General features: G+C 32.8%; 3 protein-coding genes and 1 long non-coding RNA gene across 4 annotated transcripts; all 4 read right to left on the minus strand.

Annotated features, from left to right (window-relative positions):
* Positions 1-8,094: 8,094 nt before the first annotated feature.
* Positions 8,095-12,691, minus strand: LOC132757628 (uncharacterized). Its single transcript, XM_060748993.1, has 6 exons — positions 12,628-12,691; positions 10,931-11,122; positions 10,174-10,351; positions 9,829-9,978; positions 9,389-9,475; positions 8,095-8,322 (listed from the first exon to the last, which is right to left on the minus strand). Exons 1-6 carry the CDS (start codon positions 12,687-12,689, stop codon positions 8,110-8,112), a joined length of 882 nt encoding a protein of 293 aa, XP_060604976.1. The 5' UTR covers positions 12,690-12,691; the 3' UTR covers positions 8,095-8,109.
* A 12,663-nt stretch (positions 12,692-25,354) lies between these two features.
* On the minus strand, positions 25,355-29,307 carry LOC132757536 (uncharacterized). The gene is made up of 5 exons (XM_060748883.1): positions 29,184-29,307; positions 28,652-28,819; positions 26,361-26,462; positions 25,754-26,044; positions 25,355-25,378 (listed from the first exon to the last, which is right to left on the minus strand). Exons 1-5 carry the CDS (start codon positions 29,199-29,201, stop codon positions 25,355-25,357), a joined length of 603 nt encoding a protein of 200 aa, XP_060604866.1. The 5' UTR covers positions 29,202-29,307.
* A 3-nt stretch (positions 29,308-29,310) lies between these two features.
* Positions 29,311-36,472, minus strand: LOC132757709 (uncharacterized). Its single transcript, XR_009629495.1, has 3 exons — positions 36,383-36,472; positions 29,540-29,691; positions 29,311-29,364 (listed from the first exon to the last, which is right to left on the minus strand). It is a non-coding gene; the product is annotated as an uncharacterized LOC132757709 (long non-coding RNA).
* Positions 36,473-41,622: 5,150 nt separating this feature from the next.
* On the minus strand, positions 41,623-52,690 carry LOC132757759 (uncharacterized). Its single transcript, XM_060749179.1, has 4 exons — positions 52,511-52,690; positions 51,880-51,952; positions 44,938-45,066; positions 41,623-41,707 (listed from the first exon to the last, which is right to left on the minus strand). Exons 1-4 carry the CDS (start codon positions 52,566-52,568, stop codon positions 41,623-41,625), a joined length of 345 nt encoding a protein of 114 aa, XP_060605162.1. The 5' UTR covers positions 52,569-52,690.
* Between the last annotated feature and the right edge of the window lie 8,323 nt (positions 52,691-61,013).

A 61,013-nucleotide genomic window follows, 5' to 3' on the forward strand; every position in this document is an offset into this window, starting at 1 on the left:
TATATATATATATATATATATATATATTTATATATATATATATATATATATATATATATATATATATATATATATTATACTTTTATGCATGTCATCAAGCAGCTCGACCACTGCCTCAGCATTCTGGGCCATATCAATCTACAGTTGCAGACAGTTAATGGCAAATATCTTTTATTGAATAACATGAAAATGCGAATATGTCTGTTTTTAACGAGATGGTAAAATTTATACCATTGAAAAAGTACATAGTAGGCAGTACACAGTTTCGGTCATTTAGTTTCGAATTAGCCAGGGTCAAATTTACAAACAAGAGTCAGTTTTGAAATTGAAGTGGATATTTGAGATTCTAAATGTTTAGAGTTACTATATTGCAAGTTTCAATGACTAGTATTGTGTTTCAGTTATTTAGTAAATTGAATTTAGTGGCGTTGACCCTTGCGTTTGGAGTGAGTACCTGTCGGATGCGAATGTGTGGTTTTTGGAGCTAGCCGGTGAATCAGCTCTTCAATTTAAAGGGTATGCAGAAGACTTAGAATAATGAAAAAAGTAGGTGGATGGCACCCTGTTTGGATGTTATTTTCAGATTGTGCATTGTTTAAGAAGGAAGAAACACTATATAGCTTGTGATTTAATTTTTTTTTGACGTTAATATATTGTTGTATTTTGCGAATAGGGATAATCCGCTCTATCTGACGTCGATTTTTGCCACCAAAACAATGAAAAACACAGGATTATTTGCCAGAAAACTAGAAAGTGGACATGAATTTTTAATTGTTTGCTGTGAGATACATGTATATGTTAAATATGAAATTCATTTATTTCAGGTGTGGGATTACAGACTTGTGTGTGATGTTTTGATTGTGGCATCAGTTGTGTGCAGAGAAGCCTTGAAAACTGTGTATTGCCCCCTTAATGAATCCGAACTAAACTGTGGTGGACCGTACTAGTCCGTGCCGTTTTGTGTCGCAACTCAAATAAACCGTATAATCTCTGTCTTTCCGTAGTACAACGTATTACGACCCTGACTTTCCGTAACAATGCCGTATTAATCCGTATTAAAACTTAAAAACTTATACGTAGGATAACCGTACAAAAACGTAGTTCTATGTATAAAACCGTGGAAATCCTTGACAAGTTGAGGCCTTTGAATCAGTACGGACTTGTACGGTTTTCGTACGGACCATTACGTAGCAGTACGGTTTAATAAGGACTTGTAGGGATACACGCTACGATTGGTTTTTTCGTAGCAAATTTTGTTTGCATGTTCAAAATTGTCAAGGATCGCTACAGATATACAAGGACTACTTTGATTGATTACATTTACAATATGGAGAGCTACTGACCAGTGCGGGTAGCTACAGACAATGCCAGTATTAATCCGTGGCTCTTACGTGGTCGTATTCCGTGAATATGTGACCGGTGTATGAAGTCGTACATATTGATATTAATGAAATGGAAAAAAATGTCTTAATGAAAATTGTGAAATATTAAAAATATGCTACAAATGAAAAATCATGTTTCGAATCATTAAAAGAAAAAAAAGTATCAGTACATGAAAACTACAAAAAAAGGTTTGTCCTAGATTATGAACTTTTAAACTATGTGGGCGCAAAACCGTCGTACCTACCACAAGGCCATAGAGCACTATTTTTTATTTAATATCGAGATATATACTATAATTAAATTCCTAAGCGTAAGTCATAAAATCGATTACGAAACTAACGAAAAATCCCCCGAAAATTAAGGAGTCTCGTGAAAGTATTGCCAAACAACTAGCATATTTATGTTTTATAACTATTCATTATTGAAGTTATAACATCATTTGAATTGATTAATAAACTAGCACCTGTCTTTTTGTCCTCTGCAGGTTCAATTATTAATTATATCAATAATAATAATGATTTCATTACTCAATTAGCGGAAAAAGAAACTTACATTACAAGGGGCATATTTTTATAAGTGGCAACAACTCCATTTTACCACGATTTGCATGTGAAAGTAAATAAATAATATACTATTTTCGCATACGATTTTAGCAGGTCGTTGTTTTGTAAACTGGTTGTAAACATGGCTGAGTAGCATTGTGATTTGAGAGAGGAGCAAAGAGCTTATTGCAAGTTCAGAAATAAAAATGCATCAAGATTAAGTTTATGGAGCAAATGCACTTCCATATCATACATTTGTCAGTTGGGTGTCAATGTTTAAGGAAGGCAAAACTAATGTTAAGGATAATCCCAGCCCTGGGTGGCCAATTTCTGCTGCGTTTGAAAAAGACATCTGCACTGTCAACGTCATAGTGGATGAAAATGCGAGATTGAGATTTCAATATATTTCTGTATTTTTTATTAAAATATTTTATTCAAGGATGAGCATAGTATATCTTTATACAATATGAGGTACCACATCACCATTTCTTATTTAAAAATCTATTAAGTAAGATTTGTTACTTATTTTGATATCCTTATTTGATTATGGAACTAAATCTTAGAGATAAAATATTTACAAGTAGATGAAGTAAATGATATGAACAATCTGAACAATCTTCTCAACGAAAGTAACAATTAAGAACACAGCGTTTCTATATTAGCTCGCCCCTAAGCTGCAGTGACAGCTTTCTAAAAGAAAAGGGGCTATTTTTCCTACACAAACACAATATTTCTTGACCGCAATTTGGCTGATTTTTTTCTTGTTGTCCTATACAGAAACCTATAGTTTGTAAGATCATTCGACCGGATATGTTTTACATGTGCGTCAATTTACCACCATTTACACGGGCATGGAAATAACATAACATAAAACTCTTAATGGAAACAAGTGGAATATGAAACAGGATGAAAAAAAACAAAGAAAAATGAACTTTAAAACGAATATGTTAACATTTCTGTTTTATTCATTCTGTTTACAATGTTTTGTTCACATTATCAATTAGACAATTTCGATTTGATTGTTCTGTAACCAATGGATATTGCCTAAGCTGCTGTAGAATTATGTAGCAACGACTGCTTATCTAATCGCGGAAATTAGTCATTAAAGGGAAAGTGTTTGTGTTATTTAATGTTATAATTAAAACATTTGGACGTCTTAAAACTCTCTTGTTTTATGTCAGACACTTGTAGGGTTTAGAATATTGCCCATACAAAGCTAATACTGTAACAATATTTAGACTTGGAGTTCAGTTACTTGGGAACGCTGTCTATAGAACTTGCCATTGTTACAAACACTTTTGTGGGTTTTATTTGTACTGCATGGTCTAATAATAAAATTTGGAATTGAAAGATAAATAATAGATCAAAGTATAAACACAGTTGGGCTTGTACGAACATCCGTCCGTCTGTCAGTAGCATTTCCGTGTTATTTCCATAACATCCCTAGTCATTCAAATACAAAATGAACATTAAATTATTTTACACAGTGAAACATTCGCCAAATGTTTGATAAAAGTGCCAGATCATTGCATTTGTTTTATTGGAACGTACGATATTATCTCCTTGTATCTCAGCTCCATACATCTTTATAATTATGTTTGGATTAACGTAGAAATCATATGTCGATTTTTCAGCTTTACTGGGGGAGAAAAACTTCAAGTTCTCATTCGTGCATTATTAAATGCACAAACGGAAACCTGGGTAGAACCAGCGACGATCCGTTGACTAGCAACAGAGGTTCCTTATAGAGATATACATTATATTCTGTTTAAATGATTGTCGTGATATTTGTATAACGAATAACACATGAAGACAATGTGAAGAACACATAAGATATTCAAATCGTTTGAAAGTGAAATGATATACACTTTAATTTTGACGCACAATTTGAGGTTTATAAGCAAGAACTCATAATTAAATCTATAACGCTTTTGTGAATATTCATACCATCGTATGATTGTAATTACCATTATAGTTCATATACAGGCTAGATCAAGTTGTTATTTAACCATTCTGTTTCTTTTTTTTTCTTCTTTTTTTTAACCTTTTGTATGATTCGAGTAAATAAATAAGATTGCTGAAAATAATTTTCAGTAGCACGGCTACGCAAACAAGGCATTTAGGGCATATAACAACCAATATTTAGATAAACCATCAAATGTGAATGTTTGTTAACTAAATGTTCATTTATTATTAGTTTCCACAAAAGTGTATCATAAAATATTATTTACAATAGAATCCTCGTATTTTTTTCAGATAAATGCCCTGTAAAACTTTATGATTTTTGAAAGATGAATTTAGAATTTTTATAGAAAGAAAATGATCGCGTAATCAATTATTTTTTGGGGGTTTGGTGTTTTGTCGCACCAACACAGTCATTGTGATATTGCGACTTTCTAGCTTTACTGATGCCCTTGCGTTTATAATTTCAGGCAACCGAACGGAACCACTAACGTTGCTGGACAGCTTCCTCACATGAAACAATTTAATGTTCCTGGCGGAACTCGAACCTATAGAGGTGAAAGTGGCAGTTTTTGGTTTTTTAAATTTATCGGAAACCCCAACCATTCGGCAAAAGGACTTATTTTTTTATGGTTTTTTACAATCGGGTTTTACTTCAATGACCCTTTGATTTTGCTACCCTTTTGAATTTGGGTTTCACAAACTTTAAAATTTTTTTAAATAATTTTAAATTTTTTTGATGTTTATTACTAAAGGCCTTTTTGGGAGGAGTTCGCACGGTGCCTTTGATTGTTCAAGCTTTTTATTTAAACGTACACATTATTTATACATTTGTTCATACTTTAAGTTAATGAATTGTTAATAACTACTTTTCATTCTAAAAATAAAACTCTTTTAAAAGAACCCTTTTAACAGGCAAATACATATACTTGGGGTGGTTTTGTTTAGTTTTTAGAAAATAAAAAACCAAAAAACGGTTTTTATTAAAATTTTTAAATGCTTATGTGTTTGTTGGGAAAATTTTTTGTTAGCTTTTAAAAAAGTAACGTACGTTTAGTTCTTTACAAAACTGCACTGTTTTCACTACAAAAACATGATCATTTTATACATTCATGCACATTATCAAACAGATAACACAAAAAATTTATTACTCAATTTTTATTTGTTTTCTACAGTTCTCTTGACTTCAATACTTGATTAATAATTCAAGAATATATAGAAATTAATACATTAGATATTATCGTAATACAAATTATCAGCCAATAAACTACTGATCAACAAAAAAAATTCGGTGCTAAACATATATCCCTTGAAATGTATATTTTTAAAAATTTTCCCACCTGTAGCAGTATCCTCAATGCATGCAATTTTTCTATCTTTGAAATATATTGGGTAGTTTAAGTATTACTGTAAATGAATACTATTTCGGAAAACACTCGTTTTTCATTTTCATTCGCCCTTGGGCAACACCCTTTTCCAGCCAGAAGGACACCCCTGTAAAGATTTATAAATGCTTTGGGCCCAAGCGGATAAAATCTATGTAAATATATTCCAATTTTGTGTACATTTATGAACACACACAATAGTCAAGGACGTCTCCCGCAAACGTCTCCTTGGAGTCAAAAATAACTGGGGGCTCATGCTTGGCCACAATTGAACCCAACAAATGTCCCACCACATTTTTCAAATGTATTTGAATGGTGGCGTCTTGGTCTGTCTCCTTTGACATTATTTTTATTGCCACTATAATATTTGTATTTAGTACCTTAAATCAAACATAGAATAACATTGTGTTATGAAAATTTAATGACAGTCCTTTTGAAATCAAGAAATTATTTTCATTTAAAACACTTATTTTGGTTTATTTTTAATTTAATTTAAAGCTTACCCCTTCAGAGAATAGCCAAACCGGGGCCCATCCCAATCTCCTTTTGAGGAAATTGATTTAAGAATAGAAATTATATTTTAAAATTTTTTGGGTTTCCCCTTTAAACCAAATGGGGGAACCGGTTTCCCCGAATTGGCCCCGTTTTAATTTAACGAAAATCAACCTTTTCAAACCCATTTTAACTTTTGAACGAGTGAATGAATTTTCCAAATGAGTATTTATTATTTTGAAATTTGGGTTTGAAATAAATTTTTAAAAACAAAAACCCTTTTAATTTCTCATTTTTCCGCAAAAAAATTTGAGAAAAAAAGCTTTGAAAATTAATTGGAATAAATTCACCTCCTTTGGGGCCCCCAAACGTGGAAAAGACACAAATTTAGTTTTTGACCATATAAACCCCAAAAAGGAAAAACTTGAATTTTGAAAATGAAAGTTTAAAGATGATAATGTTTATGTTGTCAAAATGTTCAATCAACTATAGAACCTCAGATGACCGTGCATTTTGAGAAATAAATACAGATGTCCGTGTACCGAGTATTGCGTTGGAGTTGCCCGCCGGTGTCACGAGTATTGCTTTTTAGTGTAACGAGTATTGGTTATCAATATAGAGTAAATGCAAGTAGCAAACACAGAGTATTTCCTACATTTAATTTTAAATCTTATTGTGTATACTTAATTACACTATATGTGCATTGACTGAAAACATATGCGAATAATCCAGATTTTCATTCCTGCTCATGAAAAATCTCAGCAATTTTTTGTGTTTAAAAAAGTTCTCGTTGCTATCGAAGGATCAACCTTTCCAGAATTTGTTAATAATAATTGCATATCTTACTTTAAATAAGTAAAAAATTGCAATCCAAAAGTGCATTAATGCTGCCTCAAGAATGTCAATAGTATAACGGTATTGAGCAAGTCTGTCAATACAATGTATCTAATATCAACCGACTTCCTACTAAGCCAACAATCCATATATAGGTAACTTTCGGTCATTTTGCACCTGCACCCTAGCAACGGCAGACCGTCTGCACGTGAAATTTGTTACGTCATTAAGCAATGAGTTATCGTATGACTACGTGGGTACAGCTAAAAAACGAAATAATGGATTTTGATAAAATTATGATAAAAGGGCAGCAGAGTGCAATGAAAAAGTTATGTTCCTTATAACCTTTTTATCTCATAAAGGTGTGTTAAAAGGCTTTACACCCCCACCCTGTTCCCCCCTTCTGTTTTGGGGTAATTAGCCCTCTAATTCGCCGAGAGGATTTGGGACTTTGGGGGTGGGGGCTAAAATGGTTTCTCAGGTTGATTTAAAAAAAGTACCGTGTATAATCAAAGCCCAAAACCTTTTGACTTTTTAAAAATTTAAAAAATTTTCTGGAATTAAAACAGTTTTGATTTTGGGAAAAAAAACGCAAAAAAAAAATTTTTTGGCAAATTTTTTTGACGTCCCCCAGTTGCCATTTAAAAATTGGTAAGCTAAATTTCCCTTTGGTTTATGGCCCAGCCAAAAATTTTTTACCCCGTTTGAAAGGGATTTAAGCATTTTTTTAGGGTTTTTTAAAACAGTTTTTTAACTTGTAAGAAAATGCTTAATTAATGATCGCAAAAAACTCATCAGAAAAGGGTTTAAAACTATACCGGCATGCTTTGGGCGGCATGCCTCGGGCCCCAAAATTTTAAAATAATGTTCGAATTAAACCCTTTCCCCCGTTAAAAAAACCATTATTAAAGTCATCTAAAAAATGTTTTGTTATCCTTCTTCTTTTCAGAGATGGGTCTCCTTGATCACAGTTTCTTGAGACATGTATTTAAAGATTTTTATCGTCAATTTCGATGGTTCTACCCTGCTCCCGAGCCTGCTTCCGACCCTGCACACACTTTATTTCATATATAGTGTGATTTTCAATCAAATGGGAGCAGCGGATCGTTTAGGGGTAGTTTAATCAATTTTACAAATACCTGTAATATTTTTACGTCTTTAAGAGCTGAGCTACAAAAATACCTCTAGATATATAAAACCCGTTGAGACAAATGAAATAGCCATTAATTTGGAAAATATCGTTGCTGAACTTACCTTCTTACCTCGTTCAAAGTCGCGAAATGGGATGAAAGTCCTCATAATATCGAGCAATATCCGGGGTACGATATACCGCAGTGTTAACGAAGACGTAAAATGTAAATTGTGTTATAGAATTATTTAGCTAAAAGAACATTTTTAAGGGTCGCTAATCTCCTTTGCGAATGCTAAGTCCGATGGCAGATAACACAAAACCGAGTTGGAGGACTCTCATTTGTTCTGTTTCTGTTATTATAAGTTAAGATCATGAAACGTTAAAATAATTCTGTTCTGCAAGTTTTTGTTTTGCAAGTTTCTGTTCTGCAAACCTCTTTAAGGAAAAAAGACACAGCTACAGTGAATAGATGTAAACAGCCTACCTTCTGGAGTTGTTTGGACAGGCGTACTTCCACATTCCTTTTTATTTCTAAGATAGCTTGTTTTTGAGCAGCGCTAAAAGTGCTGACATCATCGGCTATAACATGCATCTGAGATTATAAATAATAAATTATATTAGTTATAATAAGAATTATAGTGATAAAATAATGTGTTTAATATGTTTTTCTGAGTTCCCTAGCTCTTACCTTAGAAAAGTCAGGTTTGTTTTTATAAAAACGTCAACATCTTCTATTTATACAGAACAAATATTTAATATGTTGTTTTCCCCAGATATATGTAGATATGTGTAAAACTGTTTAAATAAACATAATATAACATATCTTTTTAATCTAAATGTTTTTGTTTTGTTTGTTACAAGTAGGAAATGAAATCCATTAGTGTGTTGTTTGTGTTAAACATATTTATTTCAGCGCAGTTGCAAAACAAGTTCTTTCAACTTATATTAATAATTTTTGAGTCTGCGTCTTGGAACCAACCAGTACTGGTGTCATATGAAGAAACATGGTCGTGACATAATTAGGGCCTGAACCCATGATCCAAAGGGTTGAAAGGCACATCTTAACCACTAGGCCAACGCTCCCCTGTTGTCTTGGTGGATACTTGGCTGAACTTGAAATTTCCGTTTATATGTTAGAGGTAAGCAAACTCTAAATAGTTCTAACCAAAATCAATACTGGTAATAGGTCTGTAAAGATGTAATTTACATTTTATATTGTAAATGTGCTAATTCTATAGTTTTATCCATAGGTAAAATGTATCAATATATTGATAATGCGCATAAATGTATTTTAGGCTTCAATCCATATGTAAAAGATTTCTCTCTTATAATTCCAATACAGAATAAAGAAATAAGTGCGAACCTGAGAGAGATATACTATAAAGATTCCCTGGTCTAAAGTTTTGATTCCTTTTAAGGGTATGGAAATGTTTGCTTATCTTGCACTATAATCTGTTTATTTCTTCATTCAAGGAAATAGGGGTGCTTCATTCCAAAGAATCAGACAAAAAAGTTTGTTTAAACTAAACAGATGCTTTGACTTAACACTCGCATTCCATTTATTGAGTAAGTACAATATGACTAAATAAATGGTTTGGAGCCAAATAGCATCGTTAATGTTCATGGTACATTGCGTCACATATCTAACGTGCACATACTTCATATTCCTCTAAAGGGACAGAGTCAAACGCATCCACTATCAGCCTTTTCCGTTTGTCCTCTGATTCGTGGCATTCGCATTCAGCCTGTAATGAAATCGCTACATATGCTTGTCAAAGTAAACAATGGTTTTACATGTATAAGATACAATGGTTATATTGTCAAATTGTCAATCGTCAAATAGCACTCTACAAACAGTATGCTTTTCTTAATGACCTTTATTCATAAAATGTTCAAACATTAATTTGAAAAGGCTTTCTTAACATTTACCTATAAAACAAAAATATTTCTTATTTTATTTCTAATCCATTAGAAGCACGTTCAATCCGTATTTGAAATAATGGAACAAATCGATTGAAATCCTATTTTTGCCATTGTTTTAATCCGAATATCTAGTTTATAATGTTATTCTTACGTATGTTGAAAGTAAATTACATACCTTTTCACTTTTATCACAGGATCTAATGGCATTTTGTTCAGAGGATAATTTCTCGGACGATGTCTTAGTGTCGACAGTAAGGGTAAATATACCTTTCTTCATATCCTCTATATGTCTTCTTGAAACATCGTTACATATCTGTCTGGCACTCTGAATTGAAGAAATATTTTCACAGCAACCATTCCCAGCACTATGTGGTTCTTTATCGGGCTTGCATTAAACAAAAGGGTCAATTGTGTGTTCTTATGTATCTGTATTTAGATGCAAACATTAGTCTTAAGGAAAATATGCAATGACTAGTTTGAGTAATTTTAGTGTTAAAACAAAATAAGTATAAGTATTGACCTGTAACAATCTAAGCATGAATGCTATTTTCTCTTGTTCAGACTCAAGATGAATGTTTTCAAAAGCATCTGTCCATTCATTGTCATACAGCTCGGCGAATTCCTCGGCAAGTTTTGTTGGGCGTTTACTGTCACTTAGATCAGCGATATTTGAGTTATCAACTGTAAGTTTGCTTAACCTGATAAAGATATCGTTACATCATAGAAAAAAATCAACAACATTCATTACTTGCAACACTTAAGTTTTGAATTCAATTTAATGAAAACGAAGACTGTGACATATATTCTCATATTATTAACCAAATTAAAGGTAATTGATTGTCATGTAGATTTTTTAACAAATATTAATTAAAAAATCAAAATTAAAAAAATCAATATCAAACTTATAATTACGCCTGACAAAAACCGATTCGAATCAAATTTAAATACTGTAAATAAATATACATATGATACATACTATATATGTTATACTTTTTTATTTTTCCGAACATTATATTAATGTCAACAAATACATAACTATATATGCTTTACTTTTAGGATATGAATTTTCATTCAGTCCGCCAACATAAATTTAGTTAAATGGTTGAATAATTACAAGAAACATTTTACATGTTTAACCTTTAATAACGTAGGTTAAACAAAATTTCATATCCGGCCATTATCTTTCTACCATTTTCGTCGAGGGATCTTCATCAAGCAATTTACGAACATTTGGCCTTCAAGTTATGAGTCAGCAAATTTTACAACTAAAGGTTTACCTTAAAATTAAATCATCCTTTTGTTCTGTAAGTGACTGGTTGTTTCTATTCAGGACTTGCACTTGTTCTTGAAGAGACTGATTGATAATTTCTGCCTCCTGTAACTTGCTCATTAGATTGTGATTCTCGCATTTGATAGATTTCTGCTGGCTTTTAAGGGAATTTATCTCCTCTTGTAATTCCCTCTTCTCGCTATATATTGGGATTAGAAATAAATATTAAATACGAATACAATTAAAAAATAAGAAATGAAACAAAAACTCGACAATACTTATGCGGAAAATTAGAAACCATTTCTAGGTAAATGTTCAATTCTGCATTAGCCGCGATAGCTAGAATTTGTCATTACGGTCCAAGAATAGACTCAATCTACCGGGCGCGCAACTTTTTTGTCATTTTGGGCGTTCTCTAGGGATTCTGTTTTTCACTATTTTCTTCTTTCTTTTGTAATTCCTTTTAAAAATACATCAATCAAAAAGTACTTAATAACGAACATATTTACTCATATAAGTTTCTGAACAATGAAAACATGTTTTGTACTGCATATATTCAAAAATGGATTATTGAAATGCGTACAAATTAAATTACTTATCGAATTTTTGCTTTAGCTTCTCGTTTTTTCGTTGCAAGGTGTTTGCATGTTTACCCTTTCGTCCGTTCGTTTGTTCATCTGGCAAAGTGCTAAAATAATATAAGAAGTGGTTAAAAGGCTTTCCTTTGTCTCAGTTTTCTCTCTACTGTCATTTATTGTGATACATGATCGCCCTCTTTAATCAAGTTGATTAAATGTAAATGCAATAATGCAATGTAATTCGGAATTATATCATTTTCATAAAGTAATGTTGAATTGGAATATAAACAGTTCATAGAGTGCATACATACTAGTACCTTGCATTCAATACACAAATTAAGGCTTATATTTGCAATCTGGCTGATTTAGGCAAAAGTGTGAACGTTGTATAACGTGTAAGCTACATGCGGTATTTTCAATCAATTAAAACACGTCGATAGTTTTAAATTTGCCACCCGCTTTTCATCATATCTTGGCAAAGTTTTTAGATATAATAGCTTTAAATAACAAAACATCTTTTAAAATAATCTATTACCCATATGTTAAACTTTTTTTTAAAACAAAAACTGTAAATTAAATTGGCTTCGTTCAGTACACCTATATCCACCAACTGTGACAATTACAACAAGTATATGTCGCCATTGGTAAAATGTATCTGTGCACACATTGGTGTCGTATAGCCGCCAAAATCTGATGACAGGGGCTCAAACCTGGATCCATCCGAATATCGTTCAGCAGTTCATCCGGCAAACATATCGGCCGATCAAGTATTTTGTCTTTTTAAATTGATTTGATAAACAATTCTACTTGTGACAGACATATACATATTGACACTGTATTTACTGAGACGCCGGTACAAACAATTCCGACGGGTTGAGAGCACTTTGTAATGCTTATTCTTTTGTTTAAACAGGGAAAGATGGACCTGTCACATATAACTAAAATAACCATTATTTAGATCTGAAGAATTTACATCAATTATAGTCGCCAATTAGAAATCTATTGAAGAGTATCAAAGTAAGTTAAAAGGTATTAAACGTGATTTATCAAGGTATCAGAAAGTGGGCGCACTTATTCCAAACAATGTATTATCATTTACTTTACTACTTTCTACCACTAGTCTTACTCTTTGTCGTTATCACAGCTGCTACCAGGACTAGCCCCAGTGTCCTGTTCAGGTTCTTCCATACTTTGGACTGCAAGTATAAAATCAAACAATCTCCCTACAGCATTGAATCGAAAAAATATTACAATGATTAAAATTTTTGTTAAGCAATTGAAAATATCATTCTAACTGTTAAGTAACTTATTTAATTTATAGCTTACTCATATTATTTTAAGGAAATTTTTGCTCAAATTTAATATTTGAAAATAATGAAAATTGCTAAAGAGTCTTTCTTTTAAAGGCACATTATGTCTCTGAAATCCATATTTATCTAGAAATGTCATACACGTGTTTAATAATGTTTAAAAATTGATTTAGGATATGTTAAACGTTAATTAGCTGATGAAAGTGTCGCTGAATGTGCATTTATGTGTTGTCAAGGTAGAAAAAAGTGAACAATGTAGTATTTTGACTTCCATACAAAATACTAATTCACTGTAATTATACCAATCAAAGCAAACGGGGCAAATATAATTCATCTATATAGCAAAGGAGTATTGTTTTTGGAAACTAACAAGATACAAAAAAAAAGTTTTTGAGAAATAAAAATTATAGCATTTCTGAGGCATCATGGGCCTTTAAACGTACAATCAACATCTTTGTACTACATGGTAAGTTTTAACCTTTACTCACTTATATAGGTAAACACAGTATGAATACATTCTGTCATTAAAAAACTTACAGTTTTTAAAAGAAAAGACCACATGAACTGGCCAGTTATAGGAAATGCAGCCTCAAACATTGTTTGTGCTTTGTTATCCAAATTAGACATATTCAGTAAGGATTTCATTGATTTAATAAATTTCTGCAAAAAAATACATTTACCCAAATATGAGCATAGCATATATTTAATACTACAGTACACATAATGCAAAGAAAACTTGCCAGTTTTCATTGGCTTGCATGCGCTGCAATGTTCTCAATGAACCTCCCATTGAATATTAACAGTTGAAAACAAAATGGTGGACACTAAACTAGTCATATCGTATTTCATAAACATTGAATCTTTATTTTTTAGTGTTTTATCATCCATTAAACGCTACAATAATTGTTTTGATATTATGACGGTTTAAACCTGTTAGAAGGTCACCAAATTTTGTCTAGCGATTTATACACGCCCGACAAAATGTCGCTCCACTTCAAAACTGTGGTGTACGGTAAAACGAGCGAACGGCATTTCCGAGATAGAACGGAAGGCCGATTTTAACGGCTAATTGTAAGTATTGTTCATGTTTTTTTCTTGTTATTCATTAAAGTTGTATGTTTTCGAAAAACGGAAAATGTAGTTCCGTGTAGGATTGATTTAGGCTTCCAATTATCTAAGCTGTTACAAAAACAAAATTATATTAAGCCCGGGAGAACTTTTTTCCCTGACGAAGCGAACGACGATTTGTAGGATATTGAACTTCACAACCATAGAAATGCCATACCTTTCAGATCTCTTGAAAAAGTGTATAAGTAAAATATCAACCCGTAATAAGAACTTGTCCTTCGTGCAACATAAATTACTCCAGAAGGATTTCTTAAATTTGTAAATCGATATTTTTCGAAAGTAGTGGAGCCAAAGGGCAGGAGATGGAGCAAAAAGTTCGATGTTGAGCGCAAGGCGATATCAATTTGACGTATAAGGAGGAGCGTAGTCTATGATTTTTATATATAAAAGCTATAGAAGTTAAAATAGACATGCTCAAGTGTTGAGACCGAGATATATATACTTTTCCTTTTAAAGACATTCAATAAAGTGTGATATCCTTTCAACGACTATAGCGTAATAAATATAATCGCGAAGGTGTCACCTATGGCTGCCGTGTAGATTCCATTATTTATGTTTCAAATTTGGATCAGGCCAGACCATTGAATCATACACATGTATGCATGGCGTAATACAGGATGCCACTTTTTCGAGATCAATCATGATTTTGACACGGTTATATTGATATTTTACTAATACACTTTTTCCAGAAATCTGAAGGGTATGGCGTTTCTATGGTAGGGAAGTTCAATATTCTACAAATCGTCGTTCGCTTCGTCAGGGAGAAAAATTCTCCCGGGCTTAATATAATTTTGTTTTTGTAACAGCTTAGATAATTGGAAGCCTAAATCAATCCTACACGGAACTACATTTTCCGTTTTTCGAAAAAATACAACTTAAATGAATAACAAGATAAAAACATAAACAATACTTACAATTAGCTGTTTAAATCGGCCTTCCGCTCTATCTCGGAAATGCCGTTCGCTCGTTTTACCGTACACCACAATTTTGAAGTGGCGCGACAGTTTGCCAGGCGTGTTATAACTATTTGGGGAAGGGTCCGATTATAAAACTCAGTTTATGAAAATAGCTGAAAACCAGACTGTAACTGTATTACAATTACAAGTAAAAAAAAGAATAATAAACCCCTATAATAATGACAATGTAAATTATTCTAGTTTAGATGTCATAGTAAAGCAGACAAACACAACAAATATAGTGCAAATGAATACTAGATATAGGGTTATTTGAATCAGATTAGAAATATCTATTTACTAAATTTGATTGATAAAGTTCAGACAAACCAATTTCGTCAACTAAATTATCTGCAAGAAGTACGTTCTACATGGAAACGTTATTGTTGATAAATCGTTGACAATATAAAGTTAAAGACGCAAAATATTAAAACTTACGGAAATTGATCACCATTCAACAATAATCTCCTCACTGTCTATTTACTTCCTCTTTCGTTTTCAAATTTTTGTAAACTATTATAGGTTTAACTATTTAAGTTTTATCGGTCGAGGTTTAACACACAAATAGTCAATGTAAATATTTCATTTGGTATTGAAATTTATATTGCCATGCTTTGATAAGGAAATAAATTTAAACTACAAATCTTCTTACAATTTACCATATAAACAATATTATCTGTTAGAGTTAATTTGTTCATGTACAATGAGTCTAATTTTTGAAGAATAAAAAAATGCGTACGGTGGAGTATGTACAGTCATGTTAGAAATGTTAGGTGGACGTGGAATCTTATGAATAGGTACATTATTCCTTTGAAACGAATGAATTGTGTCTTCTTTAGAAAGGGCACACGTGAATGCTATAACATTTAAATAATGTTTTAGAGCATCTGTGATGCTTATCTTACAGGCGGTGCTGAAAGCGTTCTTGTCATAAGATTAGCATAATGTAAATAAGAGAGTATATTTGTCTTCCATTCAGTACAACTGTACTAATTGCTCAAAAGTAACAGAAGCATATTACCGACAGCAATATTAAAACTATTCCTTGGAGAATTACTTCCAATTATAAGAAAACTGGTAAACTTATCACTACAGCAAGGAGTATTTCCAAATAAATGGAAATAAGCTATAGTGAGACCATTTTTGATGACAATTGGACTTAAACTTGTATTCTCAAAATATAGACCTGTGAGTAATATATCGTTTTTATCAAAACTGATTGAAAAAGCAGCTCTGAAAATACAAAATAAACATGCTGATCAGTATGACTTACTACCTACAAACCAATCCGCCTATAGAAAATACCACTCCTGTGAATCTGCTCTACTGCGATTAGTTAATGATCTGTTGGCAGCCATGGAAAAACAAGAAGTTACAGCGCTAATCGCGATTGATCTCACTGCCGCGTTCGACTCTGTGGATCATTATATACTCGTCGACGTGCTACAGAAGCAGTACGGCGTGAGCGATTCAGTGCTCTGTTGGCTTGACTCATACCTTCGTCTCAGCTCCACGGCAACTAGAGTGCAGTGTCCCCCAGGGTAGTTGTTTAGGGCATTGGCTCTACCTGACGTATGCGGGAACCTTGTTTGACGTGATTTCATCTGGATTTTCGGTGTATGGATTCGCTGATGACCATACTGCAACCAAATGTTTTAAACCGTCTGAAGAAAATAGTGAAATGTCTGGAATCGCTGAATTAGAAAATGGTACGATTGATATCAACAACTGGATGAACGTTAATAAACTCAAGATGAACTCATCGAAAACAGAATTCATAACATTTAGAAGTGCTCAACAACTCAAAAAGTGTCACCTAAAATCCATTTGTATTAACGGAGATAAGATAAGATCAACCTTGAGGAGTCCATTAGATTTTTAGGCGCATTTCTAGACCAAACACTAAATTTCATGTCGGAACATGTCAAACGAAAGTGCCGTACTGCAATATTAAACTATCTAAGAATAAAACGTATCCGAAAATACCTCACCAAAGAAGCAACTGAAATACTAGTTATAGCACTCGTAATGTGTATCCGATTTTGAATTGAAAACAATGCAACGTATTCAAAACATGTGCGCTAAGTTACTGCTGCAACGAAAGAATTTTGACAGTTCAAGGCAAGCATTGTTCGACCTTCACTGGTTGCCCATCAAATCTAGAATCGAATTTAAAATTTTGACTTTTGTATACAATTGTTCAATCGGTCATGCTCCAAAATACCTTTCTGAACTCCTAACCAAACAAGTACCAAATACCAGACTATATTCAGCTAAAACCTTTGAGAACTGCTACGTTATTCAATTCAATTAAAGAAAAACATTCAGTGACAGAAGTTTCGGAACTATTGGTCCAAAATTGTGGTATCCGCTGCCATTAGAGTTGAAAAAATCTCAGAATATTGATGTATTTAAGAAAAATCTTAAAACACATTATTTCAGAAAGTTTGAATCACTATTTAAAGATCTGAAATGAGATAAACATGAGTAACATATAACTGATGACTGACAGTGTGATGAATGTGCAATGTAAATAAATGTTTTATTCTTTTTTAATCTATTTGTAATAAAGTTACATGTATGTAAATAATCTTTTCTCATGCTACATGTATATCAATCAGTTTTATCATTTTATGGTCTCTGCAATTTAAAAAAAAATATGTTAATTTGAATTGTATGTAAAAGCTTTTATTTCATTTGATGTTGATCTACATATTCTTATGCATTCACAATTTTATTCTTATTATTTATATGTACTGTACAACGCTGTTGAATATTGTTAAATGGAAACAGGCGTTTAATTAAATAAAAAGTTTCAAGTTTCAAGAAGCAAAAGATGATAAGGAACTAGTCAATGAGTTACCTTTAGAAAACTTTAAAAGAAAACCAGAAAATAATAAGCTACTGAGAGAAAACAAATTATGTGGGCATAATGGGTTCTTTAAATAGTAAAACTAATAGCATGAAATAAATTTTGATATATCAACCTTATTTTTTTGCCCCATCCCTTATTCCAATCTCACAAAGGTTATTCGTTTCACTTTCACTTGAGACGTGTCTCAAACTTTCATGTAGGGAAATATCAACACCGCATCGTGTTACAGAACAGTTAAAACCACTGGCCTCCAGATGGTAAAATGAAAAAAAAATGAAATAGAATTTCAAATAAACGGTAAATAATGATTTAGTAAGGTATAATGTGTAAATCTATTATTACTGACATCTTATTTCTAAAAAAGATGTTGACAAAAGAGTCAATTTATCATGTTTCTTCTTTTCAAAATCTACTACGTTACTTACCCGGTAGCCAATATAAGTAGGAGAAGATAATTTCGTTTAGGAGTGAACGAAGGAAGAAATTCCATAGTATAAAAAAGAAGGTATATTCCGTTGGCGGAAAAGCGAATTGTTTGTTTTCAGAGCAAGAATGTTAAAAAGTATGAACATTTTGAAAAATCGTTTCGATTTCTTTAAACTAAATGATGTTTTTAAGGTGGGATTTTGAAATATTAGTTAGACAGTAGTTTTTCTGTTATCTTCTGGAGGCCTGCTGCTTTAAAGCCAGTAGCGAATTCATCACAGACAAAAATATTATTTATAATTACTGTAAACACTTGATAGCCGATTGTCTGAAATTGCTAAAACGTCTATTTGTTGTTGTTGTTTGTTTTTTTTGTTTGTTTATTTTTTGCAAAAAGAAATCACAGAGATACGAGCAACTTGACATTAGACCCATAATATTCCAAACGCCTATGTTTAGGTCTACATGTATTCACGGCATCGTAAATGCGTGACTAACGCATTCAGTAAACATCACCATGTGATTTTATATATATTGTCTGAGGCATGAGTATCAGTATTCCAACCACTATCTGAAGGATGTAGAATCGACTAACCTTGTGGATTCTTGCAATTTATATCAGAAGCATTGCCTTGATTCAAAGGTCTTCATTTAATATCGAGCGCTTTACGTGATAGCCTTTGCTTGCAGATTACTCCTTGATGCCGAAATCATGCGCATCAAATCTACGTACATTATCATCTGCGTTGGATGTTAACGTTTTTACATGTCTTTTTCAAGGAAATAGTTAAATTGTTCCGGCTGGAAATGGAATATAAACTGATGAAGTAAGTTAACAGTAAATGTATTTATCCTTGTTTCTACACATTGTTATTTGCATGAAATTTACGTGCTTTGTTGATATATAGCGGACCGCTATAGTTATTCATTCGAGGTCTTCACATTGCATTGCATAGTCAATAACGTTTAATTGAATTGTTTAAGCCACCTATTTAATAACGTTTCGGTCGCTTTCTAACGTGAGAACCAAACTTACTTTCATGTAACGCGCCATTATGGAAGTCATTTCCCACTTGACCCATACGGTGATTACTTACTCGCACTGAGATATTTGAGACACGTGCATTAGCCTCATCACAATTAGATCTGCTTGGATACGCTCTGCTTTTGTTCACCATAGTTTTTTTCTTTTAGTAAAATTCTGGAAACAAAGTGATCCATAAGAAGCATTAATCACAACAAAATTACATAAGAATTGCAGACTCGGTTTGATTGAGTCTGTACATGGGAGATAATGAATTAGTGCAACATCCTTCACGCCCCCTAGCACCGGCTTGAGCGGTACTCAATTCTCAACACTTAATAGTGCTGGCATCAATGATCCCGAAGGACAAGAAAATATAACAACACTGAAGTACGGGGCATCTTTTTACAGCTGCCACACGGCACTTGATACCTGCTGTTGTGAAGTACAAACTTCTGGAAACAAAGTGATCCCTCGGAAGCATTAATAACAACAAAATTCTATACGCAACAAAAGTCTATATCGTCTCTTGATATACGAGTTATGCCTACGTCACATTACAAGCGGGGACCGGCCGATATAGAGGGATCGATGAGACATCGTTGATAATTTGAGATCGGAGAGAAACATTTTAATCATGTCCGGGAAGAATTGGGCGGTCATTCTCCCTCTGCCGTTCATTAGATATTCGGACTGTTTCCGCAGGGTACTCGCCCGGTCACCCGGTGAAAACCCTTGGCATTTTCTTTCTGGACACCGGTCGATATTCTAAAGGTAACCGGCAGACTACCGTACGATAAATGTCTAATTGCCTTCCGTTATCTGGCCTGTTTGAAACAATCGTATGGTGACGGTAAAGTATACGTGCGATATCTGATCGGCTGTCGGACTGTATTCGTATGGCATGCTATCCCATTTTCCGGCCGTTATTCACATCCCCTCTTTTGTTGTCATTTTCCCTTGCTTTCTTCCCCTCTGATTTCTCCCCCCCCCCTCCTTCTTGGCCTTCTGTTTTGAATGGTATTTTTCACTCTGAAATCAAATTTTTCCATAAAAGATTGTAAATGAAACTTGAAAACTTTAAGAAACCTCTGACGTGTGTGAAAACTGAGAGAATATGTGTGTGTTATTGAGTTTCTTAATACTCGCCAACGGTTGCCCGTACAGGCGAGTCCTCCAGAAGAGTATTACATGTAGTCGTTTTAGATTTAGGAGGACAGTGCAATATACAGATAGCAAGATGCCACAAATTCAGAAAATATGAAAAACAAGATCAATAAGGAAGACGGCGTTCAATGAACGCAACCACGACACTATCCAGCAACACAGGATGACGACCGTCAAGGAGCCAAGCAGCACACCAAACAATTTTTTCCTTCTTCTTTACCTATCCAAGTATTTAAGCACTCATTCACAAGTCTCGTCCAAAAAGATGAAAGATTCCGAGTAATTTCAGTTGGTCATCCCGGGAATCGAACCCACAATGTCCAGATTACAAGTCTAGCGACTTAACCGATTCAGCTCTGCACGCTGGCTAATGAGAGAATGATGATGGTATCTATGATTTATGGTGGTTTTTTAAGTGATTAACCTGCACGTGCTCTGCCTTTTGTCCTGTCCTGTTTTTGTTTGGGGTCCTCATTGGCTCCTCCTGGGCTCCTTGCCACTTGCTCTTGTTGCTGGATCGTGTGGGGGTTGCATTCATTGAACGCCGCCTTTCCCTGTTGATCTTGTTTATCATATTTTACCCTGATGACTATGGCAGTAAGCCAACGTGAATATACATACAGTTCAGCCACCGTATTGTTCGTCAAGCAGTTAAACAGTAATAATCTCTTTCACTTTCTCAAGGTACTGATAACTTCTGTACAACGAAAGTGACCTTCACAAGTGTACGGTTCGCCTAATTTACTGTCCAATGTTTTACCTGCCATAAGGTCTGTTTGATAACCCTAACGCTATCCTTACGGACACCTTAGGACCATACGTGAAACGTACTGCGTCCATCCGGGCCCTGGTCAGTAACCTGTCGAGACGCCTTCGGTGACCGCTCATATATGAGTTATATATTTATTTCCCATGTTATATAATATAAATACATCATTTTAACAGAGCACACACCAACATGTCATCAATAGGATTTTACCATTGTCATATTTAAAAAAAAATGAATTAAATAAAATCAATTGTTGAAGATAAAGTAAGTGGCAAAATTCTCATGTTATCCTATTCTATGCGTGATGGCACTAATCGATATTAGCAAATAATTCTTCTTGCACCAACATGCCTCCTGATTATTTTCATTTTTATATAAAACTTGGATTTAAAAGAAATTTATTGTAAAGTGAAAAAATTCCACACTGCATATGCACTTAAAAATTTACGTAAACTACCAAAACAAGGTCAAAATATGCAAAAATAGACCTCACTGCGTTAGTCACACATTTGAAATATTTGGATAAAGACTGGAAAATCAGTCATTAAATGTAGTACTACACAAAACGTCAATAATAATTTCAATTACTTTAATTCTTTTCGTTAACTCTTAGTATATTTTCTAAAGTTTAAAACAAAAAAAATGGCTCACCTAGACATATGAAGCTTTTAGAATTTTAGCCGGGTCATTTTTAACAATGGACTTAAAAATCAAAGACTTTAATTGAAAACATTTGTCAGGAAGTTAGAAATATGTGTTAGTTGCTGTATGCGCTAAGTTAGATAAGTGATGTTATGAAAAATAGCAGGCTGTTTACAAAATGCAGTGGTTATTTTCCTTTAAAGATGCACATTTCGGCGCTTTTTTGCACATTTTTTTATCCGTTAATAAATATAATAATATTAGCAATTCTGCGTTACTGGATATATATTCAGCGATTATTTCATAATGCTAAATCTTATGTGCACGAGTTTCTCGATTTTCCTTTTGTATAGAAAGCAATAGAACAAAAACAAGACGATAAATAATTACTGGTCTGTCATTGGGTCGGAAAGTGATTTACCTGATCAGTTTTAACAAAGGAGCCAAAAGATAAAGATCTGTTTTTCCCGTTAGCATTCTGTGATATTTTGACTATCCCAGGTATTGCATCGTAGCTAAAATAATATAAATATTTACAACAAGCAAGTCCGGTATAAAAACAAGATAGGCCAGATTTAAATTTTGTACACTCACTAGTATATCTATATTCAGCTACGTTAGAGGCTGATCTGTCAAACATGCCTAAATCTAACTTTTCTGGATTAGAGGGAAACTATTTCAGATAAAAGTTCAGTCAGCAATGAAATGCACAAAGGAGGTTTAATTTATAAAACGTATTTTGTCTTTGAGTAGTTCATATAGTTTTTTTTACTGATTTTTACTGCATATTTGCGAGAAGTTGAAATAGAAGTGAAAAAATCACAAGTGCTGTTTATTCTTGATCACACATTTGTTTTTTAAGGATATAAATAAATTCATGTTGCTAAAAATAACAAAAATACAAATGATATAAGTACACATAAATTGCAAGTAGGACGTGCGCATAATAATCAAGACTCAAATAATTTAAGCAGTTATGACATTAAATCAATGCGGCTTTTTTGAAATATATAATTCAATAGATACATAAAAACAAGAGCCATGTCAACATGGCCATCCCCCGCCGAATGGGTATGCTCATTGAAAGAATGTATATGTAGTAGAGCAGAAAAATTCAATTTTAAGAGGTCTTTTGGTAATGAAAACTAATGGCTGAAGTGATTACAGATTTGAAACCTATGTGAATACTGATGGCTGAAAATAACAAAGGGCAATAACTGAAAAAAATGCAGGGTAGGTTATCATTCTTGTGTGCTGAACCCCTCCTCAGTAAAATCTATCCACCTATGAAGTTTCAAGTTTATACCTCAATTATTTTTTGAGATAAGCTCCGGACAAAATAGTATGAAAAAGAACAAAGGGCAATTACTCAAAAATTATATAGGGAAGAGTTATCATTCTTGCGCACAGCATTCCGCCTCAATAAGATCTATCCACCTATGACATTTCATGTTGACATCTCAAACACTTTTGAATTATGCTCCACTAAGGTGAAAAATTAAGTATGAAAAATAACAAAGGGCAAAAACTTGAAAATAATGAAAGGTAGAGTTATCATTCTTGTGCACTGCACACCTCCTGAGTGAGATCTATGCACCTATGAAGTTACATGTTGATATCTCAAAGGCCTTTTGAGTTATGCTCTGGACAAAAATTAATTTTGAAAAATAACAAAGGCAATAACTCAAAAATTATGCAGGGAAGAGTTATCATTCTTGTGCACTGCACTCCCCCTCAATGAGATCAATCCACCTATGAAGTTTCAAGTTGATATCTCAAATATTTTGTTGAGATAAGCTCCGGACAAAATAGTGTGAAAAAAACCAAAGAGCAATAACTCAAAAATTGTATAGGTAAGAGTTTCATTCTTGTGCACAGCATTCCTCCTTAATAAGATCTATCCACCTATAACATTTCATGTTGACATCTCAAACACTTTCGAGTTATGCTCAACTCAGGTGAAAAATTAAGTATGAAAAATAACAAAGGGCAATAACTCAAAAAATATGAAAGGTAGAGTTATCATTCTTGTGCACTGCACACCTCCTGAGTGCGATCTATGACGTTTCATGCTGATATCTCAAAGGCCTCTTGAGTTATGCTCTGGACAAAATTAATTTTCAAAAATAACAAAGGGCAATAACTTAAAATTAAAATTATGCAGGGTAGAGTTATCATTCTTGTGCACTGCACTCCTCCTCATTGAGATCCATCCACCTATTTAGTTTCAAGTTGATACCTCAAATATTTTTTGAGATAAGATCTGGACAAAAAAGTATGAAAGGTAGAGTTATCATTCTTGTGCACTGCACACCTCTTGAGTGAGATCTATGCACCTATGAAGTTTCATGATGATATCTCAAAGGCTTTTTGAGTTATGCTGTGGACAAAAATTAATTTTGAAAAATAACAAAGGGCAATAACTCAAAAATTATAAAGGGTAGAGTTATTATTCTTGTGCACAGCATTCCTCCTCAATAAGATCTATCCATCTATGAAGTTTCATGTTGACGTCTCAAAGACTTTTTGAGATATGCTCTGGACAAAAATATCAGATGGAAGGTCGGATGGACGGACAGAGACTATTTCTATATCCCCCGCCGCCTTTTCGGCGGGGGATAATAAACACACTTTGACATAGTGATATAACAAACCTATTGTTTCCTGTAAAATAATAAAATTTAACATGTCTGTGGTAATCGTATGCCATATATATATGGAAATAATAAGGGATCGCCATCCTTATTTTTAATTTATAAAAATTGAAATATATTTTTGGGTTATATGCCCTCAAAGTGAGTTTCGTGTCATTTTCAAGACTATGACTAGCTCAAAATCAGGCATTTTATATAATTTTTGTTTCAATTTATTTTTCGTTATTACATTTTCAGTCAATATAGTAGGTTTTAGGTATAAAACAATATAACATGCACTTGACTACGCTTAAATGAGGGAACTTTTCTTCAAAAATGGCAAAACTGAAATAACATTTTTTATCATTTCGCATAATCATCTACAAAGTAAAATATAAGTGACATAAAATTACAGCAACATTTGTACCATAAAGGGGATAAAATAAAAAAACATGAACTGGAAATCAAATAAGACGTTACTAGCCGCGGTTTTTAGCTATCTGTTCTTGAAAATTACCAAAATGAGCTTTACACATACTTTTCTGAGCGGATAACACAACAAAATTTGTTTAAACTATAATATTTCTTTAATCATGCAAAGTATTGTTAATTTTTTTTTATACTGGTTTGAATTGTTCTTCTTTACCTACGTAACTCATTGTAAAACTCATGACTTTGGAAATTCCTATTAGCTGTCTTTCTTTGTAATGTTTTAACGATGACATTTTGAAATCTTTCATAAATTGTGTACAGTGCATTGCCTTTGATGATGTTTTGTCTTTATAATTATATTTCTTTATTTATCTAATTAATTGTTTAAAAAATATAAAAAGATGTCGGTCACTTAGTATAAGTTTTATAACATCATGTTAAACGCTGTATCTAACGTTCTTGATATGACGCTGTGATTATGTGATATGATTCTATCAATTGGTTGACAGTGAATATTCCTGAAACAAGAAAGTGCAAAGAGGTGTTTGATTATGAATTGTTTGATAGTAGTTTATTACTTTAGCCGAGACGATGGATGATTCTCTTAAAACTTTGGTATACATTTGTGCACACTTAAGCTCAGTTTAAAAATCAACATGGAATTTATCTTTATAAACTAGTAATGCTTGTAACTCTGTAAGCTTAGTTTGTATATGTATTTAAATGATGATGATTATCATAGAGACTCCAAACGACAAAATCAAGATTATTTCCTTATCAATTTAAACATTAGAAAAAATTGATGATTATTTACTCTGAGTTTATACATGGTTTCAAAATGGTAAAAGAAATTAAATATATTTGATGAATAAAAAACAAGAAACAGTACTTACATGCCAATTGTACCCTTGTGCAACCCCTTTGCAAAGCATTGGACCATCCTTGTAAAGGTACAGTGCAGGCCATACAATGAAATCTAGATATTTGCCAGACTTTGTGTACGGTTTGAAAACATTAGTATCAAATTTATGATTGACTTGTAGATCAGGGAAGTCAACGTGTACGGGTGACTCGTGTTGACACATTGTCCAGCATATGTTAACACATTTCATTATATATTTTACAACCGTATCATCTTCTTTTAAATTGATATCATTTTCAGAAGCTATAACATTTGCGACTTCCTGAAAATACATGTGTCACATACAGCTTTTGCAGTTGCGTAACATGACATGAAAGCGATATTAAACCTTTTTTATTGCATTTCTTTGTATGTTCAATGTATATTCACCTGATATAACTTACCCTATAACCTTTTTCACAATCAATGAAAGATATGAATGTAGTGTATGGCAATGAATTTTATTAGATAAAAAACAAAAAAAAAAATAACACAAAAACACACAAAAATAATGGGCTAGCTGGTTGTTGAACATAATTGAAACTATTACCAACAAAATAAATAAATATGTACAGAGGTCAACGCTATATAAAACATACCATTTGAAGCTGATTAGAAAGCTGTTTTTCAACAAACTTTCGCAAATTCATCACAACCTTCCTTTGATCAGTTTCCAAAGAGTCAAACGGCATTGTAATCACCTGGTAGATAAAAACGTACATTTTTATTCGTAATAATCTTATAGAAAAAAACGTGCAATTTTATTTTAGGATGAATATGCTTGGGTGTCTAGAAATTAAAATACTGTTTAAAATTGACTATCAAGTATGTCATTTATATTATACTCATAGTGGTAATCTGTCTAACCTATCCTAATCTTACATGCAAAATACCATTCAGCGTGTAAAACATACGTCAATTCTCAAACTTATATACGGGAATGTTCGCGGAGTCCCTGATAAAGTGGAATAATATTGCATTGAAAGCAATTTTTCTAATGCCTTTTGTTTAAGGTATAGTGTCGACTGATTTAAACCGATCACCAAAGCTTTATTTGATTTCTAGTTTGAATGTTAGCACAAACCGTGTCCATAGTAACGCGGGTAACGTCGGTCGGGGCAACCAATATTTTAAAGCTTTGCCTGACTTTCAAGTGTCCATAATTTTGCGAATATTACGCGATTGGAGTAAGAGGGTGATACGTTTTAAGACCGCATTGTTTCAATTGATGAAACTTGGTTGTGGAACTATGACCCTGAAGTCCACGTGGAGGACCCTACAGAAACCAATACCTAAAACCAAATCAGAATCGGCGGCAAGCACATGTTCCTATTCTTCATGGACAAGAAGCATGATTCTGCAACACCAGATTCCGGAAGGGTTAACAATGAACCACAGGATTATTCAAAGGTAAATTTTAAAGATCCTGTATGTTGTTATTAAGATTTTAACCATCGACTTAAGTGTAAAATATGTACTGCAAATATTTGCCCACATTATATGCAATCATTAAAATAAATGCATTCATTTCTTATTTAAAAATTTTTGATTTGAAGTTTATGGAAAATAGTTTTCTAATTTCCTCTCTTTATTAAGTTAAACGTAAAATGTAAATTCGGTAATATATTTACAAATAATGCTTTTTGAAACTTACAATATTGATAAATATAAATCTTCATTTGAACATTATTTTTATGACATAAAACGATAAAAAAATGAGTGACAGGATCTCTAACATTAGCATTGTTTGTTGAAAACTTAAATCTTTAGATAGAATGATAGAATATCATTCAAATAAATAATATTACACAAAGATCTATGGACAAATCATAATTATTGCAACAACTCAGTATGCTTGCATTTGCGTATTTTAGTTTCTGAGGAGGGATCTCGCACGTGCATTAAGAAGGAAACGTTCCGATTTACCATTCGCGAGAGTAATTCTGCATCAAGATATCCTCCGTGCCAAATGGCAAGAGGAATGAAACCGACTTTCTTGATTTTGAATTGTTACCACACACCCCTTGCAGTCTGGACCTCGCTACCATGGACTTCAGACATGTTCCTGAACTAAACGTACAGCTACGAGGAATTCGTTTCCAGATTTCTGAAGACTCAGAACATTCTTGTGACGTTTGACCAAGAGTGGTATTCAGAAGTCTTTCAGAAATGGATCAAACCGGCATCAAAAGCGCGTGCGCGTAGACGGTGACTACATAGAAAAACTGTGACTTTTGATGTTGAACGCGACGTCACTGCCACGGGTTCACTTACATGCATTGTGTTTTCTGTAATTTATAGTGTTTTCATGTTTTGTAAAATGCATGTGTAGTATATCACTAGTTTTGTAATGAAATAAATTTTCTAGTGATGCATTTTTTTATCTCAATATACTTTATTGATTTTCTATAATCAATTTTGTACACGGACTTCGCGAACAACCCTCGCGAACAACCCTCGTATATGCTTCATCAGGTTTTTTTGTCGAGTGGAACAAAACCGGATTCAAATATCAGAATAGTCAGAATATAGCTAACCTGGTTTAATTTTATTTAATAATTTCTGCTTTAAGATTTTCAATGTATTATGTAAATAGCTTAGTTAATATTTATGAATATATAGGAAAGTAATTGCTGTAAATCTTCTTTTATTCTTAAGCAACTAGAAATCCATATGACGCTTTTACGATTCTTCATTACTAACAAGATGAAATAAAAAAGATAATTTATCAAAAGCATTTATTCACGCTATAGGACATCGGAACTGGATTAATACTAGTTGATAGGCACATATATGATATAATTTCTTAAAATATTTGTTAACTTTACTTGATTATCTGAAACCTAAATAAGCTAAATGTAATAATATTAAGTACACACAGCTTTGATACCTCATTCCTTAAAACTTGATTCTTGTCATTTTTTAGGATTCCGAACATTTCATTTGTGCCAACATCAATCCTTTTCGGCAGTTGAGTTCGGAGAGTCAGAGAACACAAACTTTCCTTGATACTCTGCATATGATCGTTTGATATTTGCTGACAAATAGTGCTTGCTCTCTAAATAAGAAATGTAGAGAAGATTAAATAAACCCAATTCACAGCTATAACTTATCATAACAGAAACACTCTTGAAAAAGAAGAAATATTTATTTTGAAGTTCTTGCTACAATTATATTGTTAACTGATACTACTACTTATTAGTCTTTTGATATAAAAACTCTTCAAATTCATAAAGACATTGGTTAATATTTTATCATGACAATCTACTTAAAGATTCAAAACAAAGCATCAAAACAAAAACAGATAAATAAAGTCATTTTCACATATTCTTTCTCAAAAAAGAACACACACAAAAACACAAAAAAGAAATTCTAAGCTAATCCTAAACATGTAAATGATTTACAACACTCATAAGTTTCACCTGTAATAAATGGAGCATGAAGGTCGTTCTATCCTTTTCATCAGTTTTAAGAACTTCAAATGTATCCGTCCATTCATTGTCATAAAGTTCAGAAAATTCCTCTGCAAGTTTGGTGGGACGTTTTTCGTCAGCAATATTCGGATTTCCTAACGTTAGGTTTCCTCCTGTAACTTTACTCAACCTATTGAATGAACAACAAACATTTTACTTACTGGACACTATAATGTTGTATGTTGAATTTGAGTCAAAGAAATGCAAAAAACCATTGATAATCACGAATTAAGGACATACATACCCGTAGATAATATTTTCGTTAATTTAAAACATGCTAAAGTAGATAATATAACAGATGAAACCTTAACAACACGTCCTTTATTTCTGAATCGTGTTTTTTCTTTTCTTCAGCCAGCGTCTTTGTCAATTCCTCTTTCAACCTAACCATGTCAGCTTCTCTTTGTTTACTTCACATTCCATTTTCTTTTCATATTCTTTAAACTTCTCTTGATTACTGAAATCAAGTAGTACATTTTTCTTATTTAAGTCCATCTTTTAAGCTAGTATGTAACATACACAATAAACATCCAGTTCTAAATAAGCATGATGAGTATGGGAATTTCGACATTTTCACATTAAAAATACTGTTTTAAAAAAAGTCATGGATTTAAAAGAGCATGTGTATGAATTATTTAACAAATTAAACACTATTGATGAAATACCACATGCTATGCCACATTGTTTGTTGACAATAAAAATACAGGACTGGTGATTGTGTTTGTAAAAAATGTGAACACTACTATACGAATTTAACTAATTTCGCCTAATTCGAAATACTTCTTAAATACTTTTGTCGTACAAAATATATCCCCGTCTGCTTTATATAAAAGAATTTACAAGTACTAGATATTTCACCACGTAAACAAACAATATTGAGTGTTGGTAATAAAAACAAAAGCTTTTAAAGCTACATTAAATAAATTTCATGAAAAAAGAAATGGCTACATTTCGTTATCAAAGTATGTTTCATATCGACTCCCGTTCTTTTTTTTTGCAACCTCATTTTTGCGAAATCGGAAGTACGATTTCTTGAGAAACCCACAAAAATATCTCATATTTCCTGTGATCCACATGGTACAATTGATTTTACCATTGTGACGTATCGCATACACGAGCTGATTATACAAGGTTAAAATTCGTATACGAACTTTAGTGTTACCGCGGGGGTTTCCTTATAAATTCATAAAATTTACAACAATACTGTTGAAACTATAGAATGCTTGGTTTTTAAGCCGACATAAAAATATGATTACATATTCTGTTTAATGTAGCTTTAAACTCGACTGCTCTGGTAAAAGTGATTACCGATTTAACAAAAATCTTAAAACAGTTAAATAACTGCTTTTAACTCGATATTTAATGTCTTTGCATGTTTTTGATAAAATGCTTTCAAGAACTCGTCCGCCATTTTGAACGTGCAATGAAAAGTAAGGCATAGAAGACATGCCGAACATGCCATTTAAGATTGTTTCAAAAGACACACTTTTTGTTTATTTTCGTTCGATATGAAAGAAAACAAATTCTAACACTATCGGAGATACTCATAGGGCGTGATAATAACTGTCTTTATTATCAACCGGATAAAGACTTGCCGGATAAACTTATCTATCTCCAGTCATTACGTCATATGTTGGCGTCTTATAGTTAGCGGCAAAGAAAAAAACAATATGTAGACGCTATTTTATCGGGAGGAAAGTAAGTATGACATTAAATAGAATAGTTAATCAAATAACCTAAAACATGAAAAAAGTAGACAAAATAACGTGGTTGATGTCGGGATAGGAGAGTTTGAACTAAAACTGTGCATTGATTATTCTACAACAGTGCACTCAGAATTGATGTCTATCCCCTAAGTAGATACACTAGCCGTTCTTATTTCCTCCCGCAGTATTTGCAAACCGACGCAATGACGACGCTAGTTTGTTTAGGTGATGTCACAATGCAGCGCCAAACCGTGCGTACAAAAAAAACGTCAAAGAGAGCCCTATTTCAAAGTTTCTAAAAAGTAATATATTTATTTTATTTCACTATAATTAATCAGTTTTTCGCTTGATAAAAAAATAAGATAAATACACAAAAACGTTATGAGCGTATTCAAATGTTTTTATTCTCATAATATTTGTGCAAACAGTAAATGTAACGACAGTTTTGGTTTTCAACCGACTGGAAAACCCTTTAAAGAATGTTGTTATAACAAACTTTAAGGCGAACAAATATAAACACCAAAAAATTAGTTCAACTTTATTTTTTTCTTGACGTGCAAGAATTGAAATAGATCTTGATTTTGAGTGCTCTGTGTTATAATATAGCACGGTATGTTGTTTAGATGTTTAAGAAATTATATCAGTCTTAGCAACACCCAGACCGATATTATTTCAATTCTAACAAGACAATTTAAGGAGGAACACTAATACTACTTTTTAAGCAGAGATTACTTAGGCTGCCGATTTACTCACGCTGTGCGATATGCGATGTCCCACACTAAAGTCACTATAAAAACTACAAATGTGTCGTCACGCCACTAATACCCACGTAAGCAGGCAAAATTTCATATGTTATAAAATTTAGTTCCAAATTTGTGTGGACTATATTTTTTCATTTTAAGTTCAAAGCCCATAAACTTATTCAATGTTAACACAAACCATTTTTATACAAAGTTCAAGGCACTGAAATTATTCAGTGTTAACCTTTTGTAAATTGCATATTGCATGTTTGTAGCCAAAAAATGGCTACATAGTTTTACATTCCACAAAAGTAAACAACTGAAACTGAAAATTCAAAATTTTTCCAACATTCTAGAGAGATAACTTTGTCAAAAATCATTGATCCACGACCAAACTCAATCTTTAATTCCTCATTCCTAAGATATATCTATAAGTTGAGTTGAATGTGATTTCGAGGGATAACTCTGTCAGCTATCATCAAACAATGACCAAATTCGAAATTGACTAGTGCATTCTTATGACCTAACCATATTTTAAATTTGAGTTGAATATGTACAACTGTTGGGGGAGATAATGAATGGGAACTGAAACATTATTGCTTTTTGCAAAGTTAAAAGGGCATAACTCTGCCAACAATCATTGAACCATGAACTTAACCTACCCATTTCTTTGACGTATCCATATGTCGAATTTGAGTTGAATGTGTAATACCCTAGAGGAGATAATAAACCGAAACTGAAAATTTCATATTACTTTCAAAGTGAAAGGGACATTACCGCCAAAATCATCGAACCATGACCAGATTCGAACTTGACCTGCGCATTCCGTTGACATATCCATATGCCAAATTTAAATTAAATGTGTAATACCGTTGGGGAGATAATGAACGGAAACTAAAACTGAAAATTTCATATTATTTTCAAAGTGAAAGAGGCATAACTCTTGTGAAATATATTCGTTTAGCATTATTTAAAAAGAAAACATTTTATTAATGTAAAATATCAATAAAAATGCTTATTGGCAGTTTCAAATCGTGTTTTGTTTTCCTCTTTGTGTATAGTGACAAAATCAATAGGAGTGTTGAATTGTAATTTATCATTCAGGATCAATGTCTTTGTGATTATATAACTGGGCATCTGAACTCAATACCGTGCTCTGTTATAACAAATATATTTCCTAAATATACATTTGAGCAGTAGAAGGCGAACTTAATGATTACAGTTTATTTCACAAAACAACTATAATATTATTGTTCCAAATTGAATTATTTCAAATTTGACTTATCAGGCGGCGTCCTGTGAACGTTGCCTTTGCCTTGTTGATCTTTATTCTTGTTATCAATTTTAAATTTCCCTTCTACACTTCTCAATTTTTTTCTGCTTATAGTCTTCCACTTTTTCCGTGATGTTACAGGCGGGACCAAAATTGAAATAAGTCAGTGTTTGTAAAGGTCAGTTATGCAATACAACATGGTAAATATCTAAGCTTTCATACTCATAGGGCGTGATAATAATGACAAGAAAAAGCTTCAATTTTATTTAAAAAGACAAACGTGATTTGGTTTAAAAATATTTAATAAAAACGCAATTCACCATATCATTCATCGCATCACAAAATCTACGGCTAAGAAATTAAGGATGACATAAGTAAATTCCATTCCAGTAAAACAAAAGCACCGCAAAGGACGGGGTGCAATAAACGCCTTAACTAAAGTTTGCTTGAATAATAGAAAAACAAATTCAATTAAGGAAGAGATACATTTATTTATGGACTAAGCCAAAATGTCTTATCTTAATTATCCTTATAATACTGAATAACCATACTGAATAACCACCATCCTTTGTGGGTGCATTTTTACCCCAGGTGAAAGATTAATAGAACTTTTAAAGAGGAGTATTAGGCAATGCAACATGTCAAATGCACAAGCTCTGAACACACTAGTTTTCAACAAAAACATACAATGTGTTTGGTAAAACAAACATCTACATAAGGCAGTGACCCTCGGGCTAGGGTTGGACCTCGGGGTCATGGTTTATATTACTTAGAAAGTAATGTTACATGCCAATATAATGCTACGTGCCTTTGTAGTATAGGAGTAAATACTTTTAAGATATGTTAATAAGTCAACATAAAGTAATTGACCCCGAGAGTTGTACCAATCCTTAGCCTAGGGTCAAGATTTATGACACACTTTTGTTAAAGTCAACAAAACATTGCGTTTTAGTTTCACACATAAAAATCTAAATATATTTTACCATATACGTTTATATCAACTAAGAGACACCCGCGGCGATGCAAATATTTGGCCTAAAGGGGTATGATATATATCAATTTTGTTGAGGTCTTTAAGTTTATGCTACATACCAAATATGTACTATGCTCTTAGCACCGTTGTTTAAATACATAAGACTAAAATACTGTGTACTTTGTGTCAATTTCATGAAGAAACACGTAATCATTTTGGGAATGTCAGAAAATTCTAGCCTATTAGAGAGGATGATGTTTGCTGTTACAAATCATTTATATACTGTTCTTAAGCTTAACTATCGAACAAAAAATCAAATAGAACAAAATGTCTTAACTATCGTACCTACCTGTCTTGGTTTTAAAAATACATGAAGCTTGAAATGTACATGCATGTAAGTGAGTTAGATAAAACAATATAATTTATATTTACAAGATTATTATGTATCATGCATAGATTATACATGTATATGTTCTTTTATAAAGATCTGGAAACAAGGTGATCCCTCCCTCGGAAGCATTAATCACAACAAAATTACTTGAAAATTGTAGACTCGGTTTGCTTGAGTCTGTACATGAGGGATAATGAATAAGTGCAACATCTCTCACGTCCCCTAACACCAGCTTGAGCGGTACTAAATTCTCAACACTTAATAGTGCTGGCATCAATGATCCCGAAGGACCAGAAAAATATAACAACACCGAAGTGAAGTACGGGGCAACATTTTACAGCTGCCACACAGCTCTTAACACCTACTGTTGTGAAATAAAGCCAAGATAAATACAGTGACCCCATGGCAAAACCAATTGAGAAGGTTATAACATGGGTTTTTCACATCGTTTCTTTATAAGTGACATTTCTTCTGAATAGATTTAATTTTTTACCATCAGTTCAAAAGATATAGACCGGACACGGTGATTTTAAATTCATACATGACATATGTGTGACCTAATAAAGGTCAACCCTTCGCTCTGCACATCGTCTCATAATGGCTCCAATTCTGCCTAGTAGTTTTATTTTCCTTCTATCGGTTCAAGAGAAACAGACCGGGCACATGATTTTTTACCAACGGGCGGACGGACAAATGCACGGACAACCATATAAATTACAACAGACGCTGACATTTTAGGGTGTATAAAAAGAAGAAGAAGTACTAAAAAATAATAAACAATTGTGTCACGCAGTTTGCCATGGAAATGCGATTTGGAAATCTGGAAATATCAAAAAAGATTGTTGCTTTAATGAAGCTCTATACAAATGTATATGATTTGTATTAAGTTCGACTTTACATTTGTCAGGTACCAGTCCTTGATGTTAAATCTTATCAGTCCGAAATATATGACTTTTTTCTCTCCATGAATTATCCATGGTCTCATTGGCCTTCCGGGCAATAAAGTAGTAAACATCACACAAACCGACATAGAAATGTTTTGTATAATTCAGGAAATTACTGAATACAAAATTTAAGCAGGTCACTTTTAGCAGATGTGGCACCTTTGAGGTCATGCGCTTTGACACTGTGCCTGAAAGGACGGGTGGGCCCCCACTTTGGCCTGGAATGCAGACAGACAAACAGACACACACACCCCACACACACACACACACATACACACAAACATACATGCACATGGTAGGTCGATGAAATAAGTGACAGTTTCCATTAGCACCATTTAAACCAAAAGATGATGCAATTTAGTTTCTGTTAACCTGAACCATTAAGTTTAGAGACCTGTTTTTAAGACTAAGACTTATATGGTTCAGTTTGGTTTATCGTGATGCTCAAATTGAACAAGAGAATTTGAAAGACAATGTCTCGTCATTCAGGGTTACGTCTGCTTACTTGAATGAAGTTTTTTCCTATTTTTAGCTTTGACAGCCGAAATTTTATTCGGCACACCGGTAAAATTTCAGCAACTTTAGTAAAGGACTGCCCAATTTATTATTCCTATAGTTTTGTCTACAATTTTATCGGGCGGTTGAGGACAAAATGTTGAATAATTCTTTAATTTTCTATTTTGAGCTCGGACGACCATTTTGTTTTGCAGACCCTAACCAATAGAGCATTTATTATAGACGACCATCCAACGACAATTCCTTTCATGCTACATCAAAGTCTACTCAACAGTTAATTAAGAGATGTCATTGAAAGGACTTTGTATTTTGAGCACTGACGACCATCTCGGATCAATATTAGCATTTTAGTTAAGGACTGCCTAATAAACATTCCTGTAGAGTTTCATTATAGAGAACAATATGTCACTTAACACCTTTTTAATTTTTAGCTCTGGTGCTGATCTAGGTCAAAGGACCCAAACCATTTGTGTTATTTCTGTTTAGTTCAAGCTAAAAATCATTGGTGTATAGAGTCTACCAAACAATTAAGGAAGGGCTCTCATTAAGCACTACGTGCTCAGATAAGCTAAGATTACTATATTTCCCAAACTATAATACCATACCGTTTTTTCTTTTCGTTGGTTTCTTTTTTCAATTTGCCGATTTTCGTGCTCAATTTGTCGATTTCACTGTTCACTTTGCCGATTTTCCTGAATAAGAAAAATAACAATTTTATCAGGTATACGCTATCAACCTATGTTTACTCATATAAATCACATTATCACAATAAAGGTATAAAAGTAGTTGCGACTTGACCGAGTGGTTACCATTCTAAGTCATACTTGCCGCATGGTAACCATTGTAACAGACAATTTCGAAGGCGGTTTTTACATTTTCTCCTAAATATTCGTGTTATTTAGCTCACACAAACCGGAGGACAAGGGTTAGCTATTACTATCAAAGGGGGATAATCCGGCGTCCGTCGTCATGCTTCAACAATCATCATGCCATTTTAATTGGTCCCATTTAGTGGTCAACAGTGCTAAAACCATATAATTTTTTAAAACATATTCTACTACTAAATTAAATAATGGATGATGTCTAAAATCTGTCTGTGGCATTCTTAGGTAGTATTGTATCAAATTTGCTCATTTTAATTTTATTGGCCTCTTTTAAAGGTCTCTAGACCTACAAATAGAAACAAAAACCGTTACAAAACTTCTTCTACAGAACTAATTGATGGATGATCATCAAACATTGTCTGTAGCATTCGTTGGTAGTATTTTATTAAGTTTGCTCATATTAATTTGATTGGCCCCTTTACGGGTCCGCTAAAGTTAAAAATAGAAATAAATTTAAACGTCTCCTTCTACTGAACTATTTGATGGATGATTACCAAACATTGTTTGTAGCATTCTTAATTAGTGTTTTATCAAGTTTGCTCATATTTATTTGATTGGTCCCTTTTAGGGGCCGGTAAAGCTAAAAATAGAAATGCCTTTAAACGCCTGCTTCTATAGAACTAATTGATGGATGATCACCAAACTTTGTCTGTAGCAGTCTTAGGTAGTCAGTTATCAAGTTTGCTCATATTAATTTGATTGTCCCCTTTAGTGGCCGCTTAAGCTAAAAATATAAATATCTTTAAACGTCTCATGTTACATCACTTATTGATGGACAATCACCAAATTTTGTCTGTATCATTCTTAGGTAGTGTTTTATCAAGATGCTCATATTTTTTGATTGGCCCCTGTTAGGGGCCGCTTAAGCCTAAATGCCTCGGGCCATGGCATTTCTTTAAATTTCAATTTAAAGATATTCTATTCGCAAATTTAATATTAGAAAATACTGACCATGGATAAACAGTCTCTTTATTAATATTAAACTAGACCTATCACTAAATGTGATTAATATCCCCGCAAGACTGCTTCGGAAATGAGGAAATTACTATTAACAGAATACCTTGTAAAAGAACTGAAATAGAGTTATGGTTGTGGGTAATTAAAGATAGTTGTAGTTCTTGTATGTTGCATTTCCTTTCAATGTGGTTGTCCATTGATGAAGTTTTATTGAATTACTCTGTAGTAAGTTTTAAAAGAGTTACGCTTCTTAAGCACTGCAGTTCCTCTCCTTGTGCTTGACCTTTGAATGAAGTTTCATTGAATTCTTAACATTATTTTTTTAAGTTATGCACCTGACAAGGAAAAGGAACAAAGGGCAATAACTCTACAAATACTGAAGATGTAGCTATGGTAATTGTTGTACAATGCACTTCCTCTCATTGCGCTTAACCATTGTATGAAGTTGTATTGAATTCAAATTACTAGTTTTCAAGTTATGCACTGGACAAAAGTAACAAAGGGCAATAACTGTAATTAATCCAAATAGAGTTTTGGTTCTTGCGCACTGCACATCATCTCACTGCCCTTTACCATTGTATGAAGTTTCTTTGAATTCCAACCATATTTTCAAGTTATGCACTGGTCAATAAAAAGTAACAAAGTTAGTTCTGTGCAAAGCGCTTTCCCACAACATACTTGACCATTTTATGAAATTGTATTGAATTCCAACTAGTAGTTTTCATGTTATGCTCTGGAGAAGAAAAAAACAATGAAAAGGTAACAAAGGGCAATAACTCTTTAATTACTCTGGACAGAGTTATTGTTCTTGTGCACTTTGCATCCTCTAATTGTGCTTAACCATTGTAAGAAGTTGTTTTGAAGTCCAACCAGTACTTTATAAGTTATGCTCCGGACAAGGAAAAGTATCAAAGGGCAGTAACTCTGTATTTTGTCAAAATGGTGTTATTGTTCTTTTGCACTGCACTTTCCCTTAATGTCCTTGATCATTGTATAAAGTAAGTTTGAATTCTAACCATTAGTCTTCAAGTTATGCCCGGGAAACAATAAGCAATTGAAAAGTAACAAAGGGCAATAACTCTGTACTTACTTTGGATAAAGTTATGGTCCTTGTGCAATGCATATTCCCTTATTGTGCTTGATCATTGTATGAAGTTGTTTGAATTCCAACTAGTACTTTACAAGTTATGCTCCGGACAAGGAAAAGTAACAAAGGCAAATAACTCTGCTATTAGCCAAGATGAAGTTATGGTTCTTGTGCACTGCACTTTCTATTAATGTGCTTGACCATTGTTTGAAGTTGTATTGAATTCCAACCATTAGTCTTCAAGTTATGCTCCGGACAAGGAAAATGCAACGGACGGCTGGACCGACCGACCGACCGATCCGCCGACCACCGAGTGACTCCTATATACCCCAAAAACTTCGTTTCGGGGGTATAATAAATTTAACACAAGGTAGATATGTAATGTTTTAAACTCTTCACACTATTGGTGGTCATAGTATCAAGATTGCCTGAAGTTCAGGTTTTTCTACTCTTGAAAGCTCTCTTTTGCTATATAAAACAATTGTAATAATACTCAATTCAGGGTTTCATGTTTTCTGATATTTTCAATTTACACCCATGTGATTTGAATATATAGGGTCATTAAAAGAACTGGCTGATTTTTTATAGAAAAAACAAATTTACGTGTCCAATGATAGGGAATGCGGTTTCCCATACATTCTTTCATCCAAATTAGACATATTCAGTGAGAATTTCATAGATTTAAATAAATTTCTACGATAGAAATATTTTACTCAAGGATGAGCATATTATATCTTTAATAATGAAAGGGAAACAACTCATGTTGGAATGTCTTCCATACATGTCTACATGTTATGGTTATGCAATTTTTCAAGCTGGGAGAAAGTCTTAATGTCATGACCTGTTTGCTTTTGAAATGATTTTAGGTTATGTGCTTTGTATCTGAACAGTAAACATATCTGCACATTGTCTTTCATTTGACAAGCTAAATAAGAATTCACTAGACACTATTGCACTGTGGCAAAGTCCGATTATATTCAACAAATATATTTCTGGTACTATTTAGTGTTCACAAGTGCAATCCTGTTAGGCTAGATAACAATAAAATAAAGTGTAAAAAGTTTTCAGCTCTAGAATTTAGACACGATATTGCATCATTGTAGGGTCAGTTGTGATCAGAATCAGGAAATAAAATTAGGCAAAAATAAAGATTACATTTGTGTCCTGAACCTAGCTAACAAAGATAAGTTTGTATGCTCATTTATTTCAATGCATTTTGTTTAAAATTGTGTGTTTTTATTTTGTTGAATTGAATTTAAATTTGGACAAAGCACATTTCAATAAATTTTTGGACATACTGTTGAACCTGAAGTTTCATGTGCATAATTGAATTTTGGTAACAGTTGAGCTGTTACGAATATTTATGAAACCATTTTACCAACTTCTTGTTTTTTGATGTGCAGACATGGAATTTAAACCATGGGTGTAATTTATGATGTCAAATCAATTTTTGATAAAATCTGATCTATTAATGATATCATTTTACCTACTTCCTTGATTTCTTTACATACAGACTTGAAATTTAGACTAAGTGGGTAATTTTTGATATTGAATTGAATTATGATATCAACAAACCTACTTTAGATAGTAGTGACACCATTTGACCTACTCTCTTGTTTGTTTTTTTACATACAGACTTGAAATATTTGGACCATGGGTGCAATAATTGCGGAGGAAAAATTGAATTTTGATAGCAGCTGACCTAATCTGATATTTGTGATACAACGTGACTAACTTTCTTGTTATGTCACGTACAAACTTTTAATTTGGACCAGGGGTGTAATTTGTTATGCTAATTGAATTTTGTTAATAGCTGACCTACTTATGATATTATTTATATAATTTGACCTACTTTTTTGCTTTATGCCGTACAGAAATTAAATTTGTACTGGGGGTGTAATTTCTGATGCAGAGTTGAATTTTGATATCAGCTAGCCTACTTGCGATACTTATAACACTTTTTGACCTTTTGTCTTTTTTAGGTACAGTAATGTTACCATATAGAATGTATAAAAAAGTCTTATTCCCAACTGTAAATATCTGCACCTTACATATTTTGCATGTGACATTTTGTGTATTCATTCACAAAAGTTATAAAAGAAATGTCCTTTCAAAATTAACCCTGCTCTAGTGGTCATTTATTCTGCATTTATTCTACATAGTATCGTAGGTACACACTTGCAACATAAATATTTTTAACAAAGTATTCCCAAAATATTAGGTTATTTCAATTTATATAGTGAATAATTGGAATGATGGGTTAGATGAGTGATCTAGGGGCAGCATCTTAGTGGCCTTATTGTTTATTATGAAGAAAAAGAGGGAAAAACAGCCAGTGTTGTGAAAGTATATATTACTACAGGGGCCACTTTAAGTTGAGCTGATCTTGCCAAAAGAACTAAACTTGCCTGTCATTTGAAAACTTTTTTCCAACACTGAAAAGCGGTTCATTCTGGGGAGCGAATCGGTGCTATTATGGCCCTCATATTGATAAACTTTTTAAGATGTGTTTTTGTCATACATTTATGTCTTTTTATAGACATGATATAAATTGAAAGATATGTAAACGTGATATTATATTAATGGTGAGAGTTCACATAAAATAAGTTTACATTTTGTTATACGAGTATTTGTTTTTTATTTTATAAAACACGTCACCTTAGTATTCAATAGCCCGTTTATATCTATTTACATCCTTTGAAAAATATAGGTACTGTAAAAACAATGCAGTCTTTTTATTTTTATTTCTTAGGCAGTTTTTACATTTTATTCTTTTTAAAAGTAGTAAGAAAATGCTGAAATTAAACCGTAAACACACGTTTACTGTTTCGATACATGTAAAAAGATTAATGAGATCTCTTTAATGTGTTATTTTATTTAAATATAAATAATAAAGCTGCGAGAAACAATATAACTCTTACTCGGAATGCTTTTTTATCACTTCATCTTTTTCATTCAGGGATTTTTGAAGCGAACATATTTTTTGTTGTGTTTTCGCTTTCCTGGAAAACAAAGTTGTAGGTTATAATGAAGAAATCTATAAAAATCTCATTTGCCGTTCTGCAAAGTATATTAGTTATAAATGTTATTTTATCACAAATCTTTTATTCAAAGGCTAATATGCCAAAAAAAAACATTTTGGATATGTATAGATAACTGTTTTATTAAATGCGTTGTAAAGTTGGATTCCAACTACAACAGGTTATATAATCATTACATAATGTTGCATAATATTATTCAATAAGTTAATCATATATAATCTTCATACATATTTTTCAAGGAATATTAAGGGTTTAAACTTTAACTTAGATTAATCATATTGAACATGCATTTTATTCTATAGACATTTCATTCCTATCATTCATTAGTTTAATGTTGATTACAGTTTGTAGAACTCATTGATACACTAACTGTAATTTAGCATGCTCTAGGACTCTTTACATACAATATATATATATAGAATTGTTCTACTTTCAATTACACTGGCATTTAAACTAAGTGAAATACATATTGTTTATTTAGCATTTGCATGATTTATGTATGTATGTAAATACGAGGGTTGTCCCAAAAGTCCGTGACAAATTTTATGGACGGTTCATATTTAACGCCAATAGATAATAATTCACACATATAATCGTTAAGGTTATTCTTTAACATTACAATAATTTTTTACAAAATATTTACTCTAGTTACTTAGACATTTTCAGTATTAACGACATTGGATTGAGTTGCCGGCGCACGTCAAACGATTTGTATTTTGTTATGAATAGGCTAAAATTTATTTCTTACAATTCAAATATCTGATGATGTGTCTACACAATGCCACGTTGACTTCCTCTGCTGCTATATTTACATCATCTCAGAAAATCTTATTTACATAACTTAAGAAGCGAAAAGGCTACGGATAAATGAAAATATCTCAAAGAGAATAGAAAAGTTAAAATGGCGACGTTCGAAAAATTTGCGGCGCAGTGAACAGGTCATTCAGGTTTCGTGACTATTCGAGATGAATCATGTTACGATTTTCAACACATATACAAAATAGAACTGCTTAGCAAAATATCCTGAGCATTTGTTTACTAAAGGAATGAACGGAACCAGAATTCTGCGCTACTAAAAGCAAACACAAGGAAAGCGTGAATAGGAAGACCGATCTCCATCGCCTATTTCCTACAGCTAAAAGCAGGTGCAACCAGGCCGAATGTTCGCGTGTACCAAAATTAATGTATGCAATCCAAACATTCAACAGACTTTAACAACCACATAATTTAAGTTTGTTTTTGACAATTTATGGGTAAAGCTGCACCATTTTTGCGTTGAAAGCCATTGCGAGTATTTGAGAAAGGCACCTTATATAGATTTAACGCCGTCTTTGATAGTTGCCATGGTATTTACGGCATAATTATGTTTGTTGTCTGTTGTGATTTTTCTATGTAAGTTTGTGAAAATATTTCAATAGTATGGGTTGAGCCTGCAACATTTTCAATTTTGCCGTGTTGGGCTTTCTTTAGGGAGTCTGTATTTATCTATTTTATAACATATTGAAATATCAAATTCGTACCTATTTTAGTTAGCTTTTAAACAAACTTGTCACAGAATATTGGGACAACCCTCGTATGTTTAATTGATATTAGTTACTAGTTTTATTGTTACAAATATTTTGCAAAACTTTATTATTATAATAATCAAGGTCAATTGATACTATTGCAAACTTTTCCATGAATTATAATCAATTTTTAGGATAGATATGTAAAGCCCTTATGAACTCTGGTAAGCTTAAATTTCTTGACCGATCAGAACAGTTCTGCATTTTACTGGTTCCACACAAAGTTCTGATTCCAAGTAGTGTGCATAAATAGAGGCACTTTACACAATTTTGAAATTCTGCTGCTAATTTATTGAAAAGTAACATCTCTAAAAGCTCTCTAAGGTTAATTAAATAATTATTTAATTTTTTTTAGCCACTTTGGCATTTAAATAAACCTTACAGATTATCTAAAGTCACTACAACATTTTTTATCATTGTTTACAGAATTTATTAAAATAAATTAATATCTTTCTTTGTTCTAAGTAGCAGCCATCTTGAATAAATAGATCTAAATTTTGGTTGATATAGATTAAAACAGGGCTTGCTACTGTGCAGATTCATTAGTTTTATAGCACAGAGTCATTAGGGTTATTTTAAATATTTTCAGTTATTACATGTTAAACAACTTTCAACTGGTTTAAATCTTTTATTCAACTACTTTATTCTGATTTTCATATTTTTGGTTAAATCAGAACAGCATATATAAAAGTGATTATTGTAAACTTGTTCAGCTTTAAGCAACTTTTAGTTAAGAGTAAATAAAAACTTAGTTTATTAAAATTTAGTTGATTTAAACTTATTTAACATTTGTGTTTCTTTTCCCTTTGCATTCAAAGGATGGTGTCATCCTGACAATTAGATTTTCCCCATGAACTCCTGAGAAAACTAAGAACAACAAAAAGAGTAATTAGTAGCCTAGTAATTCTATCTATAGACATTAAAAGCTTTATAAATTTCATCACCACAACAAATGACAAATTCTTCAATTGGTAAAATTTCAAAAATGTCTAATGCCCTTTTTTTACGCAAACGTGTCCAAATATAAGAGGACGAATCCAGTCTTCGATATTTATATCCCTTTCTCAAGTGTGTAAATTTTTATAAGACTATGAAGCAAAACACTCTTTTAATTAATTATTTTATTGTCGGGGAAAAAGAACGCTGGCTGAGCCTGTATTTAACAAACATTGTTCATCATGTACTATTGTATTTGATTGGTCCGACCTTAAAAAGTACCTTTTAAGGATAGACACATACATTTAGCGAAATGCTTAGTTAAGTTGTTTAAGGAACAATACCGGACTTAGCGGTATTTATCGTCTACTTAACATTGGTTTGGAGCTTTGATGCATAGGAATTTGTCACGTATGCCGTTTAAAATATATTGCTCCGATTCTTAGTCAGGGAAATCATTAAAGCTATTGTTGTTGAGCGGAAATTATTTTAACTGACGATTTTCGTATGGCTTTTCTATTTCACACCCTACTTTTGTTAAGTTAATAAAAGTAAATAATAACGCAGTCAGTATGACACTTACATGTATTACTTGTAATAAAATTGTAATAACATCTTCAGAACATTAGAATAATGTTGCAATTAATATAAGTATACTGATATTCATATACATTTTTACTTTCTATTTACCTGTCAGGATCTACAAGAGGGCGGGCACATAGATCCTTCTTCAAGCCAGTTACCTCATCCTGAAATGCTTTAATTCTTTCCTCTGCTTTTTTGAGTTGGCGCTGTGCTTTTTGTAGCTGGCTCTTTAAACTGTATGGATAAGTATGAAACATTTTTTTTACGTTTCCTCTTTATTGACATATAAAAAAGTATTTGTCAGATTTTACACATTAAAGCTGCTGTGTGAATTGATAACATATAATGTGTCCGAGATTATTTCTTCATACAATAGATTACAATATAGAAAATGTAGTACTTTAAAACAACTATATATACTTTTATCACACGTATATTCTTTCAGCCTTTATTTGAGTCCTGCTAGCAATTATTCTTTCTCATCCATAACGTGCGATAGAATTTATAACATTACTTATATATGTGTCAAGTATAAATGTCTTACTTTATGACCAAAAAGTTTTATTCCTTTGAAAATATCTGATATTTTTTATTTTAATTCTATCCGTTTTCATTTAGCATCTTTTATTTTAATTAAAACATTTTCTAGATTTTCATTTACTTCTGTGCATTTTTTCCAGTTACAATGATATTATCTAATAAAATAAGACACATATATCAATTCAGTGTCCTCTTTTACAATCTCTATTTGCCAATAACCAGAATGTAAATCAAGCCAAATTAGTTTGCGGGGTGACCTAAGCCCCGAATGGTTCGAGCACTGGGCCTAATGTAGCAACAGTAACAACAAAACAGATCAAATTAATGACATTTAATTTTGTGCAATAAGATTAAATTTCATTTATAATACATAAATATTCCCAAAGTACAATTTAACAATTTCATCAAATATATAATGTCTGAAGTGTTAATTAGTACAACTTCATCAGTGGCAGTATAGCCTATCGAGGTGTTACTATTAACTTTCCTCAGGCTTCTTACCATTACCTTACCTCAAACTTAAGACCAGTAACAATATACTTAATACTTATGTCCAATCCAATTAGAAATCCTCCGATTACAGTAATGCAGACAGGAGTTTATATTTAACTCACAATATAATGTTTAACATGGTTTTAAAATTTCTCAAAGTTTATCAAATTTTTAACCAATCATCAGAATTTCATAATAATATACTGTTTTAACAATTACAAAAACAATTTAATATCAAAGCTATGTTTAATTTGAAAATGAAATGTTTATTATTATTTCCCTTTATTTTAATGTAGAATGTAAATACTCAACAATTATATTTGAAGTAATTATTTCCCTTTATATATATTTTTACATGTTAAAAAAAAATATCAAACTACAAAAACTATTACACAGGGAAACCATTTGGCTCCAGAATTGACCTAAACAACGTCAATTATGGACAAAGGTTAGGCATCCTTTGTCATTAAATCATTTAATTTTCTGTTATCGACACAAAAACGTTTTGTGTCATCCTTCATCTGAGCCATAACTATGCCTCTTGCCAAAAGATAGGAGGAAGGCTGTATTTATCTATTTTAGAACATTTGTCTTCCACTAATCATGTTGTTCAATTTCCGTATTCATATGAACTGTCCTCATGGATGCACGTGGATCTTCATGGATGTTACACGTATTCATTATCCCTTATCTACAGACTCAATCAAACCGAGTCTGCAATTATGTTGTAATTTTGTTGTGATAAATGCTTCCGAGGGATCACTTTGTTTCCAGATTTTTTTCATCTAAGTTGTTGCTTAGTAAGTTAAGTATACCCAATATGTCTTAAAATGCTAGTTCTCCCAATATCCTCATCATTTTCCGAAAAATTTCACCATTTTCGTGTTAAATGTTGAATTCTGCTTAAGCCGGTGCTAGGGGGCGTGGACGGTAAGTTGCACTTTCCAGTACCGTCCATGAACAGGCTCAATCAAACCGAGCCTGCAACATTTTCAATTTTGTTGTGTTGGACTTTCTTTAGGGAGTCCGTTTTTCTCTATTTTATTGTCACATCCGTGCTATTTGTGCCATGTGGTGGCTGTAAAAAGTATCCCCGTACATTTAATCAATGATGTTATATTTTCGATCCTTGAAGATCGTTCAGCACGACATTATTGTTGTGTATACATGTTACGTGGTACTTTTAGTTTCTTCTATTTGGCCATTTTCAACTTGGGTGGTTCCAGTATTCCTACTTGTATACTGTATAATCACCCTTAGGATATGTTGCCTGATTTTTAAATTGGTTTTTTGACGTCTTATTTGTGATATGCAGGCTTCATAACCTCAGATCCCCTTTCTAAATTCCATTTTATTTAGTTCCACCCATTGTTTTCTCGTTTAGGGCAAAAGCATTCTTTTACTTGGGGACCATACGCCGCTTTTCATAGAATGGCACTCCTGTGTCACATTGAAGATTCCATGATAACCTCCGTATGAACACATCTGCGAATGTTTCTAAATTCAAAATTTCACCATTTTCTTAGAGAAATATTAAATTCTGCTTTTCAGCTTAAGCCAGTGCTAGGGGGCGTGGAATGTAGCTTACACATATCACTTCCGTCCATGAACAGGTTCAATCAAACCGAGCCTGCAAAATTTTCAATTTTGTTGTGTTGGACTTTCTTTAGGGATTCTGTTTTTCTCTATTTTAAAAGTTTTATAAGCAGCTTGGCGATCAACTGATATCACATATTTTAGACAATGTGCTTAACTCAACAACGTGTATAGCTGGATAAATAGCCTGTGTTTCGTTATTTAAATTCATAACACAATGTATGCAAATCACTGCAAAGATTACATAAACCTAATTATTTAAATACCTCCTATTTTTCGAAGTAAAATTTCGGTTCTGATTAGACAATTATGACAGAATTTCACTTTTATTATTCGAAGCCAGAATTATTATTATTATGTACAGACACAATCAAACCGAGTCTGCAATTTTCACGATTAATGCTTCCGAGGGATCACTTTGTTTCCAGATTTAAGTACTTCACAATAGCAGGAGTCAAGTGCTGTGTGGCAGCTGTAAAAAGTTGCCCCGTACTTCACTTCAGTGTTGTTATATTTTTCTGGTCCTTCGGGTTCATTTATATCAGCACTATTAAGTGTTGAGAATTGAGTATGGCTCAAGCCGGTGCTATGGGGCGTGTGGGATGATGCACGTATTCATTATCTCTCAGTAGAGACTCTATCAAACAGAGCCTGCAATTTTCACGTTATTTTGTTGCGATTAATGCTTCCGATGGATCACTTTGTTTCCAGATTTTTATTGCCACTGAACTACTTGCTGACCGTCAAAACTTGTGAAAATGTTCTAACAACCATGAGTGTATGATTATTACGCGTGTTTTGAATTAACTTTCATTACCGAAAATCATTTGCATGCTAGTGATTTCTGTATTAATTATTGGACGGTTTAAAGTATTCAATTTAATAATATAAATTAAAACATGAAAATAAACAATTTTAGTAAAGTATATAAATACTGCCAAAAAATATATTTTAAATCAGTGCATTATGCCCTATAGAACAAAATATTCTTGTTGTGGACATGTATTTTGTTCATGATAAAAATTATGCACCGTTTTCAAAGTTGTTACTGGTTTAGGATGACAGCGATAATTTTCATATCCACAGTACACGTTATATGTGTTACATATTGGGGAATAAAAATGCAATTTAATGTATTCAGTACTAATAAAATATATTTTTTACACATCTTTTGTTGTTTATTTACTTGTTCCGATTGTTTAAAGTAAACAAGTGTTTTACAAACGGTACTTTTGCTATGATTGGCGTATTAGAAAAGTTGAATAGTTGTCGTCTATCACTATATTCGGATTTCGATTACCCGAACCCATCGATAATTGTAAGAAAATTTTCAGGCCCAACACTTTAAAATAATCGAGGTTAAACTGTATATCACGACATCGACTGTTAATATATGTAATTTCATAGAACAGAAACATTTACAATTTTTCCAAAAACAGAAACCCTCAGAAATATCACCTGCGAAATCCAAAATGTTTTTTTTTAATATTTTTATATATTCAACGGTCACTTCTGTTTTATTCTTAGCAATTTTGTTCGGCGAAGTCGAACGTACCATCAATATGCAAAACTAGTCCTGTAACGTTTTCGTCAAAATCAAGCCCACAATTTGACCCGAGAAAGTCGAACATTTTTTTAAAATTTAGCCCTGGTGGCTATTTTGTGCGGAACGTGTTTGCAGTATGCACAGCTTGAATCCTTTGAAGTTTCGTCAGAATCCAGTGTTAAACCTGGACACATTTTTTCTAGTTTTTGTTGTTGTTTTTTTTTTTTAACTCAGGCGGCAACTGTGTGCAGCGAAACGAAACATTCCGGCTGAATAAACTACTTGGGTTGATCAATCAATGTGAATAAATCCTGTGAAGCATCGTCGATTTCCTGCGGAAGACCAGCAAGCTTAATGCCGATGGACGGAGCAGACGCAAGAGCGGACGGACAGTCAGACGGATCGACAGGCGAACAGTGAAGGCAAACACAATATGTCTAGGGAGATGTTATTTAAACAAACAGTAAATGTACAGTGAGTCTGTGCATGGAATTTATTATGAACTTTTGATAAAAATGACACATACCGTTCAATCTCATCATTTTTATAATTTATCTGTGTCTTCTCTCTAAAATGGAAAACCATAATTATAACACATTCACTCAAATTTTACTATAGAAATTAATTTAAACCGATGCGGATAAGCAATTAGAAAGTTAATCAGTTAAAACATGCGTTCCTGTTGGGTGCATTAACATATTATAGGAAAGCTCTGATGGAGCTACGTTACACATCAAAATGAGCCTATGTATTTAGCCTGACAAAGTTTCATACGCAATGGTATTATGTAATGTAAAATATGTGTATAAAGTAGTGTTTTTTTTAAACCAATGCATATTTAATTCATTATATTTGAATTCTTACTAAATTTAATCTTACTTTTTATTCTTTTTCCTGCTTCTGAGTGGTATTTGGTGAACAACGTGTATACTAATCCACGAAAATTAAAACGTTGTTAAAACCGATCGACCATTTAATATTTTGGGAAAATATATCAGTCCGTATTCGTAATTTTTCTATCATCCAAGTACAATTTCTTCTTAAATGGAAATAACAAAATTGGCTAACACAGACTAGCAGTTCTATCAAATTGAGGAAACGCTATTGACATGGAATGTTAAAACTTTTTCGGGAAGTGTAATTCGTTGTTTAATTCAATACTTTACAACATTTGATCCTTTACTGATTGTGCATGTGGAATTAAATATTCCAAAGGTTTGAATAGGAAAACAATAAACTGTATGTATATTTTATAGATCTATAGATAACGAATTTTTGAGTTTTGAGCGAGGTACACGTTTATTACAAATCATCCCCTGGCCAATATATAATACCGGTACATTAGAAGAAGCCATTTGTAAATATCTATAATTTAAATTTCTTATAAAAGGTTTCTATTGATATGTTTTTAACCATTGAAATTTTGCAATTGATATCCATATCATTATGAATGTATCGGAAGTTATACATTATCTTTTATATACGCATTTTTTATGTTCCTAATAATTGATTAGAAAAATGCTTGGGTGATAGTAAATTATACATTCTGTTCTGTTCCGATCTGTTAAATAAGTGTGCAGGTCAATGTATCACGAGTTTTTCGTGCGATTCGCCAATGTAGATCAGCACGTTTAATTTACGTGTCAATAAAAAAAGATGAATTTTCATTATTTTTATTTCTCTGCATGTTATTCTCAAATTCACCTCTGTTTTCTTCAGAAATTAAGTCTAAAGCGATCGTTATTTCTTTCTATACAACTCTTCGTAACTGTGTAACTGAATCAGAAAGCCCGTACTTTAATGGAGCTTAGCGAACAACGTTTGGAATACACCGAGAAATTTCAAACGATCTTCAGACCCGTCTTACATAGAATATTTTCGAGAATTATATTCGAAATAATTATAAATTGTTTTTTGAATGAATATAAATTAGGCAAAAAACGCGACAGTACGATGGTGGAAACACGATAGTTTATCGCGTTTTAATCATCGTAGTATCGTACTGTCGCGTTTTCATCATCGTACTATCGCGTTTTCATCATCGTACTTTCGCGTTTTCACCATCGTAGTTTCGTGATTTCGCGTTTTCACCATCGTACTATCGACTTTCGCGTTTCAGATCAACACATTCATAGGCGATGGCCCTAACGGCTTTCCGTAGATACACCCATATTTCAACGGAAACAAAGGAATTTAATGTATATAATGGTTTTGTCCACACATAGTATCATTTCCCAGACTATTTATCTGTGCAAGACTAGTAACTCGGGGCCACGAATATATATCGGCGCACCATTAATTATCCTCCCACGACTAGAACCCTTACCACGAAAAGTATTTCGCTCGCACGAGATAAATAAAAACACACACATGTAACCTCTATGCTACCGTACAAAAACTAATAAAAAGAGCCAAAATCTTTATAAATCTACATTTGAAAGTTCGTTAAAATCAATATTTCGCTTGTACACATAAGTTCACGACGTTAGACGATTTAATAAAGTGTATTTATTTTGAATGTTTTACGATATAAGTCAATGCAGGAAGTATAAAGCAACCACGGAAGAAATAATTATTTCAAATAATTCACCGAGCAGTTTTAGAAATCAGATTACTTTTTCTCCAATTTGGAATTATTTGGAACTAATGTTGATGTTATGTTTTGTCATGAAAAGCATTCAAATTGTTACTCATGTATCTTATGTCAAGGATATGATAATAAAGTAAAAGCCGAGAAAATAATATATACATTAAAGCGAAATATGTAAGATGTATATTTTAGAGACATTAAGCTATCTTAAAAATAATTGTTTTGAAAGGCTTATAACTAGGAAACTGATCATATGACATGGCAACGAAAGTGATAATCTTACATCTCTGTGTCATTTGTACCGTGTGCACCTTCTCCTCCGCTATGCTGTCCGTCTCTTTGTCCCCTTTCCATACCTGTAAATTATTTAAGTGCAAGCATCAATATTTTTACTCATTCTCATTTCCTTATGCAATGACTATTATCAGTTTTCTTTATTTCTTTTCAAGAGAAAATATCTTGATTTTATAGTAATAAAAACAATCCTGCTATAGTATCATGAACGTAGGTTAAACACATGTAGTCTATAAGCAAGCAGAAGTATAAATAAATGATACATTGCATGAACCATTCTTCTTCATTGTTTATCTTAAATGCTAATGTTATAGTAGCTTCAGCGATATGTTAATGTGTAAACAATAGTTTTTGCTTAAACTAATGTTATTTCCAAAAAAAACAAAAAAAAAACAAGTACATAATTCACATTATATTTACAATCAATACAAAAAGGATTAGCTTTGGTGGAATCTTATGTTTATCCGAGTATTTTCCCGATGTTAAGTACATATTAGTACAAGATATGGTTATAATATTGTAAAACGCTTCCTCGTCGAACGTACACTTAAATCTTACCATATAGTCTTCTTTTCTTTAAAATATATTTTATAATTATATCTAAATAGTGTCGCACATACCAACTAAACTAAGCAAATAAGGTCCGTAGAATCTTAAAACTCTTGCTAAATGTTCCATTAAATATTAACTCTTTGTGACGATTTTAAAAAGTTAACCTTTGTCTTCAGTTAGGACATAAATTTCCGAATGTAAACATAAATTAAAGTTAGTCGTTTGTTACTACTTCATGAAGCGTAAGCATGTTTAAACTGGACGAATTATTATTGATTAAATGTACATAAAGGCAATGCTATCGCGATATATATTAAAGGATATTTTATGACACGGCTAATTTTAATATCCAATTACATTTTGTCGTTCATGATCGGAGTTTAATGTAGGCCTGTGATACAATTTTCTTGTAAGTTTCAAATAAAAGAATGTAGTTTCGAATCAAATGATTTTTTTCTTTTTTCTTTTATGAAATTTATTATAAACTTATTGTATTTTGCAAAACTTGACTATTATGTGTTATTCATGCAAATAACTATGCAAATTGCCCCGGTCACATATTCACGGATAACGCCACAAAAGATCAACGGTCTAATCGTTTCACGGAAATGTGAAATTCCGTAACCGCTACGGTTCCAATACGGAAACACAACGGTTTGAGTACGGAGTTCGACGGATTTACCGCCAAAATGTAGGTAAAAGCCGCCAGAGTGACACAGATTGTTACGGACCGACACGGTTTAATATGTAGGACACGAATCAGGACGGAAGCTCTACGGATACACTACGGTCTGCTACGGTATAAGCACGGGTAATTACGAATAAGTAGGGTTTGTTACGGAGAAGAACGAATTGCCACGGATCTATTCGGACCTATTATATCCGTCCACAACCTCTTGCATGCTCATTTTCAAAATGCCTCGCAAGAAAAGAACATCTAGAAAACGAATTGCAGAGTTCAATGATTCTGGCGGTGAGGATTCGACCTCATTGTGTCCGACCCCTGTGACATATCAGGTCCTATTCTAGTGAATTTCTTGTAGGACGCCGAATTCTCAACAACATGTTTGGCTATGAGATTATTAAATTCCTAAGCGTAAGTCATAAAATCGATTACGGAAACTAACGAAAAATATCCCGAAAATTAAGAAGTCTCGTGAGAGTATTGCCAAACAACTAGCATATTGATGTTTTATAACTATTCATTATTGGTGTTATAACATCATTTGAATTGATTAATAAACTAGCACCTGTCTTTTTTAACCTCTGCAGGTTCACTTATTTATTATATTAATAATAAGAAATTGATTTCATTACTCAATTAGCAGAAAAAGAAACTTACAAGGGGCTTATTTTAATAAATGGCAACACTTCCAGTTTACCACGAATTGGATGTGAAAGTAAATAGATAATCTACTATTTTCGCATATAATTTTAACAGGTCATTGTTTTGTAAACTGATTGTAAACATGGCTGAGTAGCATTGTGATTTGAGAGAGGTGCCTAAGAGCTTATTGCAAAACTTGTGGGTGATTGGGTACATGCGGGTCAGAAATAAAAAAAAATGGATCAAGATTAAGTTTATGGAGCAAATGTACTTCCATATTGTACAATTGCCATTTGGGTGTCAATGTTTAAGGAAAGTAGAACTAATGCTAAGGATGATCCCAGCCCTGGGAGGCAAATATCCGCCACGTCTGAAAAAGACATCAGCACTGTCAAAGCCATCGTGGATGAAACTCGAGATATAGATTTTTATTAAAATATTTTACTCAAGGATGAGCATAGTATATCTTTAAAAATATGAGGTAGCACATCAACACTTCTTACTTAAAATTCTATGAAGTAACGTTTGTTACCTATTTTGATGTCCTTAATTGATTATGGAACTAAATCTTTCAGATAAATCATCTACGAGTGGATAAAGTAGATGCTATGAACAATATGAACAATGTTTTCAACGAAAGTCACAATAAGGAACACAGCGTTTCTACATTAGCTCGCCCCTAAGCTGCAGTGACAGCTTTCTAAAAAAAGGGGGACTATTTTTCTTACAAATACACCATATTTCTTGACCTTAATTTTGATTATTTTTTTTCTTTTGTCCTGTACAGAAACCTATAGTTTGTAAGGTTATTCGACCGGATATGTTTTGCATGTGCGTCAATTTACCACCATTTACACGGGCATGGAATAACATAACATAAAACTCTTAATGGAAACTTGTGGAATATGAAATATGATGAAAAAGACAAAGAAAAATGAACTTTAAAACGAATATGTTAACATTTCTGTTTCATTCATTCTGTTTACAATGTTATGTTCACATAATCAGTTAGACAATTTCGATTTGATTGTTCTGTAACCAATGGATATTGTCTAAGCTGCTGTAGAATTATGTAGCAACTACTGCTTATCTAATCGCGGGAATTAGTCATTAAAGGGAACGTGTTTGTGTTATTTAGTATTATTATTAAAACATTTGGACGTCTTAAAACTCTCTTGTTTTATGTCAGACACTTATAGGGTTTAGAACAGTACCCATACAAAGCTAATACTGTAACAATATTTAGACTTGGAGTTCAGTTACTTGGGAACGCTGACTATAGAACTTGCCATTGTTACAAACACTTTTGTGGGTTTTATTTGTACTGCAGGGTCTAAAAATAAAATTTGGAATTGAAAGATAAATAATCGATCAAAGTATAAACACTGTTGGGCATGTACGAACATCCGTCCGTTTGTCAGTAGCATTTCCGTGTTATTTCCATAACATCCCTAGTCATTCAAATACAAAATGTACATTAAATTAATTTACACAGTGAAACATACGCCAAATGTTTGATAAAAGTGCCAGATCATTGCTATTGTTTTATTTGAACGTACGATATTACCTCCTTGTATCTCAGCTCAATTCATCTTTATAATTGTGTTTGGATTTACGTAGAAATCATATGTCGATTTTTCAGCTTTACTGGGGGAGAAAAACTTCAAGTGCTCATTCGTGAATTATTAAATGCTCAAACTGGAACCTGGGTAGAACCAGCGACGATCCGGAAACTAGCAAGAGAGGTTCCTTATATATCCTCTTTAAAGGATTTTCTTGATATTTGTAATACGACTAACACATGAAGACAATGTGACCGACACATAGGATATTTAAATCGGTTGAAAGTGAAATGATATATACATTAATTTCGACGCACAATTTGAGGTTTATAAGCAAGAACTCATAATTATATCTATAACGCTTTTGTGAATATTCATACAACCGTATGATTGTATTTACCATTATAGTTCATATACAAGCTTAATCAAGTTGTTTTTTTTTACCGTTCTGTTTCTCTTTTCTTTTTTACCTTTTTGTATGGTTCGAGTAAATAAATAAGATTTATGAATAATTTTCGTTAGCACGGCTACGCATACGATGCATTCAGGGCATATAACAACCAATATTTAGAATAACCATCAAATGTGCATGTTATTGAACTTAATGTTCATTTATTAGTTTCCACAAAAGTGTATCAAAAAATACTTTTTCCAATAAAATCCTCGTATTAATTCAGATAAATGCCCCGTAAAACTTCGTTTTTTTTTGAAAAATGAGAATAAAGAATTTTATAAGATGAAATTTAGAATTTTTATAGAAAGAAAGTGATCACTTAATTATTGTTTGGGGTTTGGTGTTATGTCGCACCAACACAGTCATTGTGATATTGCGACTTTCTAGCTTCACTGATGCCCCTGCCTTAATAATTTCAGGCAACCGAATAGAACCACCAACGTTGCTGGACAGCTCCCTCACATGAAAGAATTTTAATGTTCCTTGTGGAACTCGAACCAACAGAGGTGAGTGGCTCTTGGTTTGATTCATCGATCTTAACCATTCGGCCACGGACTTAAATTTTATTATGGTTGTTACAAATTGGCTTTTACTTCAATTATCTGATATTAGTTACTTTTGGCATTTGGTAAACATCTCAGTATTCTGAAACTCACTTCATTTGTTTGATGTTTTATTACTAAAGGTCACTTCGAGTGGAGTTTGCACGGTGCCGTTGAATGTTAAAGCTTTTTTTATTTATATGTACACTTTATTTACACTTTTTTCACACTTTAAGTTTATATGGCAAATGAGTTTTTTTGGAACTGTTACAAGGTACCATAAATAAAAGGGTTTTTTTAAAATGAAAACATTTCTTAGGCATAATGGGTCTTCCAGTTAGTTACATTAAATTTTTTATGTAAGAATCACTCAAATATTAATTTTTCTTTATTTAAAAAGAATACGCAATTTTAATTTTTATAAGCATCAAGACGGTTTTATGTCGCACTTTCATCATAATATCATATATTCGAGAAATAACATTATCAACATATATATTTCGATAATGCGTGTTTTCTAATAATTTAAGTGCATGTAGAAAATGAGTTTTGATGAACTAAACTCAGTAATCAATTTGTTTGCCGGGTATAAGTATTGGAAAGTTAACAACATAAACAACAGCACTTGTTGCAAAAATGATATCTGAACATTCAATGAATTCATCTGGGTAATGTAGGCATGCTGTTCATCTTAATGAACATTAAAAAGAAAATGTTTTACGGTGCACACGTGCCTATTGAACAATTTAAAATCATCAGGGTATTCAATTTCTTAAACATCTAGTACTTCACAAAGAATTACCTTCACCCTGATCGAGTGAAAGCAATAAATATTATTTCGTGCAAAGCGAGCGCGTGTTTGTTTGCTCGATTAACTGCAGATTACCAATTAAGCCATAGGTGAAAATCCATTCCCTTAATAATAAAATCGATATGCTATACGTGCAGGTTCTAAATGAATATGTAAGTGGGTAATTGAGGACAAATTCCATACATTAACTAATCAAATAAAACAGTATCAAACAATTTACTGATACTGTTTGTTAATGCTAAATTTTTCTCTCAGTGTGTTTCTGTATATGTTGGAACCACCGAACACTTTTTAAAAATGAAAATAAGCGATAAGTTTTAATATTTCATATGTAAGAAACTTTCTATTAGGTATATAATAAAAAATTAAGCCATTGAAATGATATGCAAACACATTCTCACTTGATAAAAATGCTTTAAAAAAGAGTATTTCAAATTAATGTTGAAGCTATTAAACTTCATAAATCACTTTTAATTCGTTTCTGGAAACAACCAGTACTAGGCAATTAATGGTAAATTAGATCAAGGAAACAACGGCTTGCTCCTGACGGGGTAAATCTCACCGGTTTACTAGTCCACGCGTTAACTACTCAGCCACGTCACAATTATAAGAGCATCCAAACAACAACAAAAAATAAATTAAATAGAAAAATATAAAATTGTCAAATCGACACTCACGTGTCTCGGCTAATAGTAAAGTAACTACGTAACTACTTATCACTTAAAAAAAACTATATTCTAACACGACTAAACATATGCGCTGACAATAAGTACGGCAATTTAGCTTCATATCAGTTACGGCAGCATTTATTAGTCGTGTGAGAATCGAAATCGGTGATTTTATCGCTTGATAAAATGACTGTTTGGCGTTCGGATGCGCATCATTTTATCACTCGGGCTACGTCCTCGTTATATTATTCCTCGCATCTGAACCCCAAACAGTGATTCTGTTGTGCGATAAAATCACTGTTTGATTTTAAAACAAGAGCACCGCTATCGGAACATTATTATTCCCGAAAGTGATTTTTCTTAGAAAGGATGAAGCATTTGTAAGGCATGGAATTTAAAGAATTTTACTACGTACGGATGGACAGAATGATGCCAGGATTTTAACATAATACAAAACAAATTATTTAGCGCATATAATTAATGTACTCAATATATGTGATCCTCATATGAAGTTTGACAGTTGTAAAACTTTTAACAATATTAAGATCATTTGATATTGACCTTTGACCTTGTGATCCCAATATAGATATGGATCTTTTATTCAAGATATGCAATCAACATCCGGAAAGCAAATTTGTCAGTGTTAAAGTCATTGTGACCCTGACTTTTGATCTTATGAGCCTAAACTCAATAGGTGTCATGTATTGATGGCTTTTCATCCTATAAAATTTTACAGCTGTAGGTTGATAAAACTTAAGTAACTAGTTGGTGTAAGGTGCTGTGCGGCAGATGCAAAATTTGGCCCCGTACTTCAATCGTGTTAAAATTCTTATCTGGTCCTTCAAGATCATAGATAAAGTAATGAAATATTTTATACAACCGCATACAACTAAGTTTTTTTTTCAATAAAAATTATGTTTTTCAGCAATTGTGTTTTGCGTTCATTGAACGCCGCCTTTCCTTGTTGATCTTGTTTATCATATTTTAGATTACTTAGTTTTTTTTGTTTATTTCGGATATAAAGTGTTTTATTTTTAATATAACCGATAAGGAAATTTAAGAAAACAAAAAAAATTGATAAATTAATAGGCCTACAAAATAAAAGGGCACAGGGGAAGGGGACTCGAAATCAGGGAAAGGGAGGGGCAAAAATAGAAAAATTATAATAAAACTAGGAGCAAAAGGGAAGATACTTACCGTAGACGTAAAAACAAAAATGTCACCAAAACAGTATGAAACAAGAAAGTAGAGAAAATAAGAATCCCACCAAAGAAAGCCCTAAACGGCAAAATTCAAAATGTTGCAGGCTCGGTTTGACTGAGTCTGATCATGAAACGGTACTGTCAAATGCAGACTGCCCCCCCCCCCCCCCCCAAGACATTACATCAGAGGAACAGAAGGGGCGCCCTTCGTTTAACGGTAAGCATCATAACACTTTTGGGGAGTTAAAACGGTTAATTTTTGGTGCACCAACCTCAGCCCACTCTCTAAGCCCCGCACATGTTCCTTTAAAACGAAACATTATTAAAAATGAAATTGAATCCCGCCAACAAAGTTCTAACAGTTTTGATGGTTACACAGAAAATGATCATTCATACATATTAAAGAAAACCACTGACCACAACAAATACTCAAGTCTTAAAGAAAGACAGCAGCAACAAGACGACCATCTACAAGGTCCGACGAAGCAAGAGAGGACAACGATCAAAAACAATTCATCCCAAAGGCTTTAAAAGTTCCTCACAGAGTCACATTGACATTTCATAAATCTAAAAGTATATAGACCACAAAATTTTGGGTACGAATTCAAACTATAAGTAGTAGTTGTATGTTTTTGTCAGAATTAAGGAATTTTTTTTGATACATCAATATGTGTCGCAAACATCACAATCAGACATAAAATGCAATCTTTTTGCTAAATTTTAAGTTTCCAAGTATAAAAGCTACAAAATTCTTTTATTGAAAATTATACCACCTACGAATTTTGATGTTGCAGATGTTATAGTGATATAAGCGTTGCAGAAGGTGTCACAAACGATTTTTCGTTTGATTCTTAGAGTAGTAGAGCAGTAGTTTGTCTGGGTAATGCACCTGGTGAGAATACAGACAATGCTGCCACAGCTTTGGTAATAATCATCCCGATTTTTCTGATACAGAAAGTACTACTGTTAGTATTCGTCAGGATAACGATGACATTATAATGATGTGAGTGAAAGTGACAATGGTGAATGTGATGAAGTAAAATCTACTTTCACTTCTTAACACTTTTGAAAAAACTGGCAATGGAACTGTAAAATCAGTGAAGCGTTGTGCTTCTAAACTGCAGTGAGAACGGTATGAGGCGGCTGTAAAAATATCCCCGTACACTTTATCAAAGATGTTATATTTCCGATACTTAGAGATCGCTAACACGACATACTTTTTTGTGTATACATGTTTTGTGGCATTTTAGTTTCTTTTTTTTGGCCTTTTTCAACTTGGGTGGTTGCAGAATTCATACTTGAATACTGTATAATCACCCTTAGGATATGTTGCCTGCTTTTTAAATTGTCTTTTAACGTCTTGTCTATGATATGCAGGCTTCTTATCATCAGATCCCCTTTCAAAATTTCATTTTATTTAGTTCCGCCCATTGTATTCTCGTTTAGGACCACGCATTCTTTTATTTGAGGACTATACGCCGCTTTTATGGCACAAGTATGTTACATTGAAAGTCTCATGATAACAGCCCTATGGACACATCTGAGGATGTTTCTAAATTCAAAATTTCACCATTTTCGTTTTTAAATATTGAATTCTGCTTAAGTCGGTGCTAGGAGTCGTGGACGCTTACTTGTACTTTGCATTGCCGTCCATGAAAAGGCTCATTCAAACCGAGCCAATATTGCGTGTTGGGCTTCCATTAGGGCATCTGTTTTCTCTATTTCAGACTAAAGGAGGTAGTGGGTGCAAAAAAGAATTTGCTGAATATGCTCATTTCGCTCATGATACAATAAGTGACATTAAACATTCATACATAGTCTCTCACGATTTTGGAATGTCCCGAACATCGCGATCCTTTTAATTAAAATGTTACCTGCTGATATAAATGTTAAGTTTGAAATTCAATAATATGATATTAATATCTTTTCATAATTAAATTATTGTGCTTATGTTTTATTCTTATGTCACTGTGCTGCTGTGTTGTTAAGTATCCGTTAAGCAACA

This window comes from Ruditapes philippinarum, unplaced genomic scaffold, assembly GCF_026571515.1.
Source record: "Ruditapes philippinarum isolate M1 unplaced genomic scaffold, ASM2657151v2 ctg9138_1_1_1_1, whole genome shotgun sequence".
Lineage (NCBI taxonomy): Eukaryota > Metazoa > Mollusca > Bivalvia > Venerida > Veneridae > Ruditapes > Ruditapes philippinarum.

Coding starts and splice junctions, on each gene's coding strand:
- LOC132757628 (XM_060748993.1), bottom strand. CDS start 12,689: ATGGAAGAACCTGAACAGGACACTGGGGCTAGTCCTGGTAGCAGCTGT. Junction 11,123..12,627: donor AGCTGTGATAACGACAAAGA/GTAAGACTAGTG, acceptor CCCAATATATAG/CGAGAAGAGGGAATTACAAG. Junction 10,352..10,930: donor AAGGATGATTTAATTTTAAG/GTAAACCTTTAG, acceptor TATCTTTATCAG/GTTAAGCAAACTTACAGTTG.
- LOC132757536 (XM_060748883.1), bottom strand. Junction 26,045..26,360: donor TTTCTAATCAGCTTCAAATG/GTATGTTTTATA, acceptor ATGTATTTTCAG/GAAGTCGCAAATGTTATAGC. Junction 25,379..25,753: donor CACAAGGGTACAATTGGCAT/GTAAGTACTGTT, acceptor TTCTTGTTTCAG/GAATATTCACTGTCAACCAA.
- LOC132757759 (XM_060749179.1), bottom strand. CDS start 52,568: ATGGAACATTTAGCAAGAGTTTTAAGATTCTACGGACCTTATTTGCTT. Junction 51,953..52,510: donor TTATTTGCTTAGTTTAGTTG/GTATGTGCGACA, acceptor AATAATTTACAG/GTATGGAAAGGGGACAAAGA. Junction 41,708..44,937: donor CCTCTTGTAGATCCTGACAG/GTAAATAGAAAG, acceptor TTTGTTTTCCAG/GAAAGCGAAAACACAACAAA.